This window comes from Lagopus leucura, unplaced genomic scaffold, assembly GCF_019238085.1.
Source record: "Lagopus leucura isolate 7727_CA_CO unplaced genomic scaffold, USGS_WTPT01 Super-Scaffold_100159, whole genome shotgun sequence".
Classification (NCBI taxonomy): Eukaryota; Metazoa; Chordata; class Aves; order Galliformes; family Phasianidae; genus Lagopus; species Lagopus leucura.
In genome coordinates, this window is record NW_024962335.1 from 3,706,971 (window position 1) to 3,779,059 (window position 72,089).

General features: G+C 36.0%; 1 protein-coding gene across 1 annotated transcript; it reads right to left on the reverse strand.

The window, feature by feature from the left end:
- Positions 1 to 22,368: 22,368 nt before the first annotated feature.
- On the reverse strand, positions 22,369 to 44,326 carry SLC6A15 (solute carrier family 6 member 15). The gene is made up of 11 exons (XM_042890148.1): positions 44,038 to 44,326; positions 35,464 to 35,621; positions 34,840 to 34,966; positions 32,625 to 32,806; positions 30,948 to 31,058; positions 28,369 to 28,610; positions 28,075 to 28,267; positions 27,073 to 27,265; positions 26,621 to 26,780; positions 23,847 to 24,009; positions 22,369 to 22,740 (listed from the first exon to the last, which is right to left on the reverse strand). Exons 1-11 carry the CDS (start codon positions 44,324 to 44,326, stop codon positions 22,369 to 22,371), a joined length of 2,190 nt encoding a protein of 729 aa, XP_042746082.1.
- Between the last annotated feature and the right edge of the window lie 27,763 nt (positions 44,327 to 72,089).

The window sequence follows — 72,089 nt, forward strand, 5'->3', positions numbered from 1 at the left end:
TGACTGTAGAAGAAACCCCACATTTTTAAAGACTCTTTTAAAGTCATTCTGATGACTAACCATAACAGTGAATGTGTTTGTTCTGAAAACTCTGAAATGTATGTAAAAAGTTATTACTGTAGTAGATATAATTAAATAGGAAAGATTGCCTAATCTGACATGGAATAAGTGATAGCTGCTCTCCATACTATGGAAACATTTTGTAATTTTGTAGAAATAGAAAATAAAGGACATTATCCTTTATGACAGTATCTTCAAATTTGTAGTATCACAGTCCAAGCTGGCACTGAGCAACAGAACTGGGGAAAGCATCACTGCCTGATGATTTGACTAACATTTGCACATTGACAGACAGCTTCTTTCCTATTCTCTATGATTCAGTTGGCAAAACAAAACAAAACGAGAGAATTTCTTTCATTTTATTGAAAACATTTCAAGAATACCTTACACTGGGACTGCAAACCTACCATGAATCATAGGACTACAATATATGGCTGTGTATTACTGTATAGTAATCACACCTATAAAAGTATTGGTATAGCAGGCTAAAAGAAGAGTTTCAGAACAGGGGAAAGGAAGGAAAGGTGGACAGCTATCAGTGTATCCAAAGCTAATATTACCCAACATAAATGGAAATTATGGGACAAAATCCTACAGAATATTCTCCATGAGATGTCAGATTAGATGCAAGTAACATTCAGCTTCGTCTAAATTTTTTTTGCCATATGCGTACTATTTTTAACAGTGCCAGTGCTACTGGGTTGTTGCATTCTTGGAGGTACAAAGACTTTTTTTTCCCTAAAGCAGATCCTTTGTTATGGGCAGAAGGGAGTGTTTACTGTGGACAGTTTGCATCTTCCACTGCCTCAATCCTAGTGTATGAAAATCCTTTATGAAAATTAACATTTCCTAAGCACAGGATGAAAAAAACCCCACATTCTTACCTCTTCTGCCCATGGACCAGAGAGAGGTATTGCACATTTCAAATTCTTAAAAAGCCTGCCAGTTAAAACACTTCAGTTTAGCTTTTGTTTCTGTGTTTTCTTATCCACGGGACGTTAAATCATCTCTATCAAATGTTATTATACTGAATAAAAACTGTCTGGAAGAATAAAATTTATTGAAAGTAGTAGTGAAGTTCTAGAAAAATCATTAACTGCTGCTTGTCACATAACCTTGTGATTTGGAAGCTTTAAATACATTTCTTAGTTATCTAGGACAAAGTAGCAAATATGAATATGACATGCAGTTGTCATTAAACTGAGGACTATTAAAAATCAAGAATGAGAATAAAGGACATAGATGTGTCTAGCTTCCAGATGTTTGTGACTAATGATTTTTAATATATTTATCAGTGTAATGAGAGAAAATATGACATTTTTCTTCATTAAATTTGTAGATGACATGAAAAGAGAGATTTTTCTGAACAAAAATGAGCAATTGTTTTCACTGGTATCCATGCTGACACACATCTATTTATAGTCTGTGCAGATAAAAGCAATGACAATAGCCTACACAGCTTGGAGGACCATGTTTAAGAAACGGTGATTAAGAAAAAGGCATTAAGGTAATCAGCTGAAGAGTAATCAATTGAAATTACTTTCTGGCAAATGCAATTTCTGGGAACGTCAGCATGAATCTTGTATGTGTAAGAAAAATGTAAGTACTGGAAGGTGTAAATATAGGTTCCATGTTTTCCTACTGCTTTTTTCTGTATTGCATTTGTGACATCATTATTTGAAGATGATGTCCGCATCTGGTGTTTATTCAAGGGAAAAATTAGAAGGATTTTATTACATTCTGTAGGTAAATGGGAAATAAATTTCTTAAAGTAGAAGAGTCTTTAATATAGAAGATGGAAATTTCACAGCATGAAATGGATGGAGGTTAATGTAAGAAATTCAGACAAATATTTAAGAATACATTTTTAGCACAGAGTAGCCTACTACTGAAATAGGTTTTCCGGTGATGCAGTGAAGTCTGCATCATCTGCACTCTTTAAATAAAATTTAGATCATTTTCTACAAAATGTTCTAGCTTGGATACTGGATACATCACTTTGCAGCCTAATGCCCACACCTTCTACAAGCAGATAAAGCTACAGTGACTCTTTCCAGACTCAAAATTTGTGCTAATTCTTGAGAAGGATTTTAAATGAAATTGATTGGTTGGAAAAGCAACACTGAGGAGAGGTAAGCACAAATTTGCGGTGAGGTGCTTGCAGAGATGAAAAACACTGATTTTTTATTTTATTTTATTTTTTATAAGCACAAAGATCTGCAGCCAAATTGTGCAGATTCTGTGCATGACTAGTGATTTCCTTATGCATCTAACTGATATATTCTAAGACAAACTAGACAGTTTTTGTAGAGAATCAACAAATTTAAAGGGCAGGAATCCTTTTGTGTTTTTGTTTTGTTTATTTTTTGGTAACATTATCTGCTTATGTGTGTTGCACATATGAATAGTAACTGTAAAGAAACACTTTAGTAAATGGTTACAAAATACAAGGAAAATGAATACTACAAATTTCAGGGTACTCATCAACCCACTCTTTCTGTATTGTTATCCCTATACAAACTTGCTTTAAAAATAAGTCACTTACAAGTTTAGCATGTCCAGCACTGCATCTGATAGATTACTAATATCTTCAATTTTCGTCATTCAAATGAGATTTACAAAAAAAAAATAAAAGGGAAGACACATGCTCATCACTATCCATACTGCATATACAGTCTCAGAACATTTGTTACAGTGTAGATAGCCATGTACCTCCATTTAGGCTGGAAGCATTCATGATTTTTGGAGATGTTTACAAAACACTTTAAATAGCTATGGAAAAAATTGATTGTGAACACATCCATCTCTGAATAACTAGCACAATATTTTCCCTTGACCTGTCAGGCAATAAGAAGATGACTTTTATGTAATAGTTAACAACAGAAGTCTGCAAAACAAGCAAACAAACAAACCAAAACAAAGGAAAAAAAAAAAAAGCCTGCCATAAAACCTGAAGCAAATTTAAATTAAGCAAATAACTCTAATAGACTGCAATGGCTGGGACCACGCAAATGCTTTCTAACTTTCTTTTCTTCCTTTTCTTTCATCTTCCGTGAAAGTAATCAAATGCTATTTTTATATCAACAGTAATGCTGAGCTCTAGAAAATAAGGCTGATTAATGATTAGCCATTGTTCCATATGTTACCATGTGGTTCCTAATGTGCTTTGATTTAAATGCAGGCTTTATAGACAACAGCTTTGTTTCGCTTCCCTCAAAGCTTGCATTTGCTCAATAAGAATAACTGCCAGAATAAGGCCAAACTTTTCACAAACACCTGTACATCCAAATGCTGCACTCTACAGGTCTGGCAGAGAGATGACCAAGTTGATCACTGTGCTACTTCAAGTGCTTCTTCTTTTAAGGATTTCTTTTGGTATCCCTGTCTGAGGCAGGGGGGTTGGAACTTGATGATCCTTGAGGTCCCTTCCAACCCACGCCATTCTATGATTCTACGACACTGTGTCTCATGGAAGAGTCAGTGTCTGATCTTTTACTGGATCTTTCCTTCAACATCCTACTATGCAGTTCTTTGTCTTCAAAGAATGAGTTTAACCAGTCCATCAACAAACAGAAGTGGGAGTTTTTTCCTCTTCAGGGCTGTTCTGAGTTTGGAGTCATCTTTTAATACTCATCTATCAGCAGATTTCCAATATCCTTTTCCAATCAGAAATATAAGATATCACTTACTTACATGTTTACCCTGATTACTTGGTAATTACTGGATTCAATAATGAAGGAGACACTGCAGGAAAGTATACCACTACTTTTGAAATGTAGAGACACTATTGTTTCCACTGGATGGTTTTTTAAATATATGGAACAGTGAACCAGTTTACTTTGAATTAACTAGTATTTTACTTTGTTATAGATGAGGATAAAAAATTCTTTCCGAGTATGAAAACAAATCATTTTTATATCAAATCATTCATCTCCCTCCACAACAAAAAAGCTTTTCTGCATGCCTAGAAAAGTTGCAAAACAAACTCTGTAGTCAATTTTGGAAAATTGAATTTTCCTCATAGTGAAGTGTGCCCAGATGGTAAGTACACATTTCTTTGAAGCAATAAAGAGGATGAAATCTCTTTGCACTTCACGCTCAACAATTGTGATAAATGGCTACGAGTTTTCATGGTTCTTGTTCACCTGTAGAAATGTCTCCTTTCATATCTTAAAATCAATTTTCTTTTTATGGAGTAAAATCTATTGATGATCTATTGATAACTGGCTTTTTCTGCATTTTGGGAAGTTCCTCTAGTCCATTCTTACTTGACAGAGTGACAAACTACATTACTACTTGTAATTTTTTCCTCTTTAACTTAGTTATTCAGCAATACTGTAAATTTTCTACACAACTGTAAATAGCTACATGACTGTGCTCTACTCTTATCTCTTTGAGTCCATGAGTACGATATTTCCAAAGCCCAGAAATCTGATTCAAAGAAACTGTTTAAATGTACAGGCAGAAGAAATGGCAGGCTGCAATATCTTCTATGGTTCATGGTGAATTTGAGCCATGACTTCTATATCTTCTTATTTTGTGTGGGTGGTCATTTGACAAGTTATCTGCAGGGATATTACTAATACACTTTTATTTGAAGTCCAAGACTATCAGTTAGGATGAAATCATTCTGAAGAACAAACACATTTTATGAAGACAGAAAAAACTTACTTTCAAATGAAATTTAGTCTCATGAAATCCACAGCTCTGGCAAGTGTCTTGGATTGGCTGACCTTCCCATCACCGACAGTTTCTGCAGCGGGTTGAAGAAAACTATCAACAAAACACCTCATTCCCATGAGCATCAAAGAATTCTAGCTGCCAAAAATAACCTCATTTTTACGACTGTGTAAAACCTGCCAGAGTCTAAGTATGACTATTAACCACAACAGTGTGGAGAAAAAAAACTGCTTTGATTTGGTGAAGAGCTGAGTACTCACAATTCCCCATGATATAATAAATAGTCCTAATAAGAAAGTCAGGCCTAACATAGCCCATGGTTGTCTGAGAAGGGCTACTCAAACCAACACCCCAGCATCTACAAGTACAATAGATATGAGAATGCTACTTTAATGAATAATAAAGTATTATGCTGGCATTACTACATGTGGTAAAATTTTTCTGAAAAGATAAATATATCATCCAATTACAAATAAAATCAGACCTTAATATGAGGTTACAAGGCATAATGTTCTCACCCTGATTCCTGGAAATGTTTTTACCAGTTTCGGAAAAAAATTGAATATTTTCATGGAAAATTCAGTACGAAATGAGCATCCTTCACCCACAAGGAATTTCCAAACAGCTAATTTTGGCTTATCTTGCAAAATGATTATCGAATCCCATCAAACACTCCTTGAAATCTACACATCCGTCCTCTTTTTTTTTTTTTTTTTTTTTTTCTTTTTTCCTGTAGTCCTTAGAGAAAAAGAAGCTTTCTCTGATTTTCCCCTCACTCTATGTGACGTTGACTGAATCGGGTCTGAAGTTACAGTGCCTAACTGTGGTTCTAAACTGCTTGAGAACTCCAACTAATCCTCCTGATGGATGCTTTTCAGGTTCTCATTCTGTACTCAGTACCACAACACATTGTTACGTCCAATCCATTTCATACTTATTATCTCAAGCCTATTTTCCATAAAGCTGAAGTATTATGCACCATACTGTATTGACTGGGCTGGATGCACACTTATGACTACACTTGAAAAAGGAATGGGTAGACACATTCCAGAATATAATGTTCCATACTGTCCATACTGGCTATCTCTATCAGTACCTATATTTTTTTCTCCTCTGTTTCCCAAGAGCTGTGTGGTGCTGCCATGTATTGAACACATTGGAATTGGTGCTTGGGCAAAAAAAAATACTTGGGACAACAATTACTATAACAGTTCTACAAATCTGTTTACAAATCTGTTAATCTCAGTTTTTATTGTTCAGTTTTGAATTTATGAACAAGTTTTGGACTTAAATCTTAAAATTTACCTGTTTCTTTCTGCCTGTGAAGAAGCATAGTATTATTATTCTGCAAATCAAATCATTATTTTTATTGCAATGACTTGTTTCATGGTTTTGCTAGTCCACTCTTGTAGAATCATAGAATCAGAGAATGGTTTGGGTTGGAAAGGACTTTTAAGGTCATCTGGTTCCAGCCCTCCTGTTATAGGCAGGGACAACTCCCACTAGACCAGGTTGCTCAAAGTCCTATCCAGCCAGTCCTTGAATGCCTCCAGAGAGGTGTCATCCATAACCTTTCTGAACAACCTTTTCTGATGTCTCTCCACTCTCACAATATAATCCTTCTTCTCACGACTTCTCTGAAGCCATTTTCCACCCGGTCTCTTGGTTGGCAATAGTGGTAGAAAGCTGGAACAGTACATCAATGACACCTGCTCTTACAAAGAGGATTTCTATCCTAACTAGCTACAGCCTAATTAAAAAAGAATGTGAAATGAAATATATACAGATAAACAAAGCAGGCTTCTTTAGTGAAAGAGATCGTATTTTCAACTTTCCAATCTGTCCCCCTTGAATGCATAGTTTAAGATGTAAGAAACCTGAACATTATCTGAGGCCCCAGCCTGCATTTAGGCTAAATAAGAGAGTGATTAATATTGCCAGGGGAAAGGAAAAGTCAAAAGAATCCTTGTTCCTTGTGGAGCCCCCAAAGCCTGATAATAGCTGTAAAAGATTTAGCCCTTTATCGCTGTTGATAATATGATTACTTTTGTCCACTCAAATGCAGTTGGTGTCCCTTATTCATAACTTCCTGAGAAAAAAACTTTTAATGACAAAAATAGAAAAAAAATAATAAATAGAGTAAGAATACTCATTATTTTATTCCAACTGTTTTTAACGTGTCAGTGAAAAACTTCATGCAATGTTAAAATGTAGGTTATTGTTCAAATTTTATGGAGAAAATAGATATGAAAAGAAATGAATCAAAACATTTCACAGATGAAAACTATGCTGAAGTTACATTTAGAACTGCCTAATTCAGTTCTTGAAGCTTAAGAAGTTATTTTTCATATTGCAAAGAGAAATTTCCTTTCTGTTATTTCTACAAATTGTTTGTATATGCTTTCCAAATACGTGAACAAGGATTCAGGGAATTTTTTGTACTCAGCCTTTTGGAATATCATTCATCTTACATCACAGCTCTGCATGTACATCTTCAATACAGTATCTCATTTTCTCAAAGGAAGTCAGGTGCTGTACATGACTATGTGACACCAGGAAACATGCATTCAAATGTTGTACTTTTAAAGCAAAAAGCCTCAGTTGATTTTTTTCCACCAGGAGAGCAAATGCAATGAGGAAAAAGATTGGCTAAGATCACAGAATCACAGAGGTTGGAAGGGACCTCAAGAGATCATCAAGTCATCAAGTCCAACCTCCCTGCTAAGGCAGGTACCCAACAATAGGTCACACTGATATGCATCCAGATGGGTCTTGAATATCTCCGTAGAAGGAGAGTTCACAACCTCTCTGTGCGGCCTGTTCCAGTGCTCTGTCATCTTTTCTATAAAGAAGTTCATCCACATGTTAGTATTGAACTTCCTGTGTTCAAGTTTTAAGCCTGTACTCCTTGTCCTATAGCTATGCACCACCAAGAAGAGCCTGGCCTCATCCATTTGCCTCTCACCACCTTTTATTATATTTATATTAGATATTTATTTATATATTTATATTAAATATTTAGATATTTATAAACATTATTCAGATCCCCTCTCAGTCTTCTTTTCCTTAGGCTGAACAGACCCATGTTACTCAGCCTTTCCTCATATGGGAGATGCTCCAGACCCTTAATCATCTTTGCAGTCCTCCACTGGACTCCTTCTGGAAGATCCCTGTCTTTTTTGAACTGAGGAGCTCAGAACTGAACTCAGTAGTCTGAATATGGCCTCATCGAGGCAGAGTAGATGTGAAGATCACCTCCCTCAACATACTGGCCATGCTCTTTTTAATACACTCCAGGATACCATTGGTCTTCTTGGCCACAAGGGCACACTTCTGGCTCATGGCCAACCTGTTGTCCACCGGGACCCCCAGAACATTCTCTGCAGAGCTCCTCTTCAGTAGGTCATCCCCTCACCTGTACTGATGCATGCAGTTATTCCTCCTCAGGTGCAAGACTCAACAATTGCTCATTAAGCCTCATCAGATTCCTCTCTGCCCAGCTCTCCAATTTGTCCAGGTCTTATTGAATGATAGCATAGTCTTCAGGTGTGTCAACAAATCCTCCCACCTTTGTATCATCAGTCAACTTGCTGAGGTGGACTCTGCCCCTTCATCCAAGTTGCTGATGAAGATATTGAACAAGACTGCACTCAGCAACAAGCCCTGGGGAACATCACTAATTACAGGCCTTCAACCAGACTCTGTGCCACTCATGACAATGCTCTCAGCTCTGCCAGTCAGCCAGTTCTTAATCCACCTCACTGTCCACTCATCTGTCCTACATTTTCTAAGTTTCATAACAAGAATGTTGTGAAAGATTATGTCAAATGCCTTGCTGAAGTCAAGGTACACAACATCCACTGCACTCCTCCTATCTACCCAGCCAGTGATGACATCATGGTCAAGTTGGTCAAGTATAATCTCCCTTTGGTGAACCCATGTTGACTACTGATAACCTTCTTTTCTTCTACTTGCTTGGAGAGGTTATCCAGAGCAAGTTTTCCATCATCTTTCCAGGAACAGAGGTCAGACTGGCTGGCCTGCAGTTTCCTGGATCCTCCCTCTTGTCATTTCTGAAGTCTGGAGTAACACTGGCTATCCTCCAGTCATCCGGCACATCTCCTGTTCACTAAGACCTTTCGAAGATGATACAGAGTGGTTCAGCAATCACCTGAGTTAAGATAGTTAATATTTGCAGTGAAACAAGGTATTTGTCTTCTCTTACTGCTAGTTCAAAAAAGCTATAAGAGAAAGTACATAGTAAAACCGAGGGGAAACACACAGACCAAGGGCTGTAGCACTAGCCAGCTCCACACTCGCCATGTGAAATTGTACCAGTGTATTTAGTGTCCCCTAAACACTGCCAACCATGTTTTAAAGTAAGGACACATTTTTTTCCTGGGCCTCAGAGGGAAAATATCAACTCCTTCCTCTCCTTTCAGAAGAGTGTGAGCTGACCTCATAATCTAAATCAGTCCTGCATTCTAAAATTATCTATCCTGGTTGTCCAACTTTTTGGCTTGTCTGGACTGCATTAAGAGGAATTGTCTTGGGCATAGTATAAAATATACAATATGGTTAATGTATATAAGTAACAAGATTTTTATTTTTATACATTTTTTATTAAAACATAAAAAAAAAAAGAAGAGAACAAGAACATAAAACTAGCAGGCTGGACATTTATGAACTATTGTTGCCTAATCCTAGTCTTAAATTGTCAGTGTCTTTAGCTATGAACCCAGAATCCAGTAAACTATGTGTAGCTGTGCAAACTCCTTTGCACTGCACTGTAGTTTTCATCCGTGCTTATAACACTCATTGTAACATGGCCAACCATGATATGCAACCTTCTGTAAGCTAGTATCTGGCCCTTTCTTGGGCTTGTGTATTTGTTCGAAAGGAAAGGTATCTTGTGGAAACTGGACAACGCTATCTATACCAGAGGAATCCTTGTCCATGCTGATCTGGAGGCTTTTACATCAATACAAAGCATGGAGGTTGTATAACCAAGATGTTATAATCACAATATAATTGTGTATAATCAATAGATATCAAGATGTTATAATTGCAATATAATCAAGAGAGTAAGGCAAAGCAGACAACGATCACAAAAAGAGAATAAGTGGAAGAGCTTACCCTTGGGTTGAGCTCACCAGAAGATACCAAAAGAGGGGATCTCCAGAAGAGATCCTTCCCCTCTGGTAGCCAGCTCTTAAATAGGTCCAGGAGGGGTGGAGCCAGGCTCCACCCCTTCCGGCAGCACAGGTGAATTGCCTTCACCTGTGCTCCTCTGGCTGACTCAAGGCTCACCTCAGGTGATCGATCAGAGGTTCAGGCTGTGACTCAGCAGTTCCAATACAGAGGTCCTATTAGAATATGGAAATATCACAACTTTGATAAAAAAAGTCTGGGCTCTTTGGACTTAATTCTCCTGCCTCTTCTTATTCCTTGTTATAGATGATAGAGATGAAAAGTTAAATGCAAGCATCTATAAATTATGGTCTTTTTCTCTTCCATATAACATAGTTTTGGCCAATGTTTTTTTGTTTTCTTCTTTGTTTTCACGACTAGAATAATTTTGTCTTAATTGCATCTACCAATGAGTTGAACAGGCTCCTCCAAACAGAAAGGAAGCACTTGCCAATAACAGATGAATTCTTTGTAAGACTGTTGATGATACAGCTGCATTAGTTCAAGACTAGACTGTCAACCTAAATTAGGGACCAGAGCTCTGAAAATGAAAAAGATACTGGCAAATGCTGTACAGTTTGGCTCAAATATGTGATATGCAAGCCAGTGTGCATACTAGATGAAAGATTCAAAAACTAAAATATTCATCCTTAATGGTTGCAAAGGGATGCATTTTCCAGGGTTAAATTGTATGACACCCACTGAATAAACAGAGATTTGAGGCTTAACTCTCCCACTTTCAGTACTTTCTTCATGGTAGATGTGTATGTAAGAACATTACATTTTCCCTCTGAGACTTGCCATTAACAAAATAAGGTGTTCTTTTGCTTGGTTTATTGAATACCACCTGACTCACCTTCTTAACATCAGATGAACAAAAAATGAATTAATAATTAGTTATTTTCTCAGTCTTGAAGGGGTTTCCTGCTGTGTTTTGTCTGTTTAAAAAATAAAAAATAAAATAAAAATAAAATAAAAAAGAAAGCATAGAGGAATAGGACTGAAATTTCATGTTGTTTCTTTTACATTTCTCTCCCTTTTTCTACAATCATTGTAAATCATCAAAGGTTAGGAAGGTGCAAGTTGGGGGGTGAGAGTGATGTAACTCTGTGTTATTTCTCTCATAAGAGCTGTATTCAAACTATTTGAGATATGACAAAGCAACTGGCTTTTATTCCATTCACACGTAAGAGGAGCACTGAAGTCTCAAGCTGAGCATTTCTCCTTGCTATCTTGAAAGAATAATATGTAACTCCCTCTATCTGCTTACCTAGAGCACTATCTGGTAGAGCACACTGTGAATGGTAAATTATAATCCTTCATTAGATCAGGGTGTTGCAGAGCAAGGTCTTCATGCATGTGTGTGGTGGGGAGTATTTCTGGCTTTGTACTGCATTCCACAATGGATTTTGCACTCAAGCCAGGTGTTAGGACATGCCAGCATTATGATTAAATAATTCTGTAGGTCTGTTTGTCCCCTGTGAGGCTGCATTTGATGAAGGAAGATCCAAAGTTGTGTGCTTCATGCATGTTGTATGCGAAAGCCTGTACAAAAGTAGAGCAAATAGAAAACTTTTGCCCTCTGTCTTGTCATCCGTTTTCTTGTTCCAGGGAAGCTGTCCTTACAAAATGACCTGCATTCCTGATATGCACACAGGTTAAAAACTTCTGATGTTTTCCTCTTTAGCAACTGAAATAAAGCAGATTATTTTCATGTCTATGTTACTGAGATATTCAGATTGATCCCAATTTCTCCTCTGCATTTTGATTTCCATATTTTTACCCCACAGTTCACCTTTTATTTGTTGATGTTTTCTATCAGGGAGTTCAAATATATTTTGAGTATGAGTCAAGATATTGCTTTATTTTACATGACATAAATATAATGGGCTCATCATGTTTCTGCCGACTGTTTTAAACATCACTAGTGTAGGATGTCTCATTGCCTAAAATGATCACTATATCTCAATCTCAATGAGTTTCTATTTGTGTACTTTCCACAGAAAACATATTCTTGAGAAGCTGATTCAATCTATGAAGATAACAGAGAAATCTTCTGCATATTAAATACTTCTGAAGATGCTAAGATGGGATATACTTATGCCATTATGTTTTTGCTAGGGCAAAATCTAGATTATCAACTCATATGCCTGTTTTGGACAAATGTCACATAACTGAGCTGCTACAGTAATTTAGCTATTCATAGAAGAAAGAGCTCCATCTCCTATTCCACTCCAGCTGTCTACTACTTCCTCTTGCTTTCACTCATTTCATCCCATGCTGAATAAATTCAATTCACTATCCAAAGAAAATGAAGTGAAATAAAAATTGAAGAGTTCTGTTGAGATAATGAATTGGATCTCTTCTGTGAAGGTCTGATCAATGGAAAAGTGGAGAAGAATGACAGTGGGAAGATGAAACTACCTCCTCCTCATCATCATCAGAGCGAGATTTATTCAGTGTCATGCCATTTTACTCTTTGATATCACAGAACCCTCAGACAAAATGCTTGAAATTGATGCATTTCAGAGAATGAGAAGTAATCCCAGAGAGATGCAGTAAGTGTACACAGGCCATGTGTGATCCAGACTAGATTCATTTTAATCTGTGCAGTACTAGCATAAGCATTCCTAGTCTAGCATAGCAACATAGGCTCAGATTATCTGCATTCAGACTACAAAGACAATTTAGAAATTCAATGCATATAGATACGATGTAATTTACACGTGTGTGATGCATTCTTTAATGTGGCTCTGCAAATTCCAGGTACTTCCCCAAATGTTAGTGTCTTCTGAAGTTTGGTGACTGTACAATAGGGAAAAGAAAGAACGGCAGGAAAAATTTTAACAAATAGTAGAAAGCAATGGCAGTCCACTTTATTTTTCAATAACTGTGAAAAAGTCAGTGTAACCAGCTGTTTGATACAGATATAGAACCATATGTACCTGCATGCCATGTTTCATAATTTTCAGCTATCTGACTATAATAAATTACATAAAGCTCATACAAAGCTGTGGATATTTTTGCTATTGTTTTTTTCTTTTTCACATCAAAGTTTTCATAAATAGAATGGCATATTTTAAAGGTTGAAATTGAAATTTCGTGTTTCTTTCTTTAGTGGCAGTGCAGGTTTAGCAATTTCTGCTCTCAGCCCTTCTTTTCTGTCTCCATACTACCAAATCCACTGTGCCAACTGTCTCACTCCAATTTATAGGAGGTAGAGGAAGTTCTTTGATATCTGTATACCCAGCGTGAGATTAAGAAGCAATGGTTCAAATGTTGTTCCAACCAGTTTATTATAAATCCCAAGCAGGAAGACATGAAAGGGAAGGATGGCAACTATTAAGAATTAGGGTGATGGGGAAGGGAAGGAGAGTGATAGAGAAGATAGGAAAAAAGCAAAAATTGCGTAAAGTGGGGATAGTCACCACCAGGATCCAGCAGCTGTCCCGTTGCACGCCGTCCCAACGATCCGAGGCAAAAGTGCAGAGGGAGAGAAGCAACAGCTTGGATGGCCTTGGGCAGCAAGGAGGTAGAAGGAAAAAGCTGCAGGGTAAGTCTGGGAGAAAGCAGGTAGCAGGCTCAGGAGAGTCCGTCAGCATGCAGGCATTCCATAGTGAGGGATCTGATGGCAGACACCTTTCTTCTTTTTCTTCAGCATGCAGGCATCATGTTGTGGAGAATCTGTTGTCTCTGACAACAACCTTTTGGGGGAGAGCAGCAGCAGCATGGCTGGCCTTAGACAGCAAGAATGTGCAGCAACAGAGAAAGCCCAGGAGGGAGAGGGGCAGGATGTGAGGCTTCTCATGTCAGAAAACCCTCCTCTTCTTCATAAGGAATCTGTTGCCAGAAAACCTAAACCTCATGGTTGTAGGTCCTCTTTTTATCCTTCTTCTGCCATCATGGCATTCCTGGGCTCTTGGGTCAGAGTCACGTGCAGCACCTCCTGAGATGGCCATCTTCCTTGAGATAACCCCACACAAAAGACTGCTTCCTGGCCATTAAACTGCAGCTTAGCTCTCTCTCTCTTTTTCCCTGGCCTTGTCCATCTGCATCCCTCAGGTGACTTCGCAATCCTTGCCCAAGGACTTGTCCATCACTGTTCTCCAGACAAAGGATTTGGCAACCCTTGCCCAGGACTTGCTTGAACTTGTTAATCTGTGTGCCCAGCAAGCTTTGAGACAATGATGTAAAAGAATAATCTCTTACATCGACACAATATTTTGTGCAGCATTTGTGGTGAATATGGGAACAATCTGATAAATCCCGGATCAGCAGAGAGGAATCAAGAAAATCAGAAGGAAGCTTCTAACAATGTGAGGATTAAGTTGTGTGGGCGGCTAACCTCGTGCTGGGATTTCTACAGTGTATAAGGAGGCTTTTTAAAACTGACCATAGAGAATCTGATGTCTAGAGAAGATTTTACATTTTCTCATTAAGCTTCAAAATGCGTCTCAAGAATCCTCTTATTTCTGGAATTCAGAAGTCCACTCTTTATCTAGTGCCACTACCTCTAAGCTGTTTGTGATTTGTAAGACTCTTTATGGAATAATCCTAAACTTACTTGAATATTCATCTTTTTGATGAGTAAAGATTCTTAAGTACCTATTGTTCTATTCCTCTTTTGCTTTTCTCCCAGGAAAGCAGCTGAATTGTAGCTAAATTTGTATGCATATGGACATGTTCACATGTATGTGTATACTAGTATGCATATACTAGTCATGTAAGCATGATATTATGTTTTTGCTGTCTAAAGAAAAGGATACCATTCATGACATCTTGATTAAGATGTTATTAAGGATAAGATGTATCCTATTTACAATTTAAAATATACTTTTTAGCCGAATACTCAGTTTCCACTAAGAGCAACAGGCATAAATGTCTCTCACCTGTCAGTTCTGGCAGTTTCTCTAGCTTGACTTAGTTTCTAGTTTCTAGACAGAACAAGGGTTTCTGTCACAGTCAAGTCCCCACAGGAAATGCTGCTCATTTATAAATCTATAATTCTGGAACACTTTACTGACCAGACACATTGCATCTGGAGACTAGGTATCTGGTTTCCATTCCAGGGGCTATGCAGTAAAATACATATCATTTAGGTGTTATAAGTTTTGGCTGATTTCAAGTCTATGAGTAATGACTGGGACTATTCATATCCTTGACAGTAGGAAAATGCTCAGGAGATTTATTATAATGTTATGCCACAGTAACACTGCAACCTCCAAATCAGAGATTTTTGTCACAGACTCACATTTCTTCACTTGGCCTCCTCATATCCTTATACAATTACTTTTACGTGCTTTTAAGTTATTGTTTTTCTCTGCAAACTTTATCATACAGTTTACTTGCTATTTTACCCTGACAGCTGTGTCTTCAATTCAGATAGCTAAGGTAAAATAATTGTGGAAGGCTCCTATATGGGAGCTGTTAGGTCATGGGCTGATCCAGTGATTGAGAACCTGGTGAAAGGGCGCAGTCAGCCCTGGGAGTGCAGGTGGAAGCAATTCACCTGTGTGACTGGAAGGGGTGGACCCAGGATCTGCCCCTCCCTAACCTCATTTGAGGGCCAGCAGCTGCAAGGGAAGTATCTCTAATTGGAGAACATCTCCTTTGGAGCATTCAGCAAACCCTGATCCTTGGAAAGGGATAAACAATTTCTTCTTTATTACCAGATTCTGACTGCTATCTTTCTTGAGTGATGTGAAACTGGTTTAAAGAAGCTACATCTGCTGTCTCCTATCCTTACAGCTGCATTTCTTCAGTCTCTTTCCCCAGACTGTCTCAAAATGCTTTATGAAAAGTAACTATGTCAAAGACACTTCTGTACTTAAAGGGAAATGGATTCTTACATATTCCAAGTCTTTCTTCTCCTGTCCTGATTCACTTCTCATCTCTCTCCTCTCGTATGTTAACACACCTGCAAACAACTTTGATTCATGTATCTTTTCAACAACTGCATCTAACTGCAGGCTGTATCTACCAAAGACCCGATTGCATCCTTATTCACATAACCATCAAATCCTGTTTTCTTTCTGAAGATTTTGTTGTTTTATTTTTCCTTTCCATACCTCTATCTTTCTGGTTTTCTTACTGCCTGTTCAATTTACACTTGTATGGTCATTGAATTATCCTTATTTCAGCAGTATCTTTTCCATTTTTCTTGTATTAATTTTTCTTTTAATAAACTCAGTTCCTCATCATTCCATTACTCTTTTTTCACTTTTTAACTCTTGTTCTTTGAACTGCAAACCTGACTCTTCATTTGCATGTATTCCTTTTTGCTTGAATCAAAAATCTGAAAACCAACTAGACTTGCTTTAAAGAATTTTTTTCTTCCTATACAATTGTTTGCTAACTAGTAACTAGCAATCCTAGCAACTAAAAAACAATTTTATTTTCAACCTGTTCAATTTGGATTGGGTATGAGACATCCAGAGGGGTTCTCATATATTTATATGTATACACACACGTATATATATGTATATGTGTACATATGTGTATACACACACATATATATAAGAATATATATATGTACATACATGTATACACACACAAGGATATATGTATGTATTTATATAAGGAAGTAAATCAAAAGACACCTGTTTTTTCACTGAATGCCTTGTTTGTATTAACAACATAAATCAAATTTCATGGCATGGGAACACTCATTGCCGTTCTATGTACGTGAGAAAAAATAAACAGCAAAGATATCTACTGAAGCTAATTGTAAGTCTTAAGTCTTAGATACTACTTTTGTTCACATAGTGCTAATGAAGAAAGAGCAGAGATGAAAGGAGCAGTATTTCTATCATAGTGTGAGATATTCTTTACACCCTCACTGCCAAAAGGTTTTAAAAACTGCCCAAGACATAAAAAAAATATTGCTGTTATTAAAACACAACATTACTAGATATCACAGTACTAGCTTTCTTGAGAAATTTACAGTCACTCCATCAGCTGCTGTCCCTTCTAGGTGTCCCTTACTACCCCTTTACTTTCAGCACTTAGCGATGGAGCACTGAGCTGCCTGCTTCCAAGACCAGACTAGGCACTGGGATACTGACAGTATGTTGCTGTTTTCATTTGCATTAAAGATTTGTTGTATCTTTCATTCCTGGCTATTAAAAATTAAAAACAAAATACAAACAAACAAAGAAACTGAAATAACCATGAAACCATTTCAAAGTACAGAAGATTTGTGCAGCACCGACTTTTTAGAAAGAGACCATGGCAATTCTCAAAGGTAGAGAATAAAAGAATGACATTCTCCCCTCTTAAAAACTCTTGAACATGCCATGTTTTTCAACCGATATGAAATGCGAGCACCATCCAGTGGCAATGGAAGTAAATCACAGCTGAAGAGTTTTATTTCCTCATGCCATCCCCCCAGCCCACAAAATCTAACTAAACATTTAAAAGTTTTCATTAAGTTTTCCTGCATTTCTCAAAACTAGCATGTCTACATTTATATGAAATTGTCAAATATGCTGTAGCAGTAGAAAGGTAGTTTGTTGTTGTTGTTGTTGCTTTATGTGTGTGCATATGTTTCTGTTTTTGTTTTGTTTTGTTTTGTTTTTAAGCACAATTTCAGCTGCACAATGCATGTTAGTCTTTCTTGGTGTTCAGTAGAGGCAGGTATTTGACAAATATCTAGAAGCTTTCTGCACACAGTTCGTTTTTTAACCATCCACTGCTATCATAACTATAAGTGACTCTTCCCCACTATGACAAGATTACATCAGAATGAAGACATCTGCTAATATCAGTTTGCTGTCATCAAATGACTTGTATCAGTTGTTCTCTAATATCAGGATTATGATTATTTGACTTTTCTGTTTTGTTCATTCTCTTTTCTTCTTCTTTTTTTTCTTCTTTGCATGACTTTCTGTAAGGTATCAGTGAACTTCTGGAACATCAGGAAAAACAAAATTCAAGCAATAGGACTATAATCTCCATTTTGCAGTTTACTGCAATTGAGTTTCTTGAAGACTATGGAGGTACAGTGGCATGGCCTTCATTTGTGTCATACTTATTCTGAAAGGATCTATTAGCTTTCATTGACATCAGATTTCTTAAAATATATTGGTTTCAGAAACCTTATACTTGGTGCAATAAATGATATTGGTGATATATTATTTTCCACATGTACAGTTTGGTTCTTAGGCTATTTCTCATTGTATAAGATTCAAATTCTATTTACTTTTAAGCAAGGCTGCCTTTTGCAATGATCTTCTCCTTAACAAAAGGCAAATTAATTATGGCTATAACTGACATGACACGTAGATATTCTGCCTTTCCAGTTAATAAATATCTGAATCTTTTTTTCCTGCTACTTTCCTTTTATCCCTATGGCAAGCAAGTAGCAACCTGTACCAAAGTGAATTCCCTTGGTTTTAGAAGCAATTGTATACAAAGTTTCATACCTTGTTTCAACAACTCTTTCATATCCAAGCACTTGAATATTACACTTTACAGATACAATGTTTTTAAACAAATCTAGTTGTTTTTTGGCCTATTCCTACCAATTCCTGCTTCGTTAGGGAGAGGGGACTGAATATATTTTTAACCCAATGGAATAAATGAAGTTCCAAGGAGCTTCTGCACTTCAATCAAGGTTAAGATTAAACCATGAATCAAACACCTACCGGTAGACGGGACATATATTCTTCAAGCCTGCAAAAGTTAATGAAGCTGAGGTGAAATTTGCTAATTGGAGAGGAAAGAAAACAAGTGATTGATAGTGGTTTAAAATGGTTTGAGTGGAAAATCTAAATAGTCACTAAAAGTTTTCAAGGAAACAAGTAAAAGGTCAGAAACAAGGTATATATTCCCCAACAGTATTAACTTTCAGCACTAATACTACTTATGTTGCATTAGTCCTTTTTGTGACATTTTTAACAGAAGTGCTTATTTTGCTTTGATAGTGAGACCATATTCTTTCTGATGAGTTATCTGTAACACCAGACATCTCACTTCTAAAACTAAGATCTGCATAACTAAAAGCATGTATCTCTACAGCCAAGTACTCCATAGTAATGAACTTCTGCTCTTTGTAGACTGGCCAGTGGATGCTTCTTTTGCATCTCTAACAAAGATCCATTATACAACTATGAGTATTGCCAACTGATCAGTTATGAAAAAGAAATTAAATTATGCCAGCTCTCCCAAACACTCTAATACATGCATTTGAGAGGACTAAATTGAAAACTAAATTATGTGCAGTTTTTGACAAGTGTTTAAAAACAACAGCAACAACAAAAAAAGCCTAATAATTAAAGGTACCTTTAATTATTATTAATTAAAAGTCTCTCAACTAAGTCTAATGGTCCTACTATTTTAATTATTGGAATCTTCTTTAAAACAACATGACAGCTTAGAGACAGAATATTATCCACATTTATCATGCTAAATAAAATTAAAAAAAAAAAAAAAAAAAAAATTGTCCTTAAGGAATTTAACCAAGTAGCTAAAGTATTTTGATTTGCTCAGGGTTGGGTATGAAACAAGCAGCTATAGTACGTGTTTCAAAGCAATTATTCCACATGTGGACAAGCAGAAGGCACCTCCAGGGCCACCAACAGTGAAGAGAGCTCTCTTGCACAACTTTTTTTTCCCCTGCCAAAGGTCAAGAGGTAGGCAATAAATGATAGAGAATACACAGAGCTATGTACAAAATCTGTTTCAGTTTTTGCTCTCCGAAACAGGTAGGCTGGAATGATGGAAAGTAAGACAGTAAGAAATCCTTATCTGGTTATGATTCTGAGACGTGTGTTTGTCTCAAATAAAGTAATTTATTTATTGATTTGACGCTGAAAAAAATGCAACTAAGTTCTGTCCTCTGCTTGTTATAGATAGTGAAGTTAGAATTTACACCTAATTTCAAAGATTTCTGAGATAAGGAATAAATTATCCGTTATCTTTCAGAGTATCATGTCAGTTTACTTTGACACATCAAACTGCTGTATTCATAGTTAAAGTCCTTGCCCATTAGTTTAGTAACGAGAGAGCAAGCTCATTTACTATTTTTGTTTTCAGGTTCTTCAGGAACATCCACTTGGTGTTATTCTTTCAAATAGCCTGGTATTGTCTCAGCAGTGCTATGTTCTAATAAATGGCAAAGGAAATTACAGACAAATGCCTTGTCAATCTCTTTATTCATAGGTTAAAATGTAATGGCATACAGTTCTTAGCAATTACTGACTGAAAAAAATTATTGGCATAGAACAAGCAAAAACAGAAGGAGACTAATTAAAAAAGCCATCTTGCTTCAACTTTTGATTACATACAGAGTAATATACATATTTACAAGTATATTATATAAATATAATATATATATGTAATCTCATAACCACAATAAATATCAAGAAGGTCTCTTTTAGGCACACAGCATAGAAAAAAATGCAGAATCTGCACAATCCTCAAGATTCTTGGAGTGACTCACTCTTACATTGTTTTCACACTGAAAAAACAAATATTTTACACAAAATACGTAGGTTGCTTTGGAAGTAATGCCTCCTATTTATTTCTACAGAAACAACAGATGCAAATAGAATAGCACTACCTGATAGAGTGAATTCTGAGCTACAAAACACTGTTTTTGAACACAGTCACAACTGTTAGCTATGCATTTTCACCAGTGATGAATGAGAGCCTGCATGCCACACTTGTTACAATCTGTACCAGTGAAGATGGCACATTGTTTCACAGCTGCTAAGACGGCATCATTTCTAGGAAACTGTTGCCCATGCAGTCCATCTTCCATCAGCCTGAAAAGATGGAAGTCAGAAGGCACCAATTCTGGACTACACAGTGGATATGGTAGGACATTCCACTGGCAATGTACTCCATGGTATTCGAACTGTTATGGGGCCTGGCGTTATCATGTCCGAAGGGAAAGGTTAACTTTTTCTCTGGCCTGACCTTGGAAGTTTTAGCCTTCACCTTAGTCAGAGTCATTATGTAGTGGTCAGTGCTGATAATTTGTCTGGGTTACAGGAAGGATCACCTTTTACCATCCCAAAAGACAGTGCACACCACTTAACCTGCTGAAGGCTGTGTCTTAAACTTTTTCTTTGATGGGGAATCTACATGTCACTGTTTCATAGACTGCTGCTTTGATTCCAGCTCATACTAGTGATTCCACATCTCATCTCCACTAGTGATGTTGTCCAAGACACTGCCACCTTCAGCCTTCCTCCTTATAAATCTGAGCACAGTGTTCTTTTTTTCTGCTGTGACCATTTGTGGGACTTATCTGGTGAAAACTTTGTGATATTTCAATATTGCCGCCATCGTTTCCAGTGCATTAGATCTAATATTCAGCTCCATACACAGTTCCCTAGTTGTAATCTATTTGCACAGATGCACTGATCAAGATTCTCTTCTTTTTGTGGTATGACATTTGTGCATGGCCATCCAGAACATGGCTTACTTCTAACATTGCTATCACCATTCCTGAAACACTACCCACAGCCTCATTGTGCTCATATCCTCATATCCATTGTTTGGTCTCCATAAACGTTCAGCAAGCTTTGCTGAAGATGAATGTGTACCATTTTTTTTCCCATGGAGGACTTCAGTAACACATCTTCGCTTCATATGCGCTTCCAAGTCAGATGCCATTTGTTAGAATGCCCCTCAGCAGCTGTCACATGACACCAAAATGTAACCGATTACTGGTGGCAAGGTTCAACCTCTGCTGCCACACCACCAACATCCACTTCTGATGCCATTGGCCAATATAATAAAATAGGAGGCATTACTTTCTTAACAGCCCTCGTATACAAATACAGTTTATGTAGTCCCCAGTGAACAGGGAATCTTTTCTTGCCTTCCCATAAGTCTACTCCTCGATTTTTCTAATACTATTGCTCTATACAGATATTACATAAGAAAATAGTTTGCAGGTTTTTTTTACTCAGCTAATAGCCTAGGTAATAATCATTGCTAACAAAATAAGTACAGCATATCTACATAAGGTATATACAAATGTGTGCACAAAAGGGTTTGGTGAACTTCTTCAGAGCTCAGTTTTAATACTGGGGAGTTAATCTGGAAGCAGAAAAAAAAAAGTCAGTGATATTACCTCAGAAATATTACATCATTTAAGTGGGGAATTTTATCACTGGGCTTCAGTGATAGAAGGCTTTAAAATTAGAAATTAATTTAAAACAAACAAATTTTCAGCTACGCTGGCAGATGTAGGCTGCCATTGATTTTCCATTTATTCTCTTCAGTGCAAATGAAACTCAGAGAATTAATCCAAAGGAAGTTTTCTCAACCTGTACAGACAGTCATAACATCTTGAAGACTGTCACTATGGAGCACCTGAGATTGCACCTTAGTACGTGAATACAACCACCTCTCTTAGGGGAGCCATGATCAGCAAGAGGAGAAACAAACAGAGAACTCTTTTTTTTTTTTTTTTTTTTTTTGCAATTACAAGTCAGATTCTGGCATATCAGGCATATCTGCCATTAAGTATCCGATACCATAGCGTCCATTTGGAGCAGTGTCCAGAGTTGGTGATCCAGACTGTTTTCGATATATGTTTTTCCCGAAGTTCGGAGATGGCACTTCACTTGGACTCTTCCCATGAATTAGACTTGTATTATCTCCCTCCAGATTAACAGGCTCCTTTATTATTCGGCCTCTTTTGTAGGATACAGATGCCAAGCTACCAGAGCTGTCATCAATAAGGTTGCAGCGGCGCACTATTAAGACTATTGGGACTGGCAGTATGGCTAATACCATCAGAGATATACAGACAATCATTCCCCATGTTGGATAGCTGTGGAACTCTTCTGTAGCCTGTGAATGCAAAGAGAAAAAGATTAAATAAATCTTTACTTTAAAAAGAGCAAATCTGCAGTTCTCACTAAGGCCTGAAGTTTTCAAATATATGCTAATCTGCTTGTCATCTTGCATCCACAATGTAGGCACCACTGAAGGTTTTGAAGTTGAACAATCATGGAATCACGGAATACCAATATGATTGGTATTTTCCTGCCAGGGAGCAGGACCAAACTGCCATCCCAAAGTTTCCCACATTCTCAGCGCACTGAAGCAGAGCCCAAATCAGGATTTTCATATTCAACCTTCTGCTAAATTTGCTTGTAATTCCCTGATCCTTTAAAACAGCAGAGCAGCATGCAGTGGCATCTGTAACCATGCCTGGAAAATAGACGTTTGTTTGGTAGGCTAACAGCTGAATTAGACAGGGACTGTTTCAGATCATCTTGTGGAATTGTTCTGTTCTGTCTAAACTTCACATAAACTGTAACTCATTTACTGGGCCAGCGACTCTACCCCACATGCATGCCTCTCTACTCCAAGCATGAATCACTGGACAACACTCAGTTTGTCTAACAGCTCAATTAGTATTCAATTTTATAAAGGGAAAGCCTGCAATTTTGAGGCATACTGAATTCGAAAGTCAGACCATTGGACTTGCTTAAGATGATCATGGTATGGATTAAAATTCAAGTTCCACATAAGGCACTACCTGCAGGTACCACCACAAGCAGGTACTAACTGTCCCCAAAAAGGAAAAGATATCACATTGCTAATCTCAATATTTAGTTCCAAGTAAAAAATTGATGTGGTATCTGAAATACCAACAATTTTCTGTAGTACGACAAAATTTAGTGAAAGTGAACAACTTCTCTTGCCCTTAGAACATATCCAACATACACCAACAAACTAAAACTTACTAAAAAACACATATATTCATGTCAAGTGGTTATATTTTAATGCAAAAAAAGACTTCAAAATTTAAAAGATTGTTAATCACTATATAATTATTTATACTGATATATTGAAATTGTAATTGAAAACTTTTGGGTTTTTTTTCACATACTTCTGAAATACTTCATATCTGATTACTATGATTGCAATGACATCTAGTATATACATACCGTATCTTCAATCCATGCATTGTAGCCAGGAGGACTTAATCCCATTTGGACAATACTAGCTACCAGCAAACATAACAATACTAAAGGTGAAACATACTTCCACATGTAGTAATAATACTGGCTTGGAGAAAATCCAAGCATATCTTTCAGATCCTCCATGAATCTGTGAAGGAAATAAAAGGTTATTGTTACCCTGGCCACTGAGATTTCAAATGTTGTAGTTGATAGTATCTAATCTGAAAGCATAGACAAGCTGGCAAAATGTATATATAGAAATGCCTGCACTGTAGCTGACTGGAAGGCGTGAAAAATAAAACTTTATTACAGTTCTGAAGAGTTGAGCAAAAAATTACTCCACAGTGTAATGACTCAGTAAACTAGCTTTTGAACGCTGAAGATTCAGACATAATACACTGTAACTAATACAGTAAAATAGCGTGATGCCCTTCTAGTCAATAAAGTTTAGGTTCCAAGTTTAATGCCTCATCCAAGTTATAATGTTGGATTGTTGAAAATTGGGACTAGTGGCATCTTAAAGTGCATTAAATAGATAATTTTTGGTGAGCAGTGAAATACTTCTAATTTTACTAACCAATTAGTTTACATTTACAACTCCTCCCTTGAAACACAGGCTCAATTAGTTTGTGAATTCAAATGATACTGTGTTACCATGTATTTTCTGAAGAATAACCTTTTGTGTAGAAGTAAACATCAAAGCAGAATTGGAAGACCAAGCTATTTTCTATTAGCTTCTATTAACAAGGTTGAGTGTTACAGGAAATACCCTTTCTGTTTCTGTCACTTTCATGGAGGCTGACAAACTTGAAATTCTGTTTCTGCCTCATATAGACGGCCTTATCCTGCAATGAGTAGTAAACTACATGAGCAGTTTAGGTACTCCAGGCAGTGGAAAGGGTGAGATTTTTGAGGCAGACCAGACCACCTACCGCTGTAGATGAAACCACGTCATGGACGTAGCCTATGACCTTTTCCAGTTTTTATGAAGGTAGAAGAAAAAGTGGACACTGCTTCCAAAGCAGGCCAAACCTAGCCGTAGCTACTATTCACCTACACCTCCTTGGCCCATTGTCAATCTGAGCATTAGAAAGCAGCTGGACTGAGCAACTGCCAGGCCAGATAACATACTAGCCTTCCTCCCCTCCTCAGAAGAGGGCCTTAAGGGAGAATGTAGTAGGCTAAATTTAGCATGTGAGCAGCTTGTTAAACCATTCTAGAAATATGTTTAAACTCACCTTTAATTTACAGAAGTTTACAAAAATCTTTTTAATGCTTGCCTAATGCTTGCTGAGACATGTGCCATCACTTCTGAGCACATGTGAAAACAACACATCTTACAAACTTTGCAAAAATAATTTAGAATCCATATGTGTACTGCAGTGTAAAAGAATATCTTTATGCATAAGTTATGGTTTACATCATATAAGCTGCTGAAATAAGTTTGTGAAGTTTTAAATCTGCCTTCTTATGCCTCAAAATTGCAAGTTATGATCTGAACAAAACTATTTTTGTATTCTTGATGGAGTACATTGTTCCAGAGCCAGTAGAAAAAGAGAATAATTTTAGAGCTAATTCTTTTGGAGTGTGCTCAAGCCTTGAATCTCTTTTAATTCCCTTGTGGTCCTATTCCCTATTGAAATGTGTGCATGAAAAAAGTTCTTATAGCAATAAATACATTTTGAGAGCAGTCACACATATGAAGTTACTGTCACATAAACACTGAAAGAAATTTTGAACCACATAGTTTGGGCTATTCTATTCTTTGTTTACACCATAGTGAAACACATCCTTAAAAAGAAGCTGAATTTGCAAATGGTTTGTGCCCTCTAAAGATTGCCTTTTCTTTCTGCGTTCCCCAGCTCTACAACTAATGAAACATAAATCCATTCTCTTCATTTTCAAAGTCTTTCATCGCCTTCTTCACTCTATTAATATTTCTTATAAGCCACCAATCTCACATTCTTACAGTTTCTGTCAAATCATGTAGAAACATTAGAGATACAGTGGTCTTCATTGCTCTCCTCAGTCATCACTGCTAGAAGACTGAACTTTTTTTTTTATCAAACATGCTTCCTCTGTTTAAGTTTTCATCCTATTCTTTGCTATAATTTCCTACTTTTTCCCTCACAACTAATGCAAAGAACATTTAAGTGCGAGAACACCCCATAATAATAAATAATAAATGAAACCCTTCTTACTGTTACAGCCACTAGAGTTCACTTTGTTTCTCTCAGACTACCCAAAATACTGCAGATTTGTTCAAAATGCTCCTCATCTGCTGCTTAGACCACTTCTATGACTTCTTCAAATCCTTTCCTTACTTTCCTTACTTTACATATACAAATTCCCAATATTTGCCCATACATCCTTCTTTCCACCTCTAATTTTGACTCTTTTATTGCATTCTTTATTTGTTCTATGGGTTGCACCTGACACACTATGCTTTGTTCCAAATTTGTTCTTTTAAGACTGGAATCAAGTCCAGAATGACCCACTTTGACTCCTTTACTGCACCAAGAATAACAGCTTTATAATCATACTGACCAGCAAGAAATAATTGCAAAAATAAATTACTGTTTTCATCCTTAACTCCTACTGTACTCATTTTGTTTTGCTTTTCTTTGTCTTACAGTTAGATTACGAAGAAGGATATCTTTCTACTGACTTGAATTTATGTGTTCATAGCAAATAGCTGTAATAAGTATTGTAATGAATACTCTTGATATGAACAGGGGAATATATTTCCTCTAACTTACTTTTCTATTCCATAAATTCGGGTAACTGCAATGTTCTCCAAAATGACCACAATAAGCAGGGGCAGAGTAGCTGAGTAGTCATCAAACATCGTGACAAAATAATTTCCAGAGCGCTGCACAAAGATCAGGCCAATAAAAAATGCTATCAAGCAGCAGATGACTGGAATGAAGGACAGAAATATGAGTTGTAACAACAACAATTTTCAGAAGAACTTAACGTAATTTTGAACAGAAGTTCTCTATTAAATTGAAGTTCCCTGTTCCAGCTCTTGTAGCATCCAGAAGAAGTATCTACTTGTAAATATTAACATGCACATGTGTGGATGTACAGTCTGGAACAGTCATTTTCTCATCTGTTAAATGTAAGTACTGAGAAGTTTGAAGTCAGAAAATCAAGACTTACTACTTTTGACTTACTGCTCTGATAAGAAAAGACAGGTTGTGAAACTCACCAGTAAGAATTTCTTTCCTAATTTTGAAAGTATCAACAATGGGTGTGATGATGCCTTCAATGGTTCCAAACATACTTCCAAGTCCCAAATTTACCAACATAAGGAAGAACATGACCGACCAGAAGGGAGAAGCAGGAAAGTGGGTCATTGCTTCTGTAAAGGCAATAAAAGCTAAACCAGTTCCTTGAACAGCCTGTCAGAAAAAAAAAATCCACATTATAATTCATGGATAGTAGCAGTAGTCTTAGCAGTAACAGTAGAGTGACATTTTAACTTCATGCTCTATTAACAATGTAATTTTTTGCTCTTTTACAGATAATTTTGCATAGAGCTATTATATCAGAATAGGAGATACTGTAGTATATAAAGGACTTCATTTCTGTATCCGTGTTTCAGATTTAAAAGGTTGGAATATTACAGAACTTTTTAATGTCTAAGTCACTAATTTGTATTTCAGCTTCAAATGTTGGTAGAATTGCAGAGAGTCCAGTGTTTCAAACTCGAAGTTTCTTTGTAATAAAGTTAGAAAAATGTTCTGTACTTGTATGGTTTATCACAAAGATTTCAAAACAGGATGATGTCAATTAAACAAATGTCTAATAACTAATTAACTATTTTCATTTCCACTGAAGTGATATCTATATAAAATAATATTAAATAATATTGACAATAAAAGACATAATTGAGATGTTGAATAGATAAATCTCTACTTACAATTTGGAAAAATGCCTGCGGTCAAACGACTTCAAAAATTTATCATCTCTTGAGGACTAATGTTATGGTTACAGTATGATAGAAATTAGTGGAGATGTCAAACTCAAAAGTGCTCACCTGAGCAAGAATAAGATCCACAACATAATCATAATCATATTTTCATACAGACTGCTATAGGGAAGAGTACTGATTCTGATAGGTACACTTCAGTTTATTTCAGGATTACAAATATTCCCTCTTCCTAAATATCCTAAACATTTTTATTTAAGGTGTATTTATTTCCCTCACCTTGTCAAGCTCATCTTCAATTTTACAAGATTTCAAGCCTAGTGAATCAAACTCTTCTTCTTTAACTTTCTGAATAATGTCATAAACTAAATTGTAATCTTCTGCTGTAATGCTTGAGAAATTGATATGATGTGGGATCATATCTTGGCTCAGATTTCCTGTTTTCAGAAGTTTTAAAATCTTCTCTGAATTTCTGTAAAACACAATAAAACAGAGAAATCAAACTTGATGATCTATGTGCATTCATAAATGAAATTTACCATAAGAATAATAATTAAAAATTGATATTCATACTGGATAACACATTTCTCATTTATGATATTGGCTTTGAAGCCCAGAACTGCAAACACCACCAAGGTTGCCAGCACAGAAGTGAAAAAATTGATGAAGGACACCAGTACAGCATCAAAATGGCAGTTGTTGTCTCTCTTGTTGTAGCTTGAAAAGGCAATGACTCCACCAAATCCAAGCCCTAAGGCAAAGAACACCTGAGTAGCAGCTTCTCTCCAGACCTTGGGCTCCAGCATAATTTCAAGCTGTTTGAAATTAGATACAATATATGTCAGCTATAACATGCACTTCTGTTACATACATAAAACAAAACAAACAAACAAAAAAAAACAACACATGAAGACAACCTACATCATAAAACACTAATAGCCCACTGTACCCCACTACAAACATATTTTCATTATGATAAAGCTGAATGTAACACTTTAAGCTGTGTGTACTTACAGACCAGAATTTCCATTTAATTTATACAATATAAATCTTAAAGAGAAATATTCTATACAATAGAATGAGATATTACTGAAATTATGTGACAACTGAAATAGCAGCTAGTTATCTAGAAATCAGAGAAAACATCTGTCATTTTTAATTTGTAGTACTTGCCTGCCTTATTTTTACAATACTTGTACAGACGGGCACTAGAACTAAGATTTCTTTTGGAAAGACAAACCCATTTATAAATGTAGTAAGTACATTGCATTTTTTTTATTTTGTTTTTAATTTAAAAAGCAACAAATTGAATACGAAATACACATTCTTATATGGAGTTCTATTACATGCAAATATGTAAAGCAAAAATATAGCATGTAAAACAAACACTCAGTCACCGGAATTTGTATAGTGCACAAGTAGAATCTCCCTTATGACAAGTTCAAAGCATCCAGATCAAAGTGAAATGAGTGATGTATTTTAGGAACAACTAATCTTTGCATCTCAATTCAAATGTTAACTCCATAAACATTTGCTCTTCAGATGATCAGACTTCAATAAACAGCTTTGTTTGAATTATTAGTCATTGTGTATCTAAGATCCTTCTCAACTCTGAATCATACAAAAGTGCATACTTCAATATTTCGTCTTCTTGAGTTGATCCAGCTCTGTCCACTTAACAATGACAAACCTTACTTCTTCAAATATTACAACCTTGCTTTTTCAAACATTTTTTTTCTAAATTCAAACCTTAATAAAAACAGTAAGACTGAAAGGCTGAAGCAAGCAACAGAAGACTATCTTATTCTAAGAAAAAAAAGTCTGCAGTTGTTATGTAGAGATAATAACCACAGTCTTCTAAGTAAACACCCAAAAATAAAACACATTTGAAAAAAAAAGGGCTTTATTACACTAAATTTTTTCCTGTCAAATGTGTAGATTTTTAAATAATTTCAGTGCTCGAGTAGCTCAACTTGCTTGTATCAGAGTCATGCTAGAGATATTCCACAAGAGGGTGCTACAGGACTAGTCTTCATTTTACTAAATCTAACTGGTTTACTTAATAAAACACTTCTCTGTTTTCACAGACTACATGGAAACAACAAAATGTAGGGGAGTCTGAATACCTAGGTCGTTTCCTGGGAACCTACAACCCACGTTAAGCTTAAGTACAGAAACATTCTGAGATCTTTTATAAAGATACTTCTGAAGGTTTATGTCTACATGTTCTCCATCTGACTTGACATGATTCCTAATCTCAGATTTAAACCATAACTTATGTTTTGATAATAACAGTGATAAATTGGCAGACTGTCTTCAAAGATTGTTTATCTGAACATTTGAAAAAATTATATAATTAAATGATGAAATTAACTATAAAGTGAGGATCAACTGCAGCTTTTGTTGCATGAAAGATGAAATAATAAAGGGTACAGGGTGGATATTAAAGAGGAGTTTCAGTATTGATTCCTTCTCAGGATGCACTGGTACTTTTCTAGTTAAAGAAAGAATACTGACACTGAGAAACCAGATTAAAATTCAAGAGGCCTGCATTCCATCTCTGCTATAGATTACTCCTTAGTCAATAAGCATTACTTTTCTCTGTTCCTCAGATTTCCCCAAATTTGCCTAAGCAGCCTGCAAGTTCCTGCAGAACCACAACTCTTTAATGCAAGTGAAGTTTATTTCTAAAAGAAATAGACCCTTTCAAAAATGACAAATTAATTATTTAAATCTATGACAGGAGTCAACACTATGACACTCCAGAACGAAGCATTTAAATCCTAGAGAATCACAAGATTAAAAATGCACACCTCTTTTCATTACTTAACTCATCAAGTTTTCTAAACGTTCTCATTCCTATAAACAACACTTTCAGTTGCTTTGTAAAAGCAGGTAACTCAGGGAACTATCATGTAAGGGAGGTAACTTCACATATACATTTAGAACACTTGGAACCTTATGGACCTTAGGGCTAGATACTTTGGCACCGAGGTCAATAGCAATGGAAAAAGGAAACGATCAAACAGGAAAACAATCCATCTTCTATGAAGGCAATATGCTTATCTGAGAGCACTCACAAATAGTCAAATTGCCCCTGAATCTTTAAATACACTGGGAAAAAAAAAAAAAAAAATTACATTAGAACATACCTTAGGTGTGAACATATGACGAATTCCATCCAATGATCCATTAAGGAGCAGTCCTCTGACCAGAAAGCACAAGAGCACCACATAAGGAAAAAGGGAACTAAAGTACATGATCTAAAAAACATTAGAAAGAAATTTAACATGACATCAGTTGATATTCTTTTCATAAGTTTCACACTCAGTACCTTTTGTACATATGGCTGAATTTAAAACTATTTGTTCACAAAGAAATATACAAAACATGCTCCCTGCAGAATAGAGCAAAATCACAAGACTGTACTCATATCAATTCCATACTGTACTAAAACAATACAGTTGCCAATAAGTTAACTAACAACAAACTGTAAGCCTTCTAGGGAAACTGTGAGAGTAGACAAGGAGAAGATGAGGAGAAAGACAGAAACAGTTTCAGAAATGTTTCCCTTTGCAAATGCACTTTAACTCAAGTACATGATACGATAAAGATGGAGTATGAACAGAAAGTCTGAGTTCAAAAGGAGAGAAGAAGCAGTCTGGAAAGTATTCAACAAATGGAGTCAAACCACTAAGGAATGTTTACTGCAGGAAAAAAAAAAGAAAAAAAGGAAAACTGGGGATATTCTCTGAGCTACAGAATCATTCAAGATCTCATTAGTTTGACCCATAAAAGCAAGAAACCAATATTGCTTTGACTACTGGATGACAAAATGTCACAGGGCCTTGAGAATCCAGAAGCGTAACGCTGCACAGTTTCTAACAGATTAAGGTTTTGTTTTGGTTTTTTTTTTACTGTTTAATGTGAAGATCAACAATTCTGGGCTTCTGTATCATCAAACAGAATATATTTATGGCACAATGACTGACTCATTATCTAACAGCGGGAAATAAAAAATTCGTAATCAAATATGATCTTTTACTCTCCGTACTGAAAAGCAAATTTCTTCTCTGCTTTAAAGTTTAGTAAATCAATTCTATTGCTAAACTTGAAAGTCATTTCTGTAGCTGAAATACATTAAAGTACGCTGAAGAGATCAAAGACAGTTCCTGCTCAACAAAAAAAAACTCCTAATAGCAAATAATTAGTAGGTGACAGGAATTAACAATAGATCTCATCTGAGGAACAGATCTCAGAAAATCATTCACTGGTCAGTCTATGTGGCTGGATGGGAAAGAAGTCAAAGTGATGTACTCAGATCCAAAGGGATGTTTGGTCATTAATCAAAGAAACAACCCAGAATCCTGACTGTGATAATGACAGAAGCATGGATAATGATGACAGTAGCAATAAAAAGCAAATGCAAGGAATTTTGAGGGCCTAGGTAAATTGCAATCATTCTAAGCATTACAGATATACTCAGAAACTTAATTCCCTAGACATTCGAAGCACACAAGCTCATGCTGCATTAACAGTTCAATAAGGCCAAGTTCCAGTTATTTGCAACAGTTATGTTGATAAGAACCAAAATCATTTTTCTTCAGATCTCAATCCCTGCTAAATTACAGTTCCCAAGGAAAAATAGTAGTTTTAATGCTTAACTAAGAGAGTAGGGATTGTACAAACAGTGGGGTGAGTCACAGCATCCAGCTTACTCCTACATATTTAATGAAAGAACAGAGGGCGTGGTGAAAAAAAATGTAGTGAAATAACTCTTAAATGCTTCAAAGTAAAACACTTGTCATTTAGGTAAACAGCATACTCACTTTGCCAGAAGACTGAATGCCTTTGATCATGGCTAGGCATACCATGACCCAGGCAGCCAGCAGGCAGATAGTCATCTTCCAATTTAAACCTCCACTCTCTGACAGAGAGCTGGAAATATTCAGTGCTTCCCTGTACCAGTAATAGGTTGTCGCAGAACTCTTTTCACACTCTGGCTCCACAACTGTCAAGACACGTTAGCAAGTAAAGATTGGTTTAGGACAGAAGTATTTTCCCAACACTTCACTGTAAAGTTGTATCAATTTCCAATACTTTCAATCATGCCTTCAATGCTGACAGAGAAATTGAATTCACAGAGTAAAAGAAAATGGAAGTGCTATCAATTCAAAGTTCTGGATATAACTTTTTAAAAGACTCTTTTGGTCTTACATACTCCTCTCCATATCGTCAATACAAGTCCTCGGCAGAAATAATTTTTTAGTTAAGTAGATAAAGACTTACACTTCATTTTTAACCCTTTAGATTTTCTATACATAAAACTGCGAGTTATTCTCTGTGAAAATTCTACCTCTGAATTTGAAAGCTGAGTTCCAATAATTTTGAAAAAAATACGAAGATCATTATCAATTGTGTCTGCTTTGACACAGAAATCAAATCAACAGACACTTAATTACAAATGTTAATAACACAGCAATATTAAAGTGATGAGAAAACGAAAAAAAGGCTCCTTCATGCCTATGTTCTTAGGAAAGGTGCTACACATTCCAACAGTTACTTTTACTGTACTATAATTATGCCTTATTCATATTATCAAACAGTTTAAGAAATTTTGTGCATCTAGGTATATAATACAAAGAAACAGAAATAATTCTTGAAAGAAAAAAAAATTACTTGACATTTTTATAAATTATTTTTGACAATCAATCATATTTTTAAGCTAGGTCCTGAGTGAAGGTGATTAAACAAAACAAGGGAAAAATACTGCAGGCATCAGATCTTCACCAAAATAAACTGTCAAAAGTGTCAGGATGATATCAAATGTAACGCTTTTCTGTGTTTTAGCTAAGTTTAAATGACCTCTCCTGAAGTTAGGCTGAAAAACTCTGTCTTACCATTTGAGGAGGATAAGAACACGTAAACAGACAAAAACTGTGGCTCAACCGTGGTCCTGTAGTCCAATGCTTGTGGAATACAGCTGATTTTAATGAGTGCCAACATTCACAAATACTATTTATTTCAAACAATTGAAGCAAGCAACTCTTGCAAAGACCATTTATAAACATCGTACAGCTTTTCAAATATCCATAGTTATGATATTCGTTAAAGGAGGGGGAGAGGAATACAAAAGATAATAAATAAAAATTTAAGATCTGATTTAAAAATACGTAAAAACAAATATTTCATATTTCAATAGCGAGACAAATCCCATGTGTGCAATTATCACAACTGAAATCAAACTATAGGAAATTTTTCATGCTATTGCATAATACTTCCATATAAGACATATTACAACAACAAAAAAAAAAGACCAATGATCTAATTGTTATTGGTGTACAAAGCAAAAAGTGCTTTAGCCATACAAATTTCATTGATGTTTACAGTTTTCCATTTTCTGCTTTGTTAGTAGTGCAACCCATCTTAATTTATCTCCAGTATGTATGCCATACTAAAAGAAATGGAGAAACAACTCTTCTACCTTTGTTTTTCACCATGAAAAGCAGTATCAAAATCAGAAAGAAGTTATGAAATTGTATTTTACATTTTTTTTTCTGCAACATACTAAACAACCTGATTTTATTACTTATTACAAATGCTGTTGACTGGAATGTTCTTTTCCAAAACCTTTGCAATTGTCTTAGATTAGTTGTTGTATTTTTTCTTATTAAAATGCAATACCAGCTTTGTGTGTAACACTTTTTCCCACAAATATCTGTTTAAAGCACATTTTTTTATCTTTTTAGTTTGAAAATCTCAAACTTGATGTGACTGACAAAATGACAATAGAGAATTAAGAAGAAAACTCTATTCAGCATTTCAGAAAAAAAAAAGAGACAATAAAATCTCTTTTCCGTTCTCTTCAGTTATGTCAACAATAACCAGCAATAAAAAGAGATAGTTTTAAAAGCAGACTTCTAATTCATACTTTTTTCCCAATAAGCCTTGATGAAAATCCAGTGAAATTCAGCAGAAAGACTTGGTTTTACTTAGTGTGCGGACTTGTGTTTGCATGATAAAAAAGAATGTTAACAGACTCACATGTATGGGATGCATTTTTTACTAGAGGACACTGGTCCCATGGCAACGGATGCTGAAAAGACTGGGAAAAGTAAAACAGACTCCATCCAATAATGACATTGTAGTACAGAGCCACAAAGAAGCATACCTATTAAAAAGACAAAAAAGAAAAAAAAAAAAAAAAAGACATACCAAAAAAAGTAAAATTTATGAACCCACTAACATTACAATTTTGCAGATTTCTGAAGGTCAGACACACAACTTAATTTTCGCTAAAATAAGTCAGAATAAGAACTGACTGGGTTGTTCTCTTAAACCTTGTTTAATGACGACTTTCTCACTTTCATTTTTCTCTGTATTTATCATATGACATCTATATTTTCACAGGCTTATTTTTCCGCCCCAGAAGCCTAATCTGTTCCCAAGTTCCTAATCTCCAATGAATCATAAAAAACAAGTTAACTGGTTTAACAAATACATCCATATAAGCATTTTTACTGTACTAACTTAAGAACTTCCTAAACAGTGTAAATTGACCTTATAGCCTAGCTACAGGTCAGTGCCTTTTCCTTGTAGGAAAACAGAAAGTCTAAATCATACAAATTGGAAGTGAATCAAGGTTAAAAAAAAAACAAACAAACTTACTACACAGCTTGCAAATCCAATTCCTCCAAGTTTAGGGCTGATATAATTCCATACACCGATACTCCCTCGGCGGATTCTCTGCCCCACAGAAAGCTCCAAGAAAAAGAGCGGAATCCCTATGATCAGTAGCAAGATTAAGTATGGCACAAGATAGGCACCTACAAAATGAACAAAGTAGAAATCTGAGTGAATAAAGCCACAGTCTGACATAACTCATATACCTTCAAGTTTGCATTATTCATTTCAAAGCTTTTTCTATTGCATATAAAAAGTGATTTTACTTGGATGTTGATTATAAATCTTGTAAGATCAGAAAAGTCCTGAGATAGCTTATTCCTAAAACACTGAAATGTTTTGAGGCAAACTTTACTAAAAGTGAATCATTACCTAATCTTTGTTGTTCGAGTCATTACTTTTGCTTATGTGAAAATCTGGGCACATGAACAAACTTCTTTTGTATAATCATCATTTCCTAAAAAAAACCCTCTGAATTTGGACTTGTAACAGAGTAGCAAGCTTGAATTTATAAAGGAAATACAGAGTGCGCTGCACTATTGCAACACTGAATTTCATCCAATCTTCAGTGCAGTTTCAAAAGACTTTTTTTTTCCCCACATACACTTCAGATGCTTGGGAAGGGCAGAACAGTGATCCTATTCAGCTAAGCAAACAACAACCTTGCCCCATTTCTACCAGACTCTAGGCATGAGGTAGAAGTGAGATAGTTATCAGAGAACCAGATAGCCCACCTGGACTACTCACAAGCTCCTGCTAAAGACTTTTGAGAATGCAACTGTTACTTCATCTTTTATAAGTATGTAAAACATTTCCTCTTTTCAAGGTTGTATTCCCAGGAAGTGGTCACATACAATTCTAACTTCAAGGTGTATCTCCATCTATTTCCACCAGCAAAACTACTTGCAAGCAAAATTCACATGTTAAGTGCACTGACAGTTTAGAGCCAAATTTCACCTTTGCAGATGAGGAATATATAGGACTATAGCTCAAACAAAATCTAGGTAGCAGCAATTAGAAAGACAGTACCTAATTTTCAAATGTGTGACTCATATGCTGCAATATGGAGTACTGTGCTGGACACCCAAACTAAGTCTTATAATCGCAACACTAAAGAATTTCACCTGAGATTTTGTCAAAGCAGTCTACACAACAGCGGGTCGAAGATGGAGCTAGTAAAGTGTCTAATCACTTATGTGATGAGAGAGAAGCTGAGCACAGTTCAAAAGTCAATTTTGGATTTATCCTCAGCTCTAGCTAAGCAGTTTCCATACCCCGTGACAACCTTCTAGGGCTTTTTCAAGAGTCTATCAAAACACATCATAATTTACATATCCTTAGTAGGTGGCTCATCTCAGGGAATAGGCTTTATTTTAGAAAAGTTAAACTTTCATAAGGAGTGCAGGAAGCATCAGATTTTATGGTACCACCTGCTCCTGTTTAGGTCTATTTCCTATTTTACTATTCATGAAACACACACAGCGAGGACATCAGAACATCATCATCACCTTTGGTTATAAAGAATTTATGAAGATCCTAAGAATAAAGTAACTTGAAGTTTTGAGTCTAAGAAAAATAAGAAAAAAATACAGAGGAAAAATTAAATAAATAAATAAAAAGACAACTACTGATGGACCAGACAAAGAATCTATTGAACTTATCTATCCTACAGTCTGTAGGCTACTGTCAGCAATGAAACAGCTTTTGGAGCTTTATTTTCATGACAATATGATAATGCCATGAAAGCACTAGAGCAGCATTTGATCAAAAACTACACCAGGCTCTGAATAAACTACTAGTTTAGAGAATATACTGTGTGCTACCTCACACAGACAAATACCATGGTATAACTGCCTATTTCATATACTGTCTGCTTAAGCATGTGATAGAAATATTCTTTGTACTGCAGAAACAGCTACATTCCCAGTTTGTACTCTGGCATCTCTTGTGGTTCGCCTTGTATATGCACATAATGTTACAGACACAAAGGACTTACTTCCTACTGCAAAAAAATAAATAAATAAATAAATAAAAATAAAAAACAAACAAACAAACAAAAAAGAACAGGATAGAAGGAAATAGATCTGATGAAAACTGAGAAATAGAGTAACAACAACATTCCAAAATGAGGGGGCCTGTCAAAGAATGTACAAAACATAATAGTATTAAGTACTCTTGTTTTATCACCATCATTCTCCCAAAATTTCTGTGAGACAGGACTACACTGATAATTCACATTGTAAACAAGACATGGAAGCTTAGGCTTCACAAGCTTTAAAAATGTGGTTGTACAATTCATTGAAACCAATTGTACATAGTTTTTTTTTTATACTATAACACTACTGCAAATTATACCTAATACCTTAATTAGGTAGGTATTGCACGGCTAGGCAGAGAAAAGCCTAAACATCTCAAAAAAATTGGGGCCTAAGTGACTTACCCTGTATCCCTCTGGATGACTGCACTAGAGCAGGAACTGAACCCAGCTCTTCTGTGTCCCAGTCCACAACCTTAATCACAAGGCTGCAAAGTTAAGCACATGTTTAAAGACTGGGCTGATATGGTTGCTTTATGGTGCAGTATCAATGTGAGTAGCAAGATTTATCAGTCAGATTCTACTAAATGAGTTAAATGAATGTGGTGCTATATCCACATTACATTATATGTTACACAACCCTGTAATTCAATATGGATGGCCAGCGGATATCATCTCTTTACTTCAGGGCTTGTGCACAGGACCTGCTGAGGCCCTTCTGATCGTCCCTGTAAGGACATAACAGTCAACGGTGCACATCTGGGTTTAAATACAATGAGGTTTAGATACACAGTTGTATGATCTAATTGTATCAAAGCTGCAAAATGCTTCTCTGTCCTATAGCTCACATACTCCACAGTATCTCATTGTAAGTATTTTGTTGGATCCTTCCCCGAAGCAAGACATACTTCAATAATCTGTAAGACACCTTCACTTCATCATAAAACAGAATCACTATGGAAACAGTTCAGAACGTCTTTTATTTGCCAGTCCATGAAAACACGTGTACTTGGATAGCAATATTAAATAAGAATCATTTTTATTTGAGTTAAAACAATGAACTGTACATGCCAGCCTTGAACAGCATCCTAAAATTAGTTACATTCATATTGTCTGACACATCTGCCAACTGAACAACTTTTTGGTGGTTACAGTTTTGTGGTTCAGTATCCCCAGGTCTCCTTTCTATAGTTCAAAAACCTCTCAATTCTAAAATCACTTTGTTTGCATATTTTGGTCCTAAACATTGGTTTTTCTATTAAAAAACCCACTACTGTACATTTTTCATCTCAACTTCATAAGGAAAAAATGTGTATTCAAAATATATCACATTCTTTTTCATTAGAATTAATAGCAGAAATAAAAAATGATTTCTTGATTTTCAGACCTAGTGAATATTTATATTGTGCACAACACAGATTTAATCTTAATTTTTTTATTTAGCCAAGTACCATAATCAGATACCTAATAATTTCTCTTTATACTATAATAAATACTAAGCTTAGCAATTATTGATTATTGAGCAATTATTGATAGAGATGGAATGTTACTATTGCTTTTTATTTAAGTTTTTATAAATGTCCAAAAAAAGAAAAAAAATAAGAAAGAAAGGAAGAGGGAAAGAAAGAAAAGAAAATGGCATGGGTTTTAGTGAGTGAAGTGTCAGAGAACAGTTTCAGAAGAATATAACATAACTATTATCATCCAGACAGCACAGAACTTTTCTTTTCCTTGAAGTAACTTGAAAAATCTAAAATCTTTAAAGATTTATTTCACTTGCTGCTGCGGTAGTTTTTCATTTACTGTTTCATTTCTGTTCACTGCAGGAGAGTTAAACTAGATGACCTCCAAAGATCCCCTCCAACTCTAAGGATTCTATGATTCTATGATTCCACGATTCAGTTCTTACTCAATGAGGGTGAGTTTTACCATGCCTTGATAAGACATCAGCGTTCTTGTAACTTACAGCATACTTACTAATAGAAAGCTTGCAAGAAGATCTTACCAATATGAAAATTAACTTATTTTGAATATCAAATGTTAAAATCTTCAAATTTATTAAAGTGAACAACAAAACATCAAAGGTTTACAGTCCTCTGAACTACTTTAATTGAATTTATTCACCATTACAAAATACAAACTGCTTTTATCAAGAAAACTCTACTAATAAAGGTTTTATATTTTATCACTAGGTTTACAGCCTATTTTACCAACTGGATGGTGTTCCTGTCAGTAGTCTTACACAGATTTAGCACGTGTGCCTATTTACAAAATTGCATTTAAATCCCCTTAGCCAATCAGCTCTAATGAAGAATTAAACTTGCAAATTAAAAATCAGGCATTTTCAGTGCACTGAGTAAGATAAAACTAAATTTCATGAGCCTGATGCTACGGTGTAAATTAAGAATTCACAAACCATTGATTACACATTACTGATAAAAAGCTAAGTAACATAGCTGCTGAATATATTATCAGTGCTGGAAATACAAGAGAGTACTCACTTTGTTCCCATTCCTCTAAAATTTGACAATGAGACTAAATTATCCAGTCATTGCCGAGTCTTTAAGAGTTTACATGTTATTTCCTCTATTTCCAGTAGTTCTTAGGAAGAGTTGCTTTGTTTTTCATAAGCTCACAGAATAAAACTGTTCAATCTGCTGATATTTCAATACAAAATCCAGACTCCTTAACTATGAAACCTCCTGATATGATTTCACTCACATCACTCTTTTCAAAATGTACTGGTAATTAATCTGCTATAGATTTTCTCATGCTAGTCACATCTTTTATCTGTTCATCTTTTGTTTACTTGTTTTTATTGCATATGAAGCAAAGGTGTGTCACTGAATTCTGCCACATGAAAAAAATGACACCCACTGACACTCTTTGATGCTTGCTAAGAGTTTAGAGAGACCACATAGTGTATGTGAGCACAGTGGTATGTGGGTGGCGTGTTTCAGCTTTGGTGGCAGAGATGTGAAAAACGTGGATGTGAAGAACATCCATGTTCTGGATCACCACACAGATTTTTAAGAGCGTGGCATGCAGGCTCTTGTTCATCACTGGTAAAAATGCATCTCTAAGGGTGGTGACTATGTTGAAAAACAGTGTTTAGTAACTGAGAACTTGGTCTATCAAGTAGTGTTATTGTGTTCTTTGTCTCTGTTGTGGCTCCCTTTGAAACAAATAGAAGGCATTATCTTTGAATAAATATGAAGACCGGGGTCACTTGTCCACAACAGGGCACAAAAGATAGCATGACTTCACAGGCAGGAAAGAATCATCCCAGTTTTGAGATAAGTCAACGTATTAAAACGTCATCAACTAAGGAATAAAGCGTACTAGCAGACAGCAAAATGTGGATCAAAAAAAAAGTGAATGTGCTAATGATCTGGGTTAAGATCTTCCAGATCCTCTCTTCCAGTTTATTCTAAACAATTTGCCCTTTTCTGAACAACCTGAACTTCAGAAACTCCTTTCTCATTCAAACAGTCCAGATGTTGTGATTAGGACATATTCTCACAGAATCACAGAATCACAGAATTGTAGGGGTTGGAAGGGACCTTCCTGAGATCATCGAGTCCAACCCCCCGCCAAAGCAGGTTCCCTACACCAGGTAGCACAGGTAGGCATCCAGGCAGGTCTTGAACATCTCCAGAGAAGGAGACTCCACCACCTCCCTGGGCAGCCTGTTCCAGTGCTCTGTCACCCTCACTGTAAAGAAGTTCTTGCGCATGTTTGTGCGGAACTTCCTATGCTCCAGTTTCTGGCCATTTCCCCTTGTCCTGTCTCCACTCACCACTGAAAAGAGTCCGGCCTCGCCATTCTGCCCCCCACACCTTAGATATTTATAGACCTGGATCAGGTCCCCTCTCAGACTCCTTTTCTCAAGGCTGAACAGACCCAGTTCACTCAGCCTTTCCTCATAGGGGAGATGCTCCAGGCCCTTCACCATCTTCGTGGCCCTCCGCTGGACTCTTTCCAATATTCTCAATAGTATATATATAATATATATTCTCAGAGAAATGGGTTGAAGAGCTTCAGGTTCCAACAGATTCCACAGAATCTGATAGATACCAAAAACAAGGAAAGAAGCCAGCAGAACTGAAGCCAGGTGCAAGGGCAAACTGAGTGGAGTATGAGAGAGAACCCTCCCATGTGGTGGTATCAGCTGTTACATCAGCTCTCCTATCTTATATAACTTCACTGTGACTATAATTAAATACTGAAAGACAAAGACCTATGCCACTGTCTAAAAAAACTAAGAGTTGTTATCATGCTGTTAATTATTTTTCTTTTATTCACATTGGCTATATCCTCAGATGACTGAAAACATTGTGAATTCATTGAAATTTTGCTAGTTTTCACCAACACGTTATATAGTCTACCCTGAGTAGTTTTATTTTCTATCAGAATTATTACAAAATTTGTTTTCTTACTTACTGTCTTTTGCTCCAAGTGCAACATGAATTAAAAGACAGAAGTACAGCTAAACTGCTATATCAATTTGTTTCACTTTCTAACTTGACATTTCAAATTTCCTGAAATTGTTATTAAGTTTTTATACAGAAACAGTGTGTACCTGAAAAACCACACATATTTGTTCTCATATAGCAATAAATAAGTTGTATAGTGTAAAAATGGTTAATATAAAAAACTTTTTAATTTAGTTTGAGTATACTCATTTCTGATGCATACTACCTTTGTGAGTCATTGAGGAATAATCAGCTTTTTAATCCGTAGGCTGCAACAGAGGAGATTGGGTTCTGCCTACCAGGGAGAAGGTAGATCTCTAGTGAGGATAGTGAAGGAGTCAAAGATCTATAATGAGGTCTTCTGAACACTTTCACACCCTTACTCACTGATCCTAAAACTCCTTTGAGTGCTTCCTCATTCTAAGCCAAGTAAATGCACACTACTAAAGCCTCGAATTCTCTTAATACTTGCTGTGTTACAGCTACATCCCTTGTTACGTTGAAGTCCATTACAGCTGCACACTAGCTTCTTTGATCCCCTCTTACAATAAACATTCTCTGGGAGAGACCAAAGAGTGAAAGCCAAGGAAGCCTTAGCTCTAATCATCACTTGCTTTCCTCTGTCTTGTAAAATTAGCAACCAAGTTAAATTCATAGTTTCAAACTGTTGCAATGCATTAGTATTGAGCTACATCTTGACTGATCATTACAATGAAATTATCTAGAATATAAACATTTTAATAGCTACAACTTCAACTAGCATCAGTTTGCTCTAGAATTATTTAATAGAAGTATTAATTTTTCAACTAATAGTGATTCATGACTGATTCTAAGTTGTCTAGTAAGCTAGATGACATTGTGTTTCATTGAAAATCTGTGTTGCTTTTTTTTTGAGAAACTACATACAACTTCTGTTTTCTCAGTTTACATCACAGTTACAGATTAAGAAAATTTTATCTTCCATACAGACCATATGACTTTCCCTCCAGAATAAAGAAAAGAAAGTTGAAAAAAAGTGTGAAAAAAATTACTGCACTAAGCAAATGTAAAAGAATTTACACTTTATCATGGAGATGGAAAATGTGAAAGTAGAAATCTCCCATTTTAGCTTTTAAACTGAATAAGAGAAAGTGGAGAAATATATGCTGATTATACTCTACACTAAATTCTCTACTTCTCATTTGCATCAATCTTGCCATTCAACCTTTGGAATCCAGTATGAATTATATGTTATTCTTCATTTTATGTTTTATATCATGGATTCAGTTTTTGTATCATAAAAACTATGTTTTGTTTCAAATTCAGCTAACTAGCTATGATAGAATGAACATTAATGTAGTATAGCAGAGTACAGTACAGAAAGGAAATCCCAGAGGAAGGCCTCTAGCCACCTACTTTCTTCTATGCTCAAGACTATAAATGAACAGCTAATAAATAATGTTTTAAGCAAAAGGTAAAATATTTAGGAAAATAGAACTATGTAACAGCATAAAACAGATACACTCCATTAATGTAAATTTTATGATGAAAATTAATCATTATCAGTTAAAAAAAAATTCACTTGCTAATCTACAGGAAGTAAATAAAGAACTACAAGCTAAAGATAATCAAAAAGAAAAGCTCTGAAGCTAAATAGTAAAGACCGAATAGTGCTTTGGTTTTTAAAGTGGAAGTAGATTTAATGCTTTGATTTATTCCCCAAGTACTATAAAGAGCACTTTAGCACAATGATAACCAGGTTCTAAATAATGCATCACCTCCAGAAAGACCTAGCAGGGTTTTGGTTAACCAATAGGAAAGTCCCAAGAGCTGTAAGACACTTTCAGCCTCGAAATAAGAAAATGGAATCTTATAATTATTTGCTACTTACTGTAGGAGATTTGTCTCACTAAATAAAGAGAAAGTGGATTTTTCCTCAAAAGGTGTGGTAGAAATTAAAAGAAAAATCTAACATGCTGCAGTAGGTGTTACTGTATGTGTGCTAACAATAATCTTGTTAAATAATAATGATTAGCTTCATCATTTAGCTACAGCTATCACAAAACTTACCTCCACCATTTTTCTGACACAGATATGGGAATCGCCACACATTCCCTAATCCTACCGAAAATCCAACTTGTGCCAGAATATACTGGAGTTTGCTATTCCAAGCAGGTCTTTCATCTTCCACATCTGAGCCTTCTTCAACATCCACATCTTTTTCTTCCTGATCACCAACCATCAGCTCACTCTTCTTAAAGGCATCATCTGAAGAGTCTTCGTTAGAGAGGAGGTCCTTAACTGACTCAATGACCTCATCATCTAGGTCTCTCTTCACTACCTTGCTGTTTTTAGGCATTTGTAATATGAGAAAAATAAAGAAGTCAAGTTCAACTGGGACAGATGGAGAAGTGCTGAAGAAAGCTCTCCCTCTGCTGGGCAAAAAATTTTGCAGAAATAGAATAAAGATGCTGCCTAAGTCCTTGATAGCAGGGAATCAAAAACACGGACTTCTTTGTTTCTGAATGTTTGTTCTACTGAAAGTATCTGTGGGAAGAAAAAAAAAAAAGAAAAAAGAATATTATTATACAATACAGAACTTAATTTAGTAATTGTATGCTCTGGTTTATCCAATTTCCCTTATCTGCAAGGTCTGAGAAGAGAAAAAGAAGAGATATTAAATTGCTTTCACATCGTTGGTCATAAATTCATGTTTTGGTCCTAAGTTTCCATATAAAATGCATTTCATTCTCTTGCTGAGGGTTTGTTTTTTTTAATTATTATTATTGTTTTTTCATTTGTTTCCTAAAGACTGATAGGCCAATTGCTCGTATTTCACTCTGGAAGCATAATCAGATTCTCCTTACTAGACATAACAGGGCGTACACTCTGCATACAATTTAGGAGACTAGCTCCATTCTTTCCTGACTTAGAAGCCCTATGGAACTGCTGAGTTTATTAAAAAAAACAATTCAAGCAAAGTAGATTAATGTTTAGGGACCATTTCTGAAAGTGATACAGCAATTAAGATGCTGATGTATAGGACAAACTCAGCACTTCAAAAGCAAGGGAGACTTATTTATTCTTCATCTAGGAATACATAACCACAATCATATTTTCAAAGGAGATAGCTTCCTCTCTTCTGAGCTTTAATGCTTTCTTGGAAAAAAGGAAGTAACTAAACATACATAAAACATTTGAGAAGCTGTTACCAAACCCATTGGAAAAACCTACTGTTTCAAAAGTGCATGTACAGAGAAAAATAAAAAACAAAAAACCTGCATTTAAGTATATGCTTTTCTTTAACACAATGAATCATTTATAAGGACTGAAGGACTTCCTTGCAGCTGCCATGCTGAAGGCAGGAATTTGGGTAGGAGTTTTTTTTTCAAGAAATTCAGAAATCCTCTTCTATTCACATGGGACAAAACTGATATGTACAAAACCATCTGCACAATTAAGAGTCTTAAAAGGGATTTAGATTATGTGTTAAGCTTCTTGAAAACCCTAAAGCAGGACTAGATTTCCACACAGAGTCTAATCAAAACTCCTGACTGATGAGAATCAGAAATTACTAGAGGATACATGCAAACTTTCTGATTTTGCATATGAACTTGTTACAATATCTGGTCCATAAGATGAAGATTGTACTATACTGTGTGGAACTCACATAGAGCTGAGAACTGTTCATACTATTACTGGACCGACAGCACAATAATTGAGACCTCAAGAGTGCTTCAGTGCCTAGTGACAGGTCACAAAGAAAGAAGTTAAGCCACTGGAATGCAGCCCACAGCTTATCCAGTAGACACTCACAAAAACAGCACTAAAACCTCTGTGAGCACAAGTGCTATTATCAGCCTTGGGTTTGATAGGATAATTAACTTTTTGATAGTTTCCTAGGATTCTGAAGCTGAACTTCACTCCAGTTGCCTACTGAACTACATTGTAATCTCCTTCCATTCGTTCCCTAGATTCTTGTCACTGACTTCTCACCTTCCCCATTCCTCTGTCACTACCTCTTCTCACCAACTTCACCTATGGGCACACATCCCACATTTCTCAAGCACAGTAGAGCTGGTTTGTGATCTGATTCACAGCTCACCACTGATGCTGAAAGGGTTCAAGGTCCTATAAATCTTCCTTCTAACATGTGGTGGACCTAATAGCAGGCTTTGTTTTGTCTCTGAAACTAGCTCTTCAAAATAAGTAAGTGTAAGAGTAGGAATGTACAGAACAGTGTAACAGGGAAAGCAACTTTATCTATTTCACCTTTTAGGTTGCAAACTCTTCAAAGACCTGTGTTCTATTCTAGTCGATCTTCAGCAGCTGTAGCTGCGACTGATGTTTAGGTAGACACAGGATGCAAACACCAGTAATACATCAAGTGAAGCATTTATCCTAATTGAGCTTTGGGATTACAAACCACAGCATCTGTTACTTCAACTGCTACTTCTGTTCACTTTCCAAACTTTTCCTTTCTTATCATTGATGAAAATTAATGCAGCTTCTCAGTTCCATTCATTAGTAACAACACTGAGCAGTAAGAAGTTAAAATGAAACAATTTTACCTCTGTTCTTTATATAAAAGTTGCAGAAGTAAATCTACATCAAAATCTGTCTGTATGTCCAAAATCCTTTTTGAATTGTAAGAAACAGCCATTTATCAGTATTTATTAAAATATTTTAGAAGGACACATCTATACAGGTACTTCAGATACAATAACTTGCAGGGTAGCAGTATGATTTATCTGCTGCTGTCCCCAGGTGAGTCAATGCCAACAGAAATTGCATCATTCTGCCTGTCCTCTCATGCATTAAACACTGCATTGCTACACTTCAAAATACACTGGGCCTGATATTGTTATTCCTAGCACGATATCGTATTAAGTTTGTTTTCATTAACCTTCCATTAAGCAGGCTGTTATCAATAGTAATATCATAGTACAGGTTTGCAATATCTGAGAAAATGCTGGAGGCATGCTCGGCAGGCTGATGGGACAATGTTCGTTTTCAACAGCACTGGTTTGCTAACTGAATATGTATCACCATCTAGACTGCATCAGAGAGTACACTGCTCACGTCCTTCAGGATACATCACAAATCCACAGGTGAATTCAGACTTTACAACTTGTTTTCTGTACTAAAGGTTTACAATAAACCAAACACAGTCCTACCTCAGCAGACTCTACCATCAGGTTCCCTTTGTTAAAATGTGGTCTCAGTCGATTTGTTCAAGGGCTCTGATGTTGTGCTGGGCCCTCTCAGAACACACTCCAAGAGACTTGCACAAAACCCTCTTTCTCTGATCACCCTGCACAGAAAGTAAACTCCAAATTACTCAGCCCAAGCAGAGTACAGATACGAATGTTCCCACACTGAATGAGAAGACAACTGGTAAAAATCACCCACTGGCAGAGCTGGATAATCAAGAATCACCGAATAAACTTTATTTTGTACAGTACAATTCCTACCTATAAAATACTGTTTTAGGTTCCCAAGTAACTTGGCTCTTGTCAAGCACAGAGATGGAGTTCTTGATTATGATCAAGACATAATTAAGAAACATAAAGCCAAATTCTGTTAAACTGCTCTTTGAATTCCACTTCTAGCTATCTTCTATATAGACTTGTATAAGTAATAAAGCATTACAGACTGTTTCCCCTAAGTATCTCCAAAGTACTCTTCCAAGATAAATAAAACCACCACATTTACCAATTACAGAATCTGGTATCAGACTCAGGCATTACTGTCATCATTTTAAGCACTAAGTCTTAAATCTTGCCATGTATGGTAAAATATTACTATATAGCACCATTACCAGCACAGTGCATTTAAAAGTAAAATGTCAAAAATACAACACAACTTAACTATTTAAATTAAATTAGTAGCTATTAAAGCAATTTTTTGTGGATTTTTTGTGTTTTTTGTTTTGTTTCCTATTTCAGATCTACCTCATAGAATTAGATAGCTGATTTCATTCTTGCTTCTGAGCAGTATAACTCATCCTTTTTTATAATTTAACTGATGTCATGCATCAAATGAAAACACTAAAGGAAACTTTTTATCATATGTATTGGAGACCATCAATTTTCTCTGTACTTATCCACAATTTAAAGCAGCAAAGAAAGATGCTATCCTTTTTCTCATGTAAAATACCACTTCAAAAACCTAAAGTTAATCTTAAATTGACCCGACAATCACCTCTACTGTTTGAGGAAATTTAACAGAACAGAAATTGCTGCAGATTACCAGGGTTCAAAAATCTGAGTTTTTGGAAATAAGTTGCCAAATCAACGTAACTAGATATTTAAGATGTCTTATTAATATTAGCCTTGATATGTTAAAATGTATACTTCTTTCTGGTACTGAAAGATAAAAGGAGTTTTCTGCTACACCAAGAAAACTGCAGAATCAAGCTTTCCTTATAAGACAGTGGGAATTTTGTTATTTTCCTTCATGGAAGAATCAAGTCTTAACACACCAGCATGCAGAGGGAAAGAAACCTAATTAGAATGCCATATTATTAGCAGATTAAGCAACAGTGATCCCTTGCAATACAAAATTCAGACCCAAATTAGCTCCTTAGCAGATCTGAGCTCTCTATACAACTTTTAATTCAGGTTCAAATCCAAATTTTGTTATGCTGGCTCAGGGAGATAAGAAAGGCAGTCTCAGCTGACCAAATTGCATGCATTTCCATTAGGACTTGAGACAAGTTTGTCAGCTAAAGCACAAAAATACCCATTCAGAAACATTTTGCTTCATAACATTTTCTCCTAATCTTCCTTAAATGTATTCCCTGGTAAAGGAACTGTACTAGGGTTAGCTGTAATCAAAATATAGCAATTCAGTAGATTCATCTACACTCAGATTTTAACAAATAACAAAATAATCCTCAAATCTTCTTTGATAAAAAATGGTTTCGATCTTTGTCTAAGCTAAAGAAGGAAAAAAAGTGTCTGTACTTCACAAAAGGATATCAAGAAAGTTCATACAAACTAACTTTTAGAAGTTATAATATGCTGTTGTAACATCATAAATTGAGAAAGGGAAATAATGGATACCTTTTTAAGTTCAGCGCTTGCCACTAAAGGCAGGGAGAAAAATATTAATGCTCATTTCTTCAGAGCTCGTTGATCTTCTCTGATGAAGCAGTCAAGATACTAACATGCTACCCTAGGGGTAGCAAAATGCAATATAGAGCTGCAACAAGTTGAAGTTATTTTAATCTCTGATTTGAGCGTAGATTATGAGAGCACAGTGCACCAGCTAAGTCCCAAAAGCTTAGCAAAACTGCCTGTTTTGACTAGATCTCCACCCTGACCATCATGATTCAGCAGAAGACACAGAACAAAAAGTCAGGATTCTCACCACAGCAGAAATTCAGAAAGATCTTGATTGAAACACACATCAAATTTAATGGATGATAACTACATGCAAAAGCGATGAAGATGAAACACATAAAATGCACCTTAAATATGAAGTCTACAACCAATACAGAAAATGAAAAACTACACTCTAGGAGCCAAAGACTCCGCAATAAGGAATCGGGTAACTGGTGCCAACAGGATGGGATAACATTTAAGTGAGAGAAAAAGAATACTGCAGGAACAAAGCAGGTTTTGTGGGAGTACTGAACTCGCGAAGAATGGTTATTGCTGGAGAATCTGTGAACAGATAATTATTTCAGCCAGAGTTACACCAGCTTACAGTACACACTTAGCAAAGCGAATCAGTGTTGCAATGCAGCATTGTGACTTCTGCACCACAGTCTTTTTGCCTAGTCAAGTCCATTTGATCTATCCACTCCAGGAGTCATTATTCTGCTCTTCAGTATGAATTACAGGATCTAACACTTTGCCCTAGCTGGTTTAATGCAGCTCGTTAGCAGTAGATACAGAACCAAAGGCTATCTAACTCAATCACAATGAAAGATAACTATATTCTGTGGATTTTTTAGTGATTCTCGGGCATGCTAATGTACATTTCACTTTTTTTTTGTTTGTTTCTGCTGTCCATAAAGTTAAATCATTTAGACTACAGCAGAAGTATTTAAATACACAAGATTAAATTCAGACCTGATGTAAGTATGGGTAGTTACAGACTTCAATGACACTGGGTCTGCTTAGTATCACTGGAAATCTGTTCTCAGTTCCTACAAAATGTTCCTCCTGTTGTATATCAAGAATTCACCAACAATTTCTTTTCCAGACTAGTCTCGTCCAGTTACTGGAAAATGTTTTCTACAGCCAGAAGAAAAATACAATATCTTAACAGGAAAAGTAAGATTTCCTTCTTAGAATTGTTCAATTTCATCAGCATCATTGAGTGAAGAGAAATATCTGAGAGAGAAGGTTACAACCTAGATCTCTTGAACATCATTTTTTTCTTTACGCTGCTTGCAATCTCTGAACTTTATTGATCCTACAGTAGTTTATCACCAGCTTTCATAGGTTTCTCTGTATTTTCTTCTCACAAATCAACCCCACTGCAATACTTAACAGAGTTGTAGGGCACACTCTCTGTAATTTCCTATTCAGATGGAGAAAACTATCATTTACCCTGATAGGTTTATTCAAATACCAAATGTAGTAGCTACCACTCTTCCAGCTTAAGTTGCGCTAGCAATTCTGAAGGTACCAACTGTTAACTGGTAAAGTATGATAGTCATAACTGTTGGCAATGTGAAACAAAATCTCTATTTTCTAAATTAACCATATGAGCCACAACACAACCATAATTTTTATAAAATCTTATTACACACTTCTGAGATGGGAGAGGAAATGAAAATATCTTGAATAACTCAAGAACTGAAGTTATTTAAGTTACAAAAATCAAGTACTGAAAGTTAGACATTTTGCCTCCTGCGCATCTAATGGATCAATAAGTAAAGCAAGCTATCCTTGGGAAAAAAAAAAAACAAAAACTCTGTTTTCTTCTTTGCCTCCTTTCTATACATAAGCAATGTGTGTATATATATATATGTATATATATATGTAAACTGTATGTCATCAGAAATGCTGCTTGTCCTCAAAGCAGAATGTTTTATTTAATGACATAAATCATTCAAATTAAATTTGAATTTAAAAAATATAATATTTAATCTCAATTCCATTATAGAAAATCCGAAACTATAAAGTCCTTACTCCAATTTCTCATCCCTTATTCATTTTAGCATACGAGTATGCTGAATCATTAGCATTGCAGTATACGTTTCTGGCACTTGAAATACTAATATCATTTGCCAGCAGCAAAAGTCAGTTTTCCCAAAGTGGGAAAAAGACCACTGGCACCATGAACTAGATTCAAGGCCTTGCTGTACACAGCACTATACAGCCTTGCTCTTTTCTCTTTTCCATATTCTTCATAGAATGAAGAATAAGAACAAGGAGCTCTGTTTCTATTCAGGGTTCTGGGAAGCTCATCCCAAATATTCTCATTCCCTAAAAACTCTTCTAACAGTTACCATTGTTACTTCATCCTATTTTGTATGGACTTGTCAGATTTTGAATATCCAGCTGTTTGAAAGAATAATGTTCAGTTATTATTATTCACTGATATGTTCTCCTAGAACACTTCCTGAGTAATAATGGCATGGCTACTCCAAGCAAAAGAGATTTGCTAAAGTTTTGGGATGCCACCTGCTGATATGTCAATGATGACTTTCAGTACGAATACAGACCGTGAAAGCGGGGCCTCACGATCCTTCTGACTTTTTGGGGTTCTTTTGCAAACCAATGGAAAATTTAAAGGTCACATAGAATACCTGCTTCTAATATTATCATTGTTTTCTTTTACAACCTTCTGTATATATATAGTTTACGAGTAAGTTGTTCTTCCAAAAAAAAGATCAGCAGATATCCTATATTTTGGAACAAGAACATTATTCCTTGATGTAAATGGAAAAGCGCAGTGGAAAATAGTGGGGACATAAGTGTGCACACATAAATCTGTGGATGCTCTTGGTTGTGCATTAGAGGTTTGCAGAAGAGATTCTGTCTTCCTGAGAAGATTCCCACCACAAACACTTCCCTAGAGTTTTAATTCCATACCACCCCCCAGAGCAAATACCCCAATGCACATTAGCAAAGTAATTTATACCAAAAGGATTAGCTTTAATAGTAGATTGCATGTTTTCTTGCTATTATCCCCCAAATATATTTCTGAATAACCCGTGATTTCTTTTTCCTTTACTGATATATTCAACTTCTTAAAAATTTTGTGCATACAAGCTTTTGCAATGTACAGCAGAGAAAAGAGTTGACAGATCGTTCAGACTATATGATCCTCATCTGCACTACTACTTTTTTGCTTGCTCACCTGAAAGAAAAAAAAAAAGCCTGTAAGAATGACAAGACAGTAGAGGTCAACAGGAATCAGCTTAGCCTGCAAAAGCAGTTTCAACGTGCTTTAGCAGTTTTACTTCTTCAATTTCTGAATTGGTGGAGCACCCAAACAGCAATTAAATGGCTTGGTTTTTCATCCATAGATCAAAAACCAATTGAATTCTTTCTTCTTGAATCTGAAGTGCCTAACTGAATCCGAATGAAATTTTTTATATGCAGCAAATGCAGACTCATGCTGTAGTTCTAACGTTGTCTTAATAAGTTCTCTGTGTAAATCACAATCTTATTATCCAAGAAAAAAATAATCTACCTACATATTTGGTAAAGTTTCCTTTATAATAAGATATTGATAATGTATATCTGAGAAACACAATGCTAAGTAGGAAAAAAAAAGGGAATATTGTTATCATTTTCTATTAAGTGGAGAAAGCAGGATAATAGATGGATAATATATCCAGTGCATATGAACATTACATCAGATAACTCATGATAATTTTATTTTCTTCATTTATACTCTTCTTTTGAGTAGAGAGCAGAGATTTGGATCTCCATCCTATAGCATGAAACAGTGCCATATTCACAGTGCCTTACTGTTTAAAAATAATTGAGCTTCTCTTAGAAATCAATACTATGGCAGCAAGCTTGACGCACAGCAATATCACACAGACAAAATAAAATGGCTGATAAGGATGAGGTCTTGACTACAGTATCTTTTAAAAATAAAACAAAGTGCAAATTACTGAAATAGAGTAAATTCCATTGCAAGCTCTCAACTGGCTAATCAGTGTGACAGCACAGGCATCGCATTTACTTCCACAACAAAAGCAAAGCATTGCAATGAAATTCCAGTTTACCCTAACGCAAATGTGGGCACGGGAAATTGAAAGGTGTAATAAGAAAAGAGAGGAGATTTTACTTGGATGAGAAGTGCAGACATCAATCTGTCACGCTGTGGGTATTGCAGAGGGCTGCAGTCATTACAAGCCCCAACACAATATACCTGCCAGACGCATGGAGGTTGAAAAAAGGTCCTCATTACCATACCCACCCAAACATGGCTGACACCGGGGCGCGCCGGTCCTGCGCCTGCCGTGCTGCTCCGGCCACCGCGACCGAGGGATGCGGGATGCGGGCAGCGCTGGGAGGTTCCCCGCCGCTCTCTGCGGGCGACGCCCGATGTTCAGCGACAACAGCGCTGCGCAGCCAGGCCCGAGCCCTCTCCGCCCGGCTCCTGCAGCGCAAGAGGCTGCGGAGGGGACGGGATGGATGCGACCTGCACATCTCTGCACCGCATCTGCCGGAGCCCGGCGGCAGCCGCTCGCAGAACGCAGACCCTGCCATGCATCCGCCCTCGCCCCGCTTCTGCTACTGAAACTCGCGCTGGAGGTGGTGTATACGTCACGTGCGGGTGATGAAGGAATGAATGAATTTTTTTTTTTTGCCACTCGTGGTAGGAAATGAACGTATATCCACCGCCAGAGTAAAGAAAAAAAGAATTAAAAAAAAAAAAAAAGGAAGAAAAAGCGCACCGTACATCCGTGCAACCCACCGCTGAGTTCAAACACATGCGGGCGCATGCTATTGTCTCCCGAGGGGCCGGCTCTCTGCTCGCGGAGCCGCAGGAAAGCGGGCTTCGAGAGCAGGGCATCCCGCTCCGCTCCTCGCCCGGCGGCACAGACTCAGAACGGGCGCGACCGACACTCCCGCCGCCCACCGCCGCACCGGCCGCGGGCGCGGCTCCGCGGGGCCCCTACGCCCGACGGGCGCCGCCGCCTTACCTCCTCCGCCCGCCGCCGGCAGTGGGAAGGAGCCGGGTGCTCGCGCGGGGCAGCGAGAGGGACTACGCGAGCGAGGGGCTCAGCGGCGGGCAGACGGCGACGGCGCGCACACGTGCCCAGCCCTGGCTGCGGCGGCGACGTTTAAAGACAGACATAAAAGCGGCGGGGGGAGAGGAAGGGGGGAGGGTGGTGGCGGGCCGGGGGAGCCGCACCTCCTGACGCAGGGAGGAGCCCCCCCTCCACCGCCTGCAGTAGCATCTCCTGAGCCGGAGGCGGGCGGGGAGGAGGGCAGAAACGGCGGCAGGAAGGGGCGGAGGAGAAAGGAGACGCCCCCCACCTACCCGCTCGTTTGCCGGCGCCGCCGGGGCCTACGAGCAGCTCGGAGCGCATGTGCCTCATTCATGAGCAAGGGCAGAGGGGCGCGGGCCGGGAGGGGATGCCCGGGAGGTTGTGCAGAAAAGTGAGCGGTGCAGACCTGAGGAAAGAGCGGGCGGTCAGAAAAAAGGGCGGCGGCAGAACAGCCGCGGTGGGTCCATCTCCGGGCTGGAGGCCGAGATGCTCGCTGCAGAAGGGGTCAGAAGAGGTCAATGTGAGGAGCACAGATGGCATCAACCAGTGCTGGCAGTGGTGGTGCAGAAGCCTTGTAGTCTTAGCTTTCATCGCTGCCACAAACCATATGGGAGTGAAATCGGGATATGTCTCTTTAATTTTCCCGTGAGCTTCCTATCACTGTCCACTGGCCTTGTACTGTTTTGCTTCTTTGCAAGCTTTTTCTCTAAAAACGTTCATCAGTTCTGGTTAGCAGGAAGGCAGGTTTGCTTTGCTGAAGATTGACACAATGGAATGGAGAATTAACCTTCCTAGTGTTCACTATAAATTAGGGCAACACTAATTGCAACAATTAAATGCATGCTGAAACTGAATAGAATTTCCTTACACTGCCCAAATCAAAGAGAGATTTTTCTTCAGTGTTACATAGTCTCCCTAGCTGACTTGAATTTTGCTGAGAAAGGTGTGATGCAAAGTTCTGTTCATATTTCTACTATATTTTCAGAAGTAGTTCGTCATTGTGTGGCATATTCCTCATCGTTAGTGGATTTTAATAAGAATTTCCAGAAGCAGTGTTTCAGTTATGTGCAGAAACAGGCCCCATCCACAGAGAATTCAAGGATGGAGCTCTGAGCAACCTGATCTAGCTGTAGGTATCCATGTTCATTGCAAGGGAGTTGGACCAGATGATCTTTAACAGTCCCTTCCAACTCAAACCGTTCTATGATCAGATACTGCTTGGAACTCAGTAACAACTTACCTTACAGATGTTCTAAATGTGAACCAAACTTATTTATACTAAGCACCAATAAGCAGAAGAATTGACGTTTTCTACTGCCACATAATATGAATTAGGCTTTTTGTTTGTTTGTTTGTTATATTAACTAATGATTTATCATATGACCACATAGCTAATTGCCACAGAAAAAGATCATTCCTGGATCCTTTTGAATTCTGTGTACAGTTAACGATGAGCTCAGATCAGTAATCACATTGTCAGTTATTTGATGACTAATTTTACTGTGAGAAAGGCATCATTCAATTTCTAATGTCCATCAAACAGATCGTCAGTTACTTAGCTTTTCTTTCAGCAATTGCAATTCTGCTAATAACATTTTAATAAGCAAATATAAAGTAACACAAGTGTAATCATTCAGCAATGTTTTCCTCTGCAGACCTTCTGCAATCCAACAGCTTACATTCTGAATAGATGGGCTGGGGCGCTTTTACTGCAGCTCTTGTAAATAGGATATTCTTACTACAGATCTTGCCATCACCTTTGTCATCTTCTTATTAAGTTTACTGAAACTTAACCATCTTCAAATTTAAAGATTTGATCTTGAAAAGCAGATATTTACAGATTCAAAACGAGAAGTTGAATGTGTATAAGTGACAAAAATATGACTTGCTGATATTTTTTTTTTTAATTTTTATTTTTTGGCCATGCTTTTAAGCACTAGAAGCCATTGATGGACAAAAATATTGCGATTAACCCTTACAATGTTGAGATATATTGTAGGCTAATTGATTATTCTGTAAGGCAAGTGACTACGCATATAGAGAGAATGCCTCATTTGCTGGTCAGACTTGATGCATCTGCTCTGACTGTGCTGGTGACTCAGGAGATCTGAGGACAGAAACAGTCTGAGAGGGAAGCAAGAAAGGACAGCATAAGAAATGTCCTAAAGTAAAGCTACATTTTGCTGGATGTAAACATGTCTAACATCTTCTAAGTATTGAACAACTCTTGTCTTAATTAATAACATACCAAGTTCTTTAAAAAGCTCTTCTGCCCTGAAGTATTTGTATTCATTACTGTGATAGTATGTCATTCCATAAGAGGTGAAAGTAAAAAATAGCATTTTTCTAGCTAAGATGAAGTAGACTTGCACATACCAAAGTAAGAATAAATATGAGTGTACAGCAGTAAATTCGAATGGAAACAGTGGTAGCTGACTGTCATTATTACTGGTTAAATCATCTTTAGAGTTCATTCATGGTCCAGGGCATGAAATTCTAGGGCAGAATGGTTTAGTGGTTTGAAACTGTAAAAAAAAAGGCTCTGTAAAATCTGTTGCATGATTCTTCAGTTAAAAATGTCACTTCTTGTTAAATGAGTCTTTTGTAAATAGATATAGTTGATAATCTCAGTGCATGACACTTTTTTTTTCACATGGGAACTAAATATGAAATCAGGTAACACAGCATCTCACACCTTTTGAAGCTGTCAATATTTTTAATGTTCTCTCTATCTCTGTGTTAGCATTGAAATTTAGTTTCAGCTATTCCACTCAGAATATTGCGTATTGTAAGCTGATATACATAAGTAATTATCCACTGTGCCAATCTGCTGCAGCTATACCGTGATGGCTTAAATCTCTGGCAGACTGCTTTACACCAGTGCTTTATATTTACAGATTTTAAACTATGACCTGATGCAGAATAGGAATGCAGATGCTACGCACAATCCTAATGTTCTGTACTTACCTACTTGATTGTTCTGAGAACTGTGTTCTATGTGAATATTGATTCTATGCTATGATAGAAATCAAACAAAATATACTTAGCTTTGTTGGTATAGTTTTTAAATACCTTTTGTCAATGCCAATGTCAGGTCTAGACAGCATTGTTTCTTAATGTCTTGTCAGTAACTCTCAACTGGCTGGTGTATTGCAACACCAGTTTGGGACAACTGAATAATTTCTCAGCCTATTAAAACATATCCAACAGATGGTGAGCACATTTCTGAATGCATCAATGCAGCAAGTAACTGCTGCAAAGGAGAGAAGATTCTTGTATTTTGCCTAACTTGACTTTATCTTTCTTAAAATGAGAGAACGTGATAGAGGAACATCATAAAATTTAAACTTGAAGTCTATGTCACATATAAATTTATGCAACACAGGCAGCTGGATTTGATGGTGACTTCAGTGTCCAAGCAACCCAGTCCACCCGCCTACCTCATTTTAGTGGGGAATAGCATTAGAAATGAAGTCCTAGAAGTTGTGAGCTCTCATACAAATCTGTCCGGATTAAATGTGCCCTTCTGCCCCCTATTGGAGAAATAAAATGTCACAGATAATTCCCAACATTATCTGAAACAACGCCATCATATTAAGTAATAAAACAGAACACTGGAAAGATGTGCAAATCACAGATGCTCATAATACCACAAGATTCATTGCAGGTAAAAAATACACAATCCAAACTAAGAAGACTCATTTAAAATCATATTTTAACAGCTATATCTAACAAAGCTGATTATGGTACTTGTGAAAATGTGGAAAATGAAGATGTAATTCCAATAATTGGGCCATTCTCTATTCCTCTGATAATGTGAAAATATATCATCATATCTCAGTTGATGGCAGCAATGTAAAAAGCTAGCAACCACTTATCCACATCTTTTCTTGAAGATATAACAACAGACATAATAGCTGTAAGAATGTATGTCACAGTATACAAATGAAATTTCAAGACAAAAACAACGGGGTTGAGTGGGCTGAAAGTTAGGTTAAGTAGTTAATAAATCACCCGGCAAATGCACAGCAAGTGAAAAAATAAAATAGGCCATGCTAAACATTAGGCATGGTAGCAAAACACTGAAATAGATCCTGAACACTGTTTGATAGATAAAATTTTCAGCCACAGAACGCTATTGTTCAACATGGTCACCACCCTTAGCTATGTGTTTTCACCAGAGTTGAAGAGCTTGCATGCCATGCTCATAGAAATCTGCACCAGCAGAGATGGCCAACTGTCATGCCATTGCTGCTGAAATGCACCGCTCATTGACTCACTGTGTTCACATCCACTGTTTCATCTCCATAAACATTCAGTTATGTCTACGGGTGCCATTTTTTCTATTCATGAATATATAAGTCTTGAATGAAGTGATGAGATGGTAGAATGTTTTCTGCTTGTTTGTTTATTATTTTTTTAAGTTTATTACATAATAACCCTTTAAAGAAAGGTTGTTGTTGTTTTTTTTTTTCTTGTAGCACCACACTATATTCCATATTTTAAATATTATACCGTAGACTTAGTTCTGAATGTTATTTTTGCTCAACACAGTGAAAAAGTACCTGATACTCGGGATTGTTCCTTACATTTGAGATAGGTAGACTGCTTAAAAGATATACTTTCACTGTGCTTTACTGTGTTTTTTTCATTTTAAAATGAGGTAAGCCAGAATGAAATCTTACCCTCACGAAGGTGTATTCTAAAATCAAGGACAGCATGGGCTAAACCCATATTAATTTGGACACTGCTTGAAGAAAAGTATGATTAAAAATAATCTACAGAGTGTCTGTGTCTGTGTGTCAGGTGTCTGAGTGAGACTTCAAGATAAATAAATTTGAAAATGAATTTTAACATATGACCTCAGGTTACAAGCTGCTGGGCTGAGAAATTCCAATGTATTTCTTAATCTTAGAGTTGGCAAGGCCAAGCATAAGGCTTCACTCATCTCAGCGATCCTACCAGTCATTACTGCCCACAGAATCTGTCATTCTCCTCTTGCAGCATAACAACTGGGGAGTGAATAGGAAATCCATGTTAGATTTTCTTCATGCCTTTCTCATGCCATTTCATATTTTTTTATTTATGGCCAAGGATGGAAATTACTCATCTCTAAATTTATCATGTTCAGCCTTAAAACTACTTAGGTTTCACCATCACATCTTACTGAAAATTGATACAGAACTTCTTTCTTGTGCTGATTGGAGGCCTTTTTTGAACATCCAGTCACAGCCTATTCATTGTTATTTGTTCATGAGCCAAACTTTCTTAAACAGTTTTCAGTCTCTGCATTTTATGTAAAATAATGTATATGGAGAGCAATGCTATCCCTTTCTGGCAGAGTGCATGAAACTGAGATCTTTTAAAGGAGTGATAGATATTATGAAACAACACTCATGCATTATGTGCACACAATGGTTATACACAGAGTGAAGAGATGGTATCTTGGGTCTTAAAAGCAGCAGGCATATGATGGCTTACTACAGTGCTGTAAAGTGTTCTTCATGAGCAAATTTATTCCATCTCTGTTAAAAGGTAATAAGTATCTAATGCACAACACAACACAGATGTACTGTATGTTGTTCCTACTTATACGCAGGACCAAGACAGAGGTCCACCTAAACCTAGGGTCTGTGTCCACTATGGGTAGATCAAAGAGGTTAAAAAAATTTTAAAAAGAGGCTTAAAAAAGATGTAAGTACAGTACATGTATGATTTCCATATAATAACAAATATGTAATATATTTCAGACAAAATTTCCTGTAGTTAAAGGAAAACACTTGTTTATCAAAGAAAGAAATGAAGATAATTTGTGTAAATTATCCTTGGTAAACTTATATGAAACTTCCTGCTTTTAATTTTTTTCTTTTCACAATCTCCAAAATTTGAAGATAAATCTGCATGTGATTGAAGTCAAATGAGTGGCTTCTGTTTATCCTACTATATGCAGACCTTATATTTGCAACCCTTGAGTTAAATATATTAATTTATATTAGTTGCTAAGAAAAATCTTAAAACTCTTCACTACGTGAGCATTGTTTAACATCATGTATACTACTTTTGGTAGCCTGGGGTAGAAATAATGTGGCTTTTTCCTCCCTCAGCTTCTTCCAGCTGCACAGTAATACTGTTGAGTTTTGCTCCATTTTATTTATGCTCATTCACAAAGCTCTCTTTGAATCAAGAATTTCACCATCCATTGTTTGAAGGCTCAAGCAAGCCTGAGCATATAGAATTTTTGCGTATTTTATTTAAATAGATTCTGTACTTTGTCATAGTAAAAGTCCACAAGTTTTCCTAGAATTTTCCCTAATTTACCACTGGCTCCTCTGAAGCCAGGAATGTTAGTCACAGAATTACTTAACCATTCTATTTATTATCATGAGGTAATGATCACTCAACCCGATTTTCTGTAACTCTTCCTCATTTTTCTCTTTTTTGACTTCACTATTCCCCAGAGCAAGGTAATATAGCATCAATTATTTTTTCTACTTTAATTCTGTAATTAAAGAAGTGTCCTGTTCAGGAAATATTGTTATCGCTGGTAATATTTGCTCCCTAAACTAGCTGCAGTTTCAGTCTCCACAAAATAGGCTTCTGTAATATTTTTTTTTTGTCAGTTTCTTCACATCTGTATCCCATGTTTAGGGTTATTAGACATTATTACAAACACAAAAAACTCTTCACTGCCCATTAAACATTTCTGAATTCTTCCCTAGATGTGGTTTTAGCCAAAAATATATTTTATTTATGTTCACTTTTCATTCAATTAAGAATTTCAGCAGCATCTTCTAGAAACTGCGTATCATCTTTAACTTTGTCTCTGCTCCATATCGTACACCAGCAGTTCTGAGTCTCTCATTTAACTTTCAAAGATCTTTGCATTAATTTAAAGACATTATTTTCTCTGATGTTCAGCCAGTTTCCTAGCTGAATTAAGTAATCTTCTAACTGACTTAACTTTCTGACTTCTGCTCTTGCCACTGTTCTACTGTCATCTCTGTTCATATTTTCTTTCTCCTAGAATACTATTATTTATTTTCTATATCCTTTGACACTCCATTTATTAAATTTTCTCTTCTTTACTATCTGTAAGCAGAATAAGTATCTGAGACTCGTCCACCCCCACTCTCTGTGGAATCAGCTTTGTTCTTGGATACCTGGGCTTACTTGCAGACTTGGAATTGACTCCATCTGTTGGGAAGAGTATTTTCCCTGTAAATACCTCTCATTTAAAGGCATCTCCTTTAAATCTGTTCAGGCCTCATAATCTGGATCTGGATTTCCAAAAATCTGCATCTGCAGGTTTTATAACTCCAAATACTGATTTAAATACTAAAAGCAAGGCTAGCTGGAATCTGCTAAAATTCCACTTGTGATCACATTTCTGCTCTAAGAACTGCTGGGCTGGCAGAACTCTTGAGTTTATTGACTTTCCACTTCCATAAATATTTCCCAGACCTGCTATTTATCCATGTTTTTCAGGAAGTTGTTTGGCCAGAAGTGAGGAAGAGACAGTGATATTTCCCTGTTTGAATCCTTTTCAGTCTACAGTTGATATCTTAAATCTTTGTTGTGTCTGAATCTACTTGATGGGCTGGCCTCCTTATACGTCTTCATTTGGAATTTCTAACCACAAAGACCCGACTCTTGATGTAGTGATTCTTTCCCATCTGGTCTATTCCTGTCTACTGATCATTCTGCCTTGTAGGTATTCTCATGTTTCTTAACATATCATCCTGTCTTTTCATCTGCTTCTGGACTATCTGTCCTCTTCCTTAGATTTTATTACTGAGATGAGCTGCCCTCCTATATATATATAATTATACACATAAGGTATAAATTTATATTTACATATTTATATTATATTTTTAAATCATTTTTCTAACTATCTTTTGAACAAATATCTTGAACTTGTCTTTCAGTATGCCTGTAATTCTAATAATGTTAATCACACTGTATGTGCTGAAACTCCCAGTAATAAAGTACTGATTTATGTCATAGGAGTTAATAGTTCTGAGACAAATAATGTCAACATCAGTACATTTAATCAAAAATAAACTGTATACATTGAGTAAATCCATATTAAAAGAATTTATAAAGAGCATGGATTAAAAAAAGATAATAATGGCATCTTATACTGCTAGACAATGTAAAAATGCAGATTTAAAAATAACAGGCTATAGAAAGATTGGCTGTGTAAACTATTCTGGATTCTACATATTATTTTGCTTTATATTTATTGCATTTATGAATATTACACAATGATCACGGCGATTCAATGTGGTCATAAAACTTGCTCATATTATTTTTTTTTTTTTTGAGAATGTTTATAAATGTGAGAAATCAGCAATTAGTATTTTTCTTGAAAATACAGTTGAAACTGATTTTATGCACTTTATGTAAAAGAAAATGTGCAACACCCTCATTAGTATTACTGCAGAGTGTGTTATTTATTGAGCTCTCTGGTTTCCTGTTACTGATATACAAATGATGTATCAAAGGATTCATAGAACTTCAGTGAGGCTTTTCTGTGAAATGGATTTTGAAGAGTTCTTCTAACAGCACAGTTTAAGAACAAAGTTTCAAAGTAAGAGATATTCATCTACACGGGGCTTTTGTCTCAAAAGTTGTAATGCAGTTTGTAAGCGGTGATATTCAAGTTTTGAGTTTTTAGTTATTTTTTGTTTTGTTAGAGCGGTTGATTTATCCTGAATGCTACAATAAAACTGAGAGCAGTGTGGACTGTAGAGATGAAATTACTAAGTAATGAGTAGGTTGCGATTTTAGTTCTCTGTAAATGTCCTTTCCTTAAAATCTTGCCCATTTTACAGGGTTCTAGACTATGAAAGTAGAGTTTGATCATGTGCTTAGTGAAGTCAGTGGCAACATTTCCATGGTAAATAACAATTAGAATCTCCCCACCCTTGGCAATGAGTCTGTAAGCACATGAGAACAAAATCTCTAAATTACTGCAGGTATAAACTAGCAGGAGCTAGCTCCCCAGAGTAGAAGAAGTAGGCAGGAATGTGCACTGCAGGAATGTGTGCCTCGGGGCACACATTTGTGGTACTTAGAAGTTCTGTAGCTTTATGCATCAGAGCTGCTTTGAGCAACAAGTACCTCCAGACTCCAGGGAAGTAACGCAAATACAACCACATATCTAGCTGTGGGACTGAGCATCTGTTACAGGCTGGGAGAGTTTGGAAAGCATGATATATTTGTTCAGATGAGGTATACAAATTAACAAACAGAATGCTTATTTACAAATATATGTTTTGTTCACAGAAATAGCATGTAAAAAGTAATTAATTTATTGTGAATATCTACAAAGGGATAATTAATGCAGGATTCACATGAAAGCTCCAGTTACAAAGCTGATTTTCCTGGTCTCTTATCTTTAAAATGCACTAGTCTTACCTGGACATGACAAATAGGGACCATAAGACCTTGCAAAGCAAGATTTGTCTACTTCATAATGCTGATACCATTCTTAAAAAAGATGGATTTTGTTATAAAGAAATGAAAATGTATCAGTGATTTCCCAATGGATCTTAGTGAGAAAATATGCAAATAATATTATCTTTCTTTTACCTACAAATGTAAACAAATTACACACAATCAAATATTTAGTCTTTAATTAAGGGAAATGTTTATTCAGATTGGGGTCAGATGATTACAGCTATGTTTATCAAATTGAATTGAAATGCTACTAAGTTAGTCTGAATATTTTTTCTGACTGTTTTACAGAGGATTATGTATTTCTGAGAGCTTTTTACAAATTTTATCAAAAGCTGGAATAACGTGGGGAGAGAACAAAGCTTCTTGCTATAAAAATAAGCTAACTAAAATGCCAGGAGGTAGGGTTTCTGCTGAGTTATGGTAACAACTTGAGTTTTGTGCCATTTTGGCAGACATGTACATGCACAACAACTAGAGTACTGACTGGAATAGTGCAAACAGAGAAACAGCAGCATCCAGGTCTCAGCATTTAACAAAAGAGACAAGAATGTACTATGTTGAAGGAGGACATTTAGTTTAGAAAGTGCAGTTCTTAAAACACAAATGCATGCACATGTTTACGCTCTTATATAAGTGGAATGTCTTGTGTTTCAGTTTTTATTCACCAGTATTAAGTGCTCACTTGGGGATTTTTGCAAACAGTGAAACTACCAGTCACTGGAATTTAATTATTTCCCTTATCTCTAGCTACTTCCATAATGGTAATATGACTTTAAGTAATAAGGTTAGAAACTTTAATAAAATGTTAAAAACAATAAAAAAATAAATTGTTAAAACAACACATACACAAGACAAATCTTCAGAAGTCATAGATAGTTTGATCTTTTCTCATTATTTTTACCTAATTACTTTCTGTACCAGTAGATCTCAGCCTTGTATTTAAAAGTGCATGTTATCTGTCTTATTAGTTCAATATGTGAGTTCCTTAATTCATACAGTTAGTTAGGCCTTTTCAAATTAAAGCTAAAATGTGGGCAGAGAAAAAACAAATAGGGTTTCAGCCATTTTGGATTTAGTTTATTCAGAAAGTTGATGTAGATAATAAATATGTTTTTATTTTCTTTTTACAGTACTTGAGAAGATTCTATGTTTAGTCTCTTTAGAATTTTCTCTCACACCTGAACTAGAACGCTGTAATCTTTTCTGTGTCATCTCCTTTGATGTGAGAAGTAGAAGGATTGCAAACCACAGAATTTCTGCAAGCAGAATCTATTAGAGTCTTAGTACTACTGCCTAAATGAATTTAGATGCACTGTTATAAAACAGTCGATAATCCAAGAAAAAAAACAGCTCTTACTAGCAGACACCAGCCAAAGAATTATACCTATTATGTATGGAATGCCTGACATGAAAAAATTAGCTCTATTTTTTTTAACACAGATTAGCAAGTAAAGGGAAAAATTAAGAAGAAACATAGTAGATGCAAATTCATAATATGAGGTCTGGAAAAATTCTTAGAGTCTATACAAGATAAAGCTTTATCATTCTAGAAAAGAGTGTAATATATTTGAAAATTGTAAGCTAAATGCAATTAAATTAAGGGACTAGCACATATTTCTTTCTGCTAACACTTAGAAAATAATTTTTAGTGGAAGCTAGTATACATTCTATGTATGTAAAAATGAATAAATATATATGTACACTTATATGCATACGTTTATGTATGTGTGAATGTATATATATATATATAGATGGCATACAGCCACCTAAAAATAGATTGTACATCACTGAGAGAGAAAGAGTTGGACAGACAGATGTGTATCCTTCTGTCAGATCCACCAATTCTCACAACGCTTTGAATGCCACAGCTATGAGGAGTAAAGGCTGGCTGTTTTGACAACATGCAACTAAGTACAATACGGATTTACTGCAGGAATCACTTGGTGATATTTCATGACCAGGAGAGCAGTCAGAACTAATGGTCATTAGAGAGGATGGTGTCCAGTTTGGAGCTCAGCATTTTCCTCTGGAAAATATTCAAAATTACCATGTCTCCTAAAGAAAGTATCAGAATAAAGTGATATTTTGTTCATTTTGCATGGTGGAACTACTGTATGCTACCAGTCTAAGACTTGCATGACTTAAAAATTGGTCACAGTAGTGTGATGGTAAAATGATATGAGGAAAAATCTACTTAACCGTTAGATTTGCTTGCTTTTATTTATCTGGCTTAATTGAGCAGCCAATGCTAGTTTCTAGGACATATATTAGAATACATTATGTCTCTTGTATGTAACCAGAAAGAATGATATTCTGCCAGCTTCACTGTTGTGAGCCATTTTTTGTTTATTTGTTGCATTTTGTTAGGCTAAGTATGATCTTCACCATTTATTATTTTAATATTCATATATTTCTTTTCTTGTGTATTAGAAGAAAGCTGTAGGAGATGAAGATCTATGCAAAATGAAATCTGAAATAAAATTGTCTGAAACAAGCTGCAAAGTTATACATTACCCTGGCATGTTGTGGTATATAGATTAGAATCTTTTCCCTTAGGATATAATGCTATTCTCCTGACAATAGCTTTTTGCTCCTGGTTATGATTTCCAAAAGCAAAGAAGTTACTTCAAAGCACGATTTTTATCAATTGCAAATGGAGCAGTGCCTCTAAATTATGGAGATTCTTTAAAACTGCTTTCCTTTCACTTCAGTACAAGTATGCTCACATTCTCCAATATATGAACACAGACTACTTTTTATCTTTGAACCATTTCTACATGAGAAAGTACATGTTTTTTTTTATACTACACATAACCTTGCTTTATTATTTGAGACACAAAGAATTCTTAGATGGTATATCAATTTAGGGTGATATTATAGAGAGTATCCCATAGAGGAAGGCATACTTGTGGCATCTGAAATAAGACGTGATGACAGTAAAATAAAATTATTACTCAACCACATATTTAAATGACTGAGCATTCATTATTTTAAAAGGGCACAAATTTTTTATCACAGAAACGTCTATATTTGTTTGTTTGCCTGTTTGTTTTTAATTATGAAGATAAATTCCAATGAAATATTCATTGTTTGGGATGTAGGGAGTAGGACAAATTTCATATACCCACTTAAATAAAATGTATTTTCTAATGCATAATTAATTCTTTTTTTCCTTCTCATCTGCAAAATGAGTATTGAGTTACGAAGTAGAAAAACTACTAATATCTATGCTGAAAGATGGACCACAACGGCTACAACTCTACAATACAGAACAAGGCAATCTTGGAAGAACAGATATAGAAAAGAAGGTTGTGTCCCTTTCTATTCCACATTTATTCTGCAGTGAACCAGAGCCCAGTTGTCTTCTTTTTTGGGGTGTAGATATGTACCATCAGTTTAGATATATCATCCTTCAGAAATTAGATAATCAGAAAGGAGGCCTAGAACTTCATTTTCAGATATCAGTTTCAGGATTCTAAACCTGTGCTCTGGAAGTTTACACTCATTAAATAATGCCAAAGAGTATAAGGTCTCCTTCCTAGGGTCAAGATAGTAAGTCGTAGAATCATAGAATTATAGAATGGCCTGGGTTGAAAAGGACCATAATGATCATCTAGTTTCAATCCCCCTGCTGTGTGCAGCATTGCCAACCACCAGACCAGGTTGCCCAGAGCCACATCCAGCTGGCTTTGAATGCTTCCAGGGATGCAGTCATCCTCATCTAAGTCTGCTTACCATTGACTTGTAACAATTGTTGGATGATAGTAAAGGGCAGACAAATTTGGAAGTGGTTTCATTACAGCACAGGTAAGTAAGAATTTCTTGCATCTCTTTAAATTTCAAATATTTGGCACCTCAAAGTCATTACCAGACTGATGGCTAATTGAATCTATTACCAGACAGTTGTTGCTGGAATAGAAGAAGCAAAATACATTAGTTTCATATATACATAATACAATATTTTCATATATATGAATAAAGATTAAGAAAAGGAGTTTCTCTTAAAGAAAGAAGGCAATAAAAAGATAAAAGCAGTAATGTGAATCAGTTACTTTTTTATTGTAACTTTCAGCTGAAACATGTATTTCATTAAAACTACGATTTATTAAAATACTTCACATCAAGTTCAGCAGTTTTAACATTTTGTGAAATATCTCAAAGTGCATCAAAATTAACATCTTATTGAGCTTTGTGTATTTTTTTTTTTTTTTTTTTTTTTTTTTTTCTGCTGTAATAGCTCCTTAGGAGTACTTCATTATGTTCAAAGTTCAGGGCAACATCACATGCTACTCTGCATGTCTTAGCCTGGCTGAAAGAGGTTTTTGTCTTTACTTTTTTCCCCTCCCATCTGATTTAGTTCAGCCATTTGCTTCCTCTTGCCATAACAGAAAGTTTGTTTACTCTTGGCTGATGCTGTGCATCTTACTAGCAAGAGTGAACTGGTTTCTGATGCAGCTCCATTAGTACTGACAGAAAGCCATGTGGATGCTTGCTCCTTCTATTTCACTTTTTCATTCTTTTTTCTCTGCTTGTTACACAACATGGGTTTTGAACGACATAAAATACAACCTTTTCTCTAACTTGATCTGTGAAATCTAATAAAAGTTCAATTCAAAATGGTGACAAACAGTATTTTCTGCTAACTTTAAATATGTGCTAAGAAAAAATGCCCAAAATAGCACTAGAATTGAATTTGCAATTTTCAAGAGAGGGAGAGATCCAAGAACTAGAAAAAAATACCACGTCATGTGGAAGTTTTGACACTGTGGTTTAACACTGTAGAAATTTTGCTTTTTAACTTTCTCATCTGAGAATCATTATCAGGACACTAAAGATACTAAGTAACTGTACAGTTACCATACGCACACAAAGATAGTGTACTGAAATGCTTTCTATTAGTAACATAAATTTGAGATCAATAAATGAATTCTTTAGAGATCTGCTTCAAAATATTTCAAGCACTGCAGACTAATAGGAAGCAAATATTGAATGTGCTGTCCTTTTTGTTGGCATTTCTGGTAACTAGTAGAATTTGATGAATTGTTATGAGGGAGGAAGATATAAGATGTAAAAGTGCAGATAAAGTAAATCTTGAGTAGAGAATTTATAACCTAAATACTTACCTTTTACTTATATAAAGCATGTATCCTTGGATCAGACAAGAAGCATACTTTTCTTCCTTGTGACCTTATGTGCTTTTGCATATTGCAGCATGACTCATGGCAGCACAGTGGTCTGCATGAACATCAGCATGCCCACAGTTGTCCACTGTATGATATCTCCAGGTAATCATACCATGAACGAATGGAGCAATTGCTATGATTCACCTGCCTCAAGCATTGAGTCTCCTGTTGTGGTCTCTTCCTCTGTTTATGCACAGATTGAAATACATACACTAGTACACTCCTTTTCTTATTCTGAGTGATTTCCATAGTAGGATATAGCCAACGATAATCTGAAATCAAACAATGCTATACGGCCTGATGCGTGCTACTTCTAACCCATTTATAACATACCAGTACTCACCCTGACAGAGTAGATTTGCTTACTCATGAAGGAAAACACTGCTCAAAGAATAATTAAGAAACAGCATATGCTTTTTTTTCCCTAGATTTCCTTCACGTATTTTCTTTACAAGTCTCCATTCAACTTTAATTAAGTTTTGCCTTGATCTTCTGAGCCTGGAACACTGGATTTTTTTTTCTCATAATACAAGTAATCAGCAGATCATAGAATGAAAGGATTATGACGATATTATAGTGGCTAAAAATCTTTGGATCTGTTATCCTTTTATAAGTTTCTCATACATGTGAAATATCAAATTAATAAAGACTTATTCCATCTATGGATAGTGTTAGAGGAGTCTTAAGTGACTAAGGCCCAGATGACCCAATCGGATTCAATAGTTAAAATTAATACAAACAATAGGTTTTGGTATGGGTTAACATATGTCTGATATATTTAAGATGAATAACATCACACACACACACAAAATTGAATTGCAAAGTATGTAATTCATTTAATCATCTCTAATATGAGTACTGTAATTCCTAACTGTTTCCTTTATTTTTTTCAGTGTAGGATTAGAAAGTCTAGTCTGTTGCTCATTATACACTTCTGTGTGGGAAATCTAACAGGAACAACTGAAGTAATCAGACAGTGAAATGTAGAAGCGGTTATGGCTTTAACAAACCAAAGAGTAGGCAAAGTAATACAGGGCACTTTCTGACATATTAAACAGGTAAAAAAATCTCTTTTTTCTGCTATACAAATGCCTGTAAAACTCTTTAAAGAAAATGCACATAATCATGAAATGTATTGTTAAGCAGTTCTACAGGGTTTTATATTTCTGAGTCACAACCACATTCAAAAATATTGATTTCATTGCTCCTAGAATGAAAGCATGGGTTACCAACAATCGTAAGTCAATTCAGTCTGTATATGAGAATGGAAGCCAAAGGATTCAGTGTCCAAAGCATAATTTATACTATACATCTCTTCTGAAAATGTATATAAGGGAATATTTTTCCCTTATCAGAAACTCAAACTCATTTTATAGTTTTGTATCAAAATTCTGTACTGTAGATGGCTTTTCCACATGTTCATGTGGAATGTCCAATGTTCCAGTAGCATCCTGTTACTAAAACAAAGAAACATGAGAAGATACTGTTCATGACAAAAAATAGAAAGCCAGATTATAACAGATAGTTACGCGAGGGGTACAGAAATGTGTAAATCAGTGCTATTTTCAGAGAACAGTCTGACACATTCCAAACCTATTTTTCCTTTCTGTAACTAAGATTTATTCTGTATGCTCATATAATTACAGTTAGAAAGGCAGAAAAAAATACTGTCAGTAATGTGATAATGTTTTATCTGATCAACTAGAGAATTTATAATCTTGCTGACAGCTTAAAGAGGAATTTTTTAAAATAAGATTTTAAATAATAAATATTATTTATAAATAATAATTAAATATAATAAAGATTATTTTTTGAATTGTTAAAGCTATTTTATAGTTGAATTTGACTGAACATTCACTTATCACTATTTAATATTTTTCCCCCCGTGATGTCCAGTAATTATGTCACTGCTATCTGTGTTTAATAGTTAAAGTCATCAACCTCTTCATTAACTCTTTCCATCTCATTTACCTTCTTTCTGTGACTGTCAAAACCCGCTCTGACCTGAACGTTAGAATAAGCTTAGAATAAATGATACTTTGAGTAAGGGAAGAGTATTGTTTTCTTCAGTGCCACACAATGAGACGTTTATTTATTCTCCTCAGCTTGTATTTCACTTCTTGAGGTGTTGTGTTGTTGGTTTTGGTTTTTTTTCCACTGTTTTCAGACTGTGTTTGATGATATTTGCCTTCTAATTAATATTTACAGGCATGTTAAATTGAGAGAAAAATAATCCACTGCCTATATCCATCAACATAAAAAAAAAAAGCCCTGCTTAACACTTCCCTTTTTACAAGGTAATTTCCATTCCAAATTACAAGAGCTAGCAATATCACTAGCCACATTATTTTGATAAGAAAATCTCAAGCAAATATAAGGATTTAAGCAACCAATTATTTGTAATGCAGACTTCATCATAGCCTGTAGCACATGAATGTTCTCTTTAGTCAGTCAGCACTTTATTATGTGCTGTTTCAGTTGGTGTGGAGACCCTGAACAGCAGGGAAGCCACCAGTATAACTCCAAATACCCTTGCCTTCATTAAGGATGCTACTGATCAGGTACATCACAGGTAGATCACAGGAATGTCAAAACCATCTGTATGTAGAGCAGGAGAAAGTTTGCACGTTAGATGGGAGAACATTTGTGTGACTCTTGAGCCTGACACTTGAGAGGCTTGACGTGTGGACCAGAAAAATATTCACTCATGAGAGTAGTTGATTCCTTCATTAGATCCTGAATCTGAATAATCTTAGTGGCAGTTACAAAAAGACATTATTACCTGGGGATCTGGAAAGCCCTGTTGGGAAGCAGATTTATGAAGTCTGTCATGAAAGAAGTATTTTTATCATGTTGCATTTAGTGTAATTTTAAGATTTCACTGAAATGTGCATAAATATCTTAAATAATGTAATTATAATTTAATTTTCATGACACGCTATTACAGAAATATTTTAAGTTTTAATGCTGATGGAATCTGCGGAGTAAGTATCCACGTAGTTATCTATCTGAAATTTTCTTGACGCACAATAGATTCCTTTGCTTTTTGGCATCTTTAAAATTAAAACATTAGAGGAAAATACGTGTAGGTAAGAATAGAATTTCATCTCTCTACTGTTTAAAGAAGCTAATGGATACTTTTTAAATATAAGTAATCTTGTTAATACCTAATTTTTAAAAGACCCCTGAAAAATCGTCATTTTGTCTACTACTGCAAATCAGTTTTCCAACACGAAAGAAGTGAGCTTCAATTCTCAAGTTGGCATTTCCTAATTTTTTGA

What these genes read in the sequence shown, in the direction of transcription:
- SLC6A15 (XM_042890148.1), bottom strand. Translation starts at nt 44,326, where the DNA reads ATGCCTAAAAACAGCAAGGTAGTGAAGAGAGACCTAGATGATGAGGTC. An exon ending in TTGGATTTGCAAGCTGTGTA is followed by an intron (nt 34,967 to 35,463) that starts GTAAGTTTGTTT and finishes TCTTTTTAATAG; the next exon opens with GTATGCTTCTTTGTGGCTCT. An exon ending in TTGAAGATGAGCTTGACAAG is followed by an intron (nt 27,266 to 28,074) that starts GTGAGGGAAATA and finishes TTTTTCTGACAG; the next exon opens with GCTGTTCAAGGAACTGGTTT.